Source organism: Triticum urartu, chromosome 3 (genome assembly GCF_003073215.2).
Source record: "Triticum urartu cultivar G1812 chromosome 3, Tu2.1, whole genome shotgun sequence".
NCBI lineage: Eukaryota > Viridiplantae > Streptophyta > Magnoliopsida > Poales > Poaceae > Triticum > Triticum urartu.
In genome coordinates, this window is record NC_053024.1 from 627,961,188 (window position 1) to 628,033,276 (window position 72,089).

Sequence of the window (72,089 nt, forward strand, 5' to 3'; positions counted from 1 at the left end):
CTGCTTTTCTACTTTGTTCCTGTAACATGCACCATGCCTCGTGGAGGCGTTAAACTTGCGTTTGATATTGTGAGGACAATATGTATTGTAATATTTGCTTCGAGATTTTGTGATTTTCTTCCTATTTGCTTCATGTTCTACGTTGGCAGAGCCCGGCCCCGCGCATACCTCAACCGTCGTTGGGCTGACCGGAAACTAGGACGGACCAAGGAGCGAGGGGCTACGTGACTAGTTAGGCTCCTAAGTCACGATGCTCAGGAGTCCCCCTTGACACGCAAACAGCCTATAGGAAGGATACGTGAGGATAGGTTAATGTTCTACGTCGGCAGAGCCCAGCCCCGCGCATACCTCAACCGCCGTTGGGCCGACCGGAAACCAGGACGGACCAAGGAGTGAGGGGCTACGTGACCAGTTAGGCTTCTGAGACGCGATGCTCAGGAGTCCCCCTTGACGTGCAAACATTCTCCATACCTGTGCCCTCGTCGAGGCTCGGCTCGGGAGGGGCGTGCGACGACCAGGTCCAGGGGACCTGGTTGGGTGGCGCACACTTGGGCATGACCCAAGTGCAGCCCCCGTGCCCAGCCCCCTCACACAGCTCTCCCGAGGGGAGACATTGCGGTGAGGGCCGAACAATGAGCTCTGGGGCTCCCTAAGGTTGGTACGGTCATGGGGCCGCCCTTAGTTGTTTATCACCAGCGCGGAGCGTAGTGCTTCCGCTTTTGCACGGGCATAGCCGCTCCTCGGCAGTGTCGACGGCCAGCAAGGAGCATGGTGCTTTGATACGTCTCCAACGTATCTATAATTTTTGATTGCTCCATGCTATATTATCTACTGTATTTTGGACATTATTGGGCTTTATTATCCACTTTTATATTATTTTTGGGACTAACTTATTAACCGGAGGCCCAGCCCAGAATTGCTGTTTTTTGCCTGTTTTAGGGTTTCGAAGAAAATGAATATCAAACGGAGTCCAAACGGAATGAAACCTTCGGGAACGTGATTTTCTCAACGAATAAGACCAGAGAGACTTGGACCCTACGTCAAGAAAGGAAACAGGAGGCCACGAGGTAGGGGGCGTGCCCACACCCACCAGGCGCACCCTGCACCCTCGTGGGCCCCCTGTTGCTCAACCGACGTACTCCTTCCTCCTATATATATATCCACGTACCCCCAAATGATCGGATACGGAGCCAAAACCCTAATTCCACCGCCATAACTTTCTGTATCCACGAGATCCCATCTTGGGGCCTGTTTCGGAGCTCCGCCGGAGGGGGCATCGATCACAGAGGGCTTCTACATCAACACCATAGCCCCTCCGATGAAGTGTGAGTAGTTTACCTCAGACCTACGGGTCCATAGTTAGTAGCTAGATGGCTTCTTCTCTCTTTTTGGATCTCAATACAATGTTCCCCCCCTCTCTTGTGGAGATCTATTCGATGTAATCTTCTTTTTGCGGTGTGTTTGTTGAGACCGATGAATTGTGGGTTTATGATCAAGTCTATCTATGAATAATATTTGAATCTTCTTTGAATTATTTTACGTATGATAGGTTATCTTTGCAAGTCTCTTCGAATTATCAGTTTGATTTGGCCTACTAGATTGATCTTTCTTGCAATGGGAGAAGTGCTTAGCTTTGGGTTCAATCTTGCGGTGTCCTTTCCCGGTGACAGTAAGGGCAGCAAGGCACGTATTGTATTGTTGCCATCGAGGATAACAAGATGGGGTTTTCTTCATATTGCATGAGTCTATCCCTCTACATCATGTCATCTTGCCTAAGGCGTTACTCTGTTTTTTAACTTAATACTCTAGATGCATGCTGGATAGCGGTCGATGAGTGGAGTAATAGTAGTAGATGCAGGCAGGAGTCGGTCTACTTGTCTCGGACGTGATGCCTATATACATGATCATACTAGATATTATCATAACTATGCTCAATTCTGTCAATTGCTCAACACTAATTTGTTCACCCACCGTAGAATACTTATGCTCTTGAGAGAAGCCACTAGTGAAACCTATGGCCCCCGGGTCTATCTTTATCATATTGATCTCCTACTACTTAGTTATTTCCTTTGCTATTTACTTTACCTTTATTTTAGTTTGCATCATTTATCCTAAAAATACCAAAAATATTATCTTATCATATCTATCAGATCTCACTCTTGTAAGTGGCCCTATAGGGATTGACAACCCCTATTTGCGTTGGTTGCGAGGATTTATTTGTTTTGTGCATGTGCGAGGGACTCACGCGTAGCCTCCTACTGGATTGATACCTTGGTTCTCAAAAACTGAGGGAAATACTTACGCTACTTTGCTGCATCATCCCTTCCTCTTCGGGGAAAACCAACGCAGTGCTCAAGAGGTAGAAATTAGCTTGCGTCCTTTCAAGAAAATTCAGGTCTCCAGCAAATTCTTCAGACGATTAAGTTCGTTTGGAGACTCCTACTGGATTAGTTCTTTTTCTTCACCACCCATATCTGAAGGGGTGGCAAAGAGTTTATCATTCTGCGAGCTCCATAAGAGAAGGGTGGCATAGCTGCTAATCCACTTCGTTTCACATAAGAGGGGTTAGGGTAAGCATAAGAGTAAGCAGAGAAATTCTTCGAGGACTTATGAACATAATGATTTGACGAATAATGCACATATCCATAATCCTTAGATCCTCCCTGCGAAACAGGCGGGTTAGCACGATGATGCTCATATGAGGACTTTGATCCTTTTGAGGAATTTGATCCTCGTGAGGAGTTTGGTCCATATGAAGAATTTGATCTGGGCTTCCTATTCTTCACAGGTGGGGTCATGATGACATTCACCTGAAGATTTTCAAGGCACCTTTTGGGAACCCAGATTTTCTTCATAGGAGAGTCGTTCCTGCAGTTAGTGCCAACATATCTAGCAAATACTTCACCATTCTGATTTTTGAACAGTTTATGGTTGGAGTAAAATGACTCATCAGAAGAATATGAAGATTCACATGTAAAGCCAGATAAAGTAGATGGATCCACTGAAGGTCCCTTTGCAGCAACCCATGAGGTTTTGGGATTGTCGGTGTCAAAACCGGCGGATCTCAGGTAGGGGGTCCCGAACTGTGCATCTAAGGCGGATGGTAACAGGAGGCAGGCGACACGATGTTTTACCCAAGTTCGGGCCCTCTTGATGGAGGTAAAACCCTACGTCCTGCTTGATTATTCTTGATAATATGAATAGTACAAGAGTTGATCTACCACGAGATCAGAGAGGCTAAACCCTAGAAGCTAGCCTATAGTATGATTGTATGTTGTCCTACGGACTAAAACCCTCCGGTTTATATAGACACTGGAGGGGGCTAGGGTTACACAAGGTCGGTTACAAAAGGAGGAGATATACATATCCGTATTGCCTAGCTTGCCTTCCACGCCAAGTAGAGTCCCATCCGGACACGGGACGAAGTCTTCAATCTTGTATCTTCATAGTCCAACAGTCCGGCCAAAGGATATAGTCCGGCTGTCCGGAGACCCCCTAATCCAAGACTCCCTCAGTAGCCCCTGAACCAGGCTTCAATGACGATGAGTCCGGCGCGCAGTGTTGTCTTCGGCATTGCAAGGCAGGTTCCTCCTCCGAATACACCACGGAAGAATTTGATACAAGGATAGTGTCTGACCCTGCAAAATAAGTTCCACATACCACCGTATAGAGAATAATATTTCCACAAATCTAATCTACTGACATGTTTTGGCAGCATGACATCACGCCACGGCCCGGTAATTATTTGAACCGCTTTTCTTTAACCAACCCCGCACATAATGCGAGGCGGTTTCTTGACACGTCTTGTCAAAGCAGAGATCGTGTTCCCCTTATTACGGGATTCTCATCAATACGGACGTGGGTAACCCAACCACGCCATCAATTACGGCGCTTGGTGGACAAGCGAGTTTTACCAGGCTAGTGGAGGCGCATAGTTTAGTCCGCCCTTATAAAGGGATAAGATCTCGCCTTTTTGTACCCACGCCTTCTTCCTCCTTGCTCATCCATTATCGCGCACTCGAGCTCCAGTGCCCAAGTCCGCATCCTCCTCCTCAACTCTCTCCAAACATGTCCGGAGCAGGAGGCAAGTGGATGGCCTCCTCCATCACGGAGGGGCACATCAAAAAGTTACGCGGAGCCGGATACTTAGCCGCGAATATCGCGCACCGGCTGCCAACCGCGGGGCAGGTCATCCCTACCCAGAACCTCACGAGAGGGTGGTCTTCCTCCACCACTTCGTCCGTGGACTGGGGTTTCCCCTCCATCCATTTGTCCGCGGCCTCATGTTCTACTATGGGCTGGACTTTCATGATCTGGCCCCGAACTTCATCCTCAACATCTCGGCGTTCATCGTCGTGTGTGAGGCCTTCCTCCGCATCCGGCCCCACTTCGGCCTGTGGCTGAAGACCTTCAATATCAAGCTGAAGGTGGTGGGTGGCCAACAAGCGGAATGCGGTGGAGCCATGGTGGGCAAGATTCCCAACATTACATGGCTCGAGGGCTCCTTCGTGGAGACCATAAAGGGGTGGCAATCGGGGTGGTTCTACATCACCGAGCTGCGCGACACCAACTGGGTGGCGGCCCCCGAGTTTCGATCCGGAATCCCCATGCAGCTCACTTCCTGGAAGGAGAAGGGCCTGTCCTGGGGTTCATCGGTGGAGCTGGACGGACTCCAGAAGTGTATCCGGAACATGACAAGCAAGAAACTTAAGCTTGTCAACATAGTCCAAGTCATGCTCTTCCGCCGGATCCTCCCGTGTCAACAACGGGATTTTAACATATGGGAGTTCGACCCAGCCCGGCACCAGACTCTAAGCGAGCTCTTCGACATGACGCACAAAGACGTCTGGAGGGTGCTGTTCAAGGGCGCCGAGGTCCCCCCCCTCTCTCACCGAGGACCGCAGGCTAAGCGCGAAGTGCCCTGCGAATCCGGTAAGTTCTGTACATCTGGTAGGATATTTATTTCCTATAGCTTAACCACGTGCGGGGTCTGAGCTCCCATGCCTTTGACAGGACTGGGTGGAGGCATCGGAGCAGATTGACTGTCCGGCCCCTCTGCCCGAAGACACTACGGACGCTCTCCTGACGGAGATGCTGACTCCGGCTCCTTATAAGGTGTCGGAGAAGACCAAGAAGAAGGCCAAGGGAACCCGCAAGAGTTCCCGGCGCCAGGTGGTATCGGACTCATCGTCCGATAACTCCACGACGCACTCCTCTCATGAAGATGAGGAGGAGGAAGATGAAGATGCTCCCCTCCAGCCGGGGGAGACAAGAAAAGGTAGGCTGCCCCAACCGGGGAGGCCGAAGGGTCCAAGAAGGGAAGGACTCTCCTTCTGGACTACTCCACCATCGCCGCCGAAGGTGAAGACGAGTGGCTGCTCAGGGCCAAGCCCCTGGCGAAGTCGTAAGTATTTAGATACCAGAGTAACTCATAGCATACCTTTGTCGCACTGCTTCCTTTAACGCCAAATATGATTATGCAGACCTCCCCAAACCTTTATCAACGTATCCTCGTCAGACGGCTCCTTGGATTCGTCGGATATGGATAGCGATCCACTTCCGACCGCCTCCTCCCCTTGCCCAACGGACAACGCCGAGGTATTGTCTCAAGGGGCACCGAGCTGGGGGGAGACAGTCCCGGAGGCGCCTCAAGGCGACCTTCCGGCCTCCAGGAGCAAAGGGAGCAAGGCTCCCGGGGGCTCCAAGTTGGTTCTTAGCCGAACACCGCGCCGGAACCTCCAGTGGTTCCGGACTCGGGCAGGCGGCCCCCTTCCAAAAGTGGTAAGACTCCTGTGCCGGTGACCTCTGTCCATCCATAGGCACTAGACAACCTGCCGGGAGCACTTCGCGGCGCTTCCATCGACGAAGAGCACCGCACTATTATGAGTGCGGTGATCAAGAAGGTTCAGTCTGCCAAGAGCGGACTGACTGAAGCCTGTGCCAGCCTTCTAACAGGCTTTGAGGTGAGTATTTAAAATATAGGGAAAATATTACCGCATAGACAGTAGCCCCTGATGCTCTGTTTGGTGTTCACAAAGAAAAGCCGAATAGAGGATCAAATAATATCTGCAGGAGTCTAATATAATTATGTCTATATGCGTATGCAGGCTTTGCTGCTGGCCTCTGCCGCACTGACTGCGGAGGTCGCCGCACTGAAGCAGGACCTCGAGGGGTCCGAGAAAGAGCTCGGCCTTGCCCAAGAGGCAGCTCGAGGAGAACAAAGGTAAGTAATACCTTGTCTATATATATATAATGTGGTTGCAAAATGATAGGATCATCATGGATGTGCCAGGGGCCACGACCGAAGTGGCGACCCTGAAGCGAGCGCTGTCCGAGGCCGAAAACAAAGCGGGAGGAGCGCACCGAGCGGGAGAAACAAGAGGCACGGGTGGGCGAGGTGCAGCAAGAGCTCCAGGCTCTCGTGAAGAAGCACGAGACTTTGGAGCTTGACTCGAAGACGCGAGAGTCCGAGCTTGCCGCGGCCCTCGAGAGCACAAAGCATGCCAAGGCTGAAGCCCAAAAGGCCCTCCAGGAAATTGAGGCGATGAGGAAGATAGCGGCGGGTAAGGCATTCATTATGCAAAGCAAGCATGTGAAAGTAAATTACTTGTTACTTACCCGAGTCCGGAGCTCTCCAGGAGCATTCGAGATTTGCCCCGCAGCGTGTCGGATGCCGCAAAGTACTACCAGGCCGAGGAGGGAAGCTCGACGGAGAAGTTGTTCTGGTCTCAGTATACTGGGACCGAACACCCGATGCCTGTGAGCGACCAGCTGAAGCAACTGGTCGAGCTGCACAAGGCGGCCGAACAGGCCATGAGGGGCCTTATATGTGTGGCCTGGCGACTCCCTTCCCAACAGCTACTTCGGCCTGGTGAGGTGCTTGTGGATGCCTGCCCACGGCTGGAAGTCATAAAGCGGTCCGTCTGCATCGAAGAGTGCACGCCGGGCTTTCGCCCGTGCGAAGGTGCACTTGGCCAAGATGGACACCGAGGAGCTGGTGAAGGAGGGGCCGCCGCAGGGCAAGGAGCATCGCCACCCCGAGATGTATTATGAGGGTGTCCTAAAGGGTGCCCGTCTTGTAGCGGACGAGTGTGCGAAAGATGTAATATTTGAATGAACTTGCTTGTGTGATCCTGTGGTATGAAAACTTGTTCATATGCGCTATGCAACGCTTGTTTGAATTTAAAATATTACCTTCTGTTCGGCTGTTTATCAAATCTGAGAGATGGCTAGTCGTCGGCTTCTGCCCCCATGCCACGAGTGTTGGGGTGTTCGGGATAAACCTGAGCACTCTTGTTCCCATTTTTGGGTCCTTCGAGGGAGGTGCTCAGCGCAACGAACAAGGCAATCGGACTATAATGCTTTATCACTCTCACTTAGCCATAGAATTCTATAATTTTAAATTTTGGCGAAGCCCCTAGTATTCGGAAGGCCGAATTTGGGGCGCTATACACGCCTTAAGCCGGACAAAGCCGACTCCTCGCTCTAAGCGGCATAAGTCTTTAGGGACTCGAAACCTCTCGAACAGCGACCAGTCTCTCGCCTTATCATGACAGTCAGTTTTAGCTTTCTCTACTGAGGTGCTTAGCCCAGCTGAACCGGGGCACAATCGCAGTAGTTCTCCCAGTGCTACCTTAGCCGATATAGCGAAACGTAAGGTACCAAAACATGGGAGCCGGGCAAACCCAACTATTGACCCAAGACATGATTCGGAGCTGATGCATATAATGCTATAAGTTCGGGGTGCCGCACTGTCTAAAGTGTTCGGACTTCTCACGCCGTATTATGGGGTATGCTTAAGCCCCTAGCGTATTAGCCGTACCAGAGTGTACGGGTGCTGGATGTCATGAAATGAACATATATAAAAAAGGAAGAATAAAGAATGAGATAATAGTATAGTGCTATGCATTGTTTATTCAAAAGGGTGCGTTAAAGCAAAATGATACAAGTAGTGTGATAAGCAAAAAGTAGGACTATTTGACATGTCCCCTCCAAGGGCAAGCTGAGGAATGGCATTAAAGCAAGTATTTCACTCGTTATCGTAATCCACCTGGGAGTTCCGTGGTGCGACGTAGCTTTCTGCCTCCTTGATTGCTGCATCATGTGTTCGGCAGTCATACTGTCGGACAGGGTTTCCAGAGATTAAAGTCCTGAAAGAGAGAAAAATAACAAAGCGGGAAGCCCCTAGTGCGGTTGAGCCGTGTCTTGGGGCATGCCGTAGTCGTGCCCCCCTCCCCACCTATGCCCATGGTATTTTTCAATGCGTAATTATGTACGCACGGCATGGATTTCGCCATTTGGCTGGGACTGGGGTGGGGGCCGCATTGCTATGCGAGCTCGGAACGTGCCAGGCGGTATTGTTACCGATTACTCCGGGCGCGCTTGAAAGTGTCCGGGTTCTTAATCGCCGAACTAGTGGATTGCCTTAAGAGGCTGCTTTGTGCTTCTGCTGCGAGGGCCGCAGTGTGCTCCTCCGTGCAGAGAGAGCGCTCTGTGTTTCCATTAACTGTGATGACCCCCCGAGGTCCTGGCATCTTGAGCTTGAGGTATGCATAATGCGGTACCGCATTGAATCTCGCAAATGCGGTTCGCCTGAGCAGTGCATGATAGCCACTACGGAACGGGACTATATCAAAGATTAACTCCTCGCTTCAAAAATTATCCGAGGATCCGAAGACCACTTCTAGTGTGACTGAGCCTGTGCAATGGGCCTCTACACCTGGTATGACGCCTTTGAAGGTCATTTTTGTGGGTTTGATCCTTGAGGGGTCTATACCCATTTTGCGCGCTGTGTCCTGGTAAAGCAGGTTCAGGCTGCTGCCGCCGTCCATAAGGACTCGAGTGAGGTGAAATCCGTCAATGATTGGGTCTAGAACCAGTGCGGCGAATCCGCCATGACGGATACTAGTGAGGTGGTCCCTGCGATCGAAGGTGATCGGGCAAGAGGACCATGGGTTGAACTTTGGGGCGACTGGCTCCAACGCGTATACGTCCTTGAGCGCACGCTTCCGCTCCCTCTTGGGGATGTGGGTTGCATATATCATGTTCACCGTCCGCACTTGTGGGGGGAACCTCTTTTGTCCTTCGGTGTTCGGCTGTCGGGGCTCCTCCTCGTCATCGCTACGCGACCCCTTATCTTTGTTTTCAGCATTTAACTTGCCGGCCTGCTTGAACACCCAGCAATCCCTGTTGGTGTGGTTAGCTGGCTTGTCGGGGGTGCCGTGTATTTGACACGAGCGATCGAGTATACGGTCCAGACTGGACGGGCCTGGAGTGCTTCTTTTAAATGGCTTTTTCTGCTGACCGGGTTTAGAGCCTTTGAATCCGGCATTGACTGCCGTATCCTCTGTATTGTCGCTGTTAATGCAGCGCTTGTGTTTGTTGCAACATGACCTGCCATTGCCATCCTTGGTATCCGAAGTACCATGGTTCTTTGATATGTTATTGCTACGAGCCAGCTAGCTGTCTTCTCCCGCACAAAAGTGGGTCATGAGTGTCGTGAGGGCTGCCATAGATTTCGGCTTTTCCTGGCCAAGGTGCCGGGCGAGCCACTCGTCGCGGATGTTATGCTTAAAAGCTGCTAGGGCCTCTGCATCCGGACAGTCGACGATTTGATTCTTCTTTGTTAGGAACCGTGTCCAGAATTGCTTGGCCGATTCCTTTGGCTGCTGAATTATGTGTCTCAAGTCATCGGCATCTGGCGGTCGCACATAAGTGCCCTGGAAGTTGTCGAGGAATGCGGCTTCCAGATCTTCCCAACAGCCAATGGACTCTGCTGGCAAGCTGTTGAGCCAATGCCGAGCTGTTCCTTTGAGCTTGAGTGGGAGGTATTTGATGGCGTGTAGATCATCACCGCGGGCCATGTGGATGTGCAGGAGGAAATCCTCGATCCATACCGCAGGATCTGTTGTGCCGTCATATGATTCGATATTTACGGGTTTGAAACCCTCTGGGATTTGGTGATCCATTACTTCGTCTGTGAAGCATAGGGGGTGTGCGGCGCCTCTGTACTGGGCTATATCGCGACGCAGCTTAAATGAGTCTTGCCCGCTATGTTCGGCCCGGCTGGACCTACTTTTACTGTATCCGGCGTGACGGTTATCGTCTCGCATAGTGGCGCGCCCTCGTGATCCATAGATCGATCTTGCATGTTTTGCTTTGTCCTCCAATGCGTCTCGTAGATCTGGCGTATTTCCCCATGCCTTGACATTTTTATTTGAGTGACGTCGGAGTAAGGGCTGAGCTTTTGACTGAAATGCCTCTCTATCACGGCCACGAGGTGGCCGGTCAGCCGCATCATATGCTGGAGATGTAGGTTTGAGTGCTTCCTCCTCCAGTCGGGGTAGCAACCTACGCTTTGGGTAACTCTTGGAGGGGCGTTCGAGTTTATATTCCTCGGCCGCAAGGACTTCAGTCCATCTATCAGCTAGCAAATCTTGATCAGCTTGAAGCTGCTATTGCTTTTTCTTAAGGCTATTTGTCGTGTCTATAAGCCGGCGCTTGAAGTGCTCTTGTTCGACGGGATCCTCAGGCACGACGAATTCGTCATCGTCGAGGCTTGCCTCGTCTTCGGAGGGAGGGATGTAATTATCATCCTTCGCCTCTCCATCTGCCGCTCTCTCTGGAGGGCTGGCTTCTCCATCCTCCTGCCCTAGATCTTGCTGGAGGGGATTGTTGTCGTCTTCGGCACTGTCCGGAGTGCTATTATCTCCTGTGTCGGGGTCATCGCTTTTGCTTTGGCGAGACTTAGAGCGGCGCCACTGACGCTGGTGCTTGGGTTGCTTCTTGGAGGGGTCATCCTCCGATGTCTCATTGCCATTGCCTTCTTTGGGTGTGTCCACCATGTATATATCATATGATGAGGTGGCTGTCCAGTGCCCGGTGGGCAGTGGTTCCTCTTCGCCTCCCGCATCGTCGTCCATGCCGTCGATGTCTTCGGAGTCGAAGTCGAGCATGTCGGTTAAGTCGTCGACAGTGGCTACTAAGTGGGTGGTGGGTGGGCGGCGAATTTCTTCATCATTCGCATCCCAATCCTGCTGGACATAGTTCGACCAGGATTCTCCTAACAAGGAGAGAGACCTTAATGAGTTCAGTATGTCGCCGAAGGGCGAGTGCTGAAAGATATTCACGGAGGTAAACTCCATGATCGGCGCCCAATCGGATTCGATAGGCACGGGCGCAGGCGGTTGGGGGTCCGTGGCCGGGGAGGAATCCAGTAGTTCAGCATCACGGCTCTTGTCGGTGTCAAAACCGGCGGATCTCGGGTAGGGGGTCCCGAACTGTGCATCTAGGCCGGATGGTAACAGGAGGCAGGGGACACGATGTTTTACCCAGGTTCGGGCCCTCTTGATGGAGGTAAAACCCTACGTCATGCTTGATTAATATTGATGATATGGGTAGTACAAGAGTAGATCTACCATTAGATCAGAGAGGCTAAACCCTAGAAGCTAGCCTATGGTATGATTGTATGTTATGGTTGTTGTCCTACGGACTAAAACCCTTCGGTTTGTATAGACACCGGAGAGGGTTAGGGTTACACAAGGTCAGTTACAAAGGAGGAGATATCCATATACGTATTGCCTAGCTTGCCTTCCATGCCAAGTAGAGTCCCATCCGGACACGAGACGAAGTCTTCAATCTTGTATCTTCATAGTCTAACAGTCCGGCCAATGGAGATAGTCCGGCTGTCCGGAGACCCCCTAATCCAGGACTCCCTCAGTAGACCCTGAACCAGGCTTCAATGACGATGAGTCCGGCGCGCAGTATTGTCTTCGGCATTGCAAGGCGGGTTCCTTCTCCGAATACATCACAGAAGAATTTGAATACGAGGATAGTGTCCGACCCTGCAAAATAAGTTCCACATTCCACCGTAGAGAGAATAATATTTTCGCAGATCTAATTTGCTGGCTTGTTTTGGCAGCATGACGTTATGTCATGGCCCGGTGATTATTCGAACTGTTTCTTTTAACCAGCCCCGCGCATAACGCGAGGCAGTTTTTCGACACGTCTTGTCAAAGCAGAGATCGTGTCCCCTTATTACGGAATTCTCATTAATGCGGTCGTGGGTAACCCAACCATGTCTAGGACTCCTAGATTATAGGCAAGTCCTAAACAGCTACGGAGAGGACGCTTGATATTCACCCTCTTTATAAAGGGACGAGGTTTTCGCTTTTTCTCTCTCGTGCTCAATCGAACCCTTCTCCCGCCTCGAGTTCTAACACCCAAAGCCCAGGTTAGGTGCTCCGGATCTTCAATCATGTCCGGATCCAGCCTTCAAGGCCGATGGATGCCCTCCTCCATTACGGAAGAGGATATTAAGAAGTTGAGGGAGGCCAGATACCTGACCGCCGAGGTTTCGCATTGGCTACCTGCTCGAGGGCAGATCGTCCCTACTCCCGAACCCAACGAGAATGTTGTGTTCATCTCCCACTTCCTTCGAGGTCTAGGCCTCACTCTGGATCCTTTCGTCAGAGGTTTGATGTTCTATTACGAGCTAGATTTCCATGATCTAGCTCCGGACTCCTTTCTCCACATCTCGACATCTATTTTCGTGTGTGAGGCCTTCCTTCCCGTTACCCCTCACTTCGGCCTGTGGCTCAAGACCTTTGAAGTAAAGCCGAAGATGATCGAGGGGCAGCATGCAGCGTGTGGAGGTGCATCAATAGGCAAGATGGCAGGAGCTCCATGGTCGAAAGGTTCCTTTCCAGAGGTGTCTGAATTATGGCAACGGGAGTGGTTTTACGTCACGGCTCCCAGAAGTGCCAAGTGGGCGGCTGCCCCCGCTTTCCGCTCGGGCCCCCCACCACAACTGATGTCATGGATTAGCAGAGGTCTGAGCTGGGGTCCAGCCAAGGACGTGCCTATACTGCAAAGCCGCATCCGAGGTCTCTTCGAGGGAGATTTTAATTTGGTTGTGGTAATACAAGTTATGCTGGTTCGTCAAGTCCAGCCTTGCAGACGCTGGACCCTTCGCTTGTGGGAGTTCAACCTAGAGGGACCGCGTGCCATTCAAAGTTTCCTCAGCCTGACGCACGAGGAGATGTACAAGTCATTCTTTGGACCTCAAGTAGAGTGTCCAGATATTACCGAGGACGTGGGCCTGAGCAGTAACCGCGCCGCCGAACAAGTAAGAAATCCTCTGGCCGAACACACTGTCTTTTATTCGTCACGAAGTTATTTCTGAGAGTTTGCTTTTTGACCAGGACTGGCTAACAAAGGCGAAGATGATTCGGTGTTTGGCCCCCCTCCTTGAGGGTTTGGAAAATCCGGTATTGGAAAAGATGCTCGAGGTCGCGCCTTGCCCGGAGCCCTCGAAGGAAGATACCGGGGGGGATAATACGGGCAGACGCGGGCCCCTATCACTGCCCGTTCCAACCGAGGGAATGCGCGTCTCCACGAAGGAGGACAACTGGGGGAGGAAAAGGACTGCTTCCGAGGATCCGGAAGCCGAAGCCTCCAAACGGGAGAAGAAGTCTCCCACGGAGGGTCCCGCCTCGGGGGGTGCTTTTGCCGCACAAAGTCTGCGGGGGGATCAGCCCTCCAACGAGTCGTAAGTGATCCAAAGTACTTTAATAGTAAAGGTATGCTATATTTTTTCTGAGAAAATAACCACCGCATATATCTTGCAGTTCGGGCCTTCGCCCCTCTCAGATGAGCTCGTCTTCGGGGGATCTTCTTCCAGAGATGATGGAGAGCGAAATGCCCCCCCCGGACTCCTCCGCTCAAGGAGTGGGCGACCCCGAAGTGTCGTCACGGAGGGCCTCTCTAGATCCGGTGAGGCCAGAAGATAATCCCATAGACCCCCGAAGTCCCCAGCGTCCGGCTCCCGAAGAGAACAGACAAAAGAGCTCGGCACCATCTGGTGTGCGGTCGAACGTTCTGAGGGAGTTGGTGGGGCGAGCGGCCATCTCAGAAGAACACCGTATGCTGATGGGTACGGTGATGGAGAGAATCTCGTCCGCCGAAAGCGGATTACATGAAGCCTTTATGAGTCTACTGACAGGCTTTGAGGTACGTGAGATAATATGTGATAGTACTGCACATGTTAGGTGTGCCCTGTGTAGATAGTAGCCCCTGAGACTCCGGTTGTCGTCGAGAACGGCGGCGAATAGAGGATCATAATCTCAGGCAATAACCAGACTGCCCCTATGTGCAGGTGGTGGAAGCTCCGGTGGCTAGCCGGACTAGTGAGTTTGCCAAATTAAAATGGCAACTGGATGCGGCAGACGCCGACATTGAGCTTGTTAACAAGAGGCTTGACGAGGCACAGGGTAAGTGTTATTATCTGGTGAACGCCACATAGTAAGAGCAGCATGATGCCAGTATCTTTAATATGTTGTGACTGCAGATGGAGCTGCCACCATGGAAACCTTGCGGGCAGAACTTGCCTGAGCCAAGGAACAAGCGAGGATTAGTAATGCCGCTGCTTTGAAGGCGGCCGAAGAGTTGAAAGCCGAGAAGGCCGCACATTGCGAGAGCCAAGAGAAGATGGCCATAGAATTAAAAGACACTGCCGACCGTTGTCGGGTCCTTGAAAAAGAAAACCGAGCGAAGGCAACGGACCTTGAGAAGGCCACAGCGGCGGACAAAGACACCCGTTCCGCTATGAGAGCGAAGAAGGAGGAGCTGCGGGAAGCCGGGGATATTGCGGCTGGGAAACCCTTTATGTTACGGAGGAAGTTCGGAGATCCATGGTATGCCCCTCTGGATCGGCTATGGAGTTCGGTAGATGCATATATGGATTTAGTGGCGAGCGCTGCCGATGCGGCCAAGTACTTCTAAGGTCAGACAGATCGTGAAGTGGACAAGATGTTCTGGTCGCAATTCCACGTTCCAGAGCGTCTGCCTTCATTGACTGACCAGTTAGCCGAATGAGCCGAACTGAATAGGTTGTCCGGACTCGCCATGAGGTCTGTTGTGGATCAGCTATGGCCGGAAAAGCCAAAGCCGAACAGCTATTTCAGCTTAGTGCAGCAGTTCCTTGGTGTGGTGCCGCGCATTAATGCGATGAAGAGGTCGGCGTGCATAGAAGGCTCGCGGATGGCCCTTGCCCATGTTAAAGCATACTGGGCGGAGATGGACGCTACCACTGTTGCGGCGCAGGGTTCGGCCATAGGCCGGGTGGCTGCCGAGCACTATTTCGGGGAGGTTCTCGAGGGTGCTCGTTTGATAGAGGCCCAGTGCTCGAAGAATATTATGCTTGAGTGATATGTATTCTCATTGTAAGCACAATGCTGTTATGAAGTTTTTATAAGGCTATGTTTATACTTTTGCCTGAAAGTAGTATGATGCCTCCTGTGCGGCCGTTTATGTATACATGTGTATAACCTGAAAGATTGCAGCCGTCAGCTTCAACCCCCACGCATATAAGGCGGAGGTGCTCGCAAAAAGCGCGTGTTCACACTTAACCCAACGTCTTGGTCCTATTAAGGAGGTGGTAGCGTAGCGAGCGAGGCAACCGGACTATAATGCTTTAACACTTTCACTTAGCCATAGGAGTTTGACGGTGGGGCTACTAGATAGCCCCTGGTGGCTCCGCACTCTCCCGATCGCGGGGTGCGTACATGCTTGGCCGGAAAACGGCCCTTCGTTAAGGCGGAGGAATTCTAACATTCCGATAGGTCATCGAGTGGTTGATCAGTCTCACGCTATATCATGACAGTCAATTTTCAGCTTTCTCTACTGCGGTGCTCGTCCGGATGAACCAGGGCACAATCGCAGTAGTTCTCCTGGTGCTACCTTAGCCGGTAAAGCGGAACGTAAGGCACCAAAACACAGGAGCCGGGCAAACCCAACATTTGACCAAAGACAATGATTCGGAGCTGATGCATATAAGGCCAAACTCGCGAAGCCGAACACTCCCTAAGGTATTCGGTCTTTATGGTATAAACCGGGCCTAAATAGTGCCCTTTGTAAGAAGCCCCTTGTGTCCAGGTACGTGCATTATTCTGACGTGGCCACATGCCAAGACGTCAGCATCCTTCTCAACTGTGCTGAGAATTCGGTGGATATGTATCAACAAGAGACAGTAAAAAAGGTTTACGCAGGGTCTTAATCTAAAAAGAATCCTTGGAGCGGGTCCCTACTGCACGTCTGCGCCTGTGTCTCTGTTGTGCCGTATCCTGGACGGATGTAGCACGATGATCATCTGTAAAAGAGAGGAACTTAGGTGAAAAAGTTGTCGTGCGAAAAGATAGTTTTTAAAGAAACCATATATAATTCAAGATGAGTAAAAATTGCAACTTGTCTGCGCGCTTTGAGCCCCTTCTATTTGTAATAGGGGTGTGACCATTGATCCGGTATAAATTACATATAGCGGCGCCGGACTCGATTAACCGTGTCCGAGGTCTTGACGACCTGTTAAATGCTTTAGTTGGTGAGGCCGTTTTTAGTGTGCGGCTCTCTCTTCGGCGCGCAAAGATCGCTTAATACTTCCATTTACTGTAATGATGCCACGTGGGCCAGGCATCTTGAGTGTGAGGGAAGTGTAGTGCGGTATTGCATTAAAGCGAGCTAAAGCTTCGCGTCCGAGTAGTGCTTGATAGCCACTTTGGAACGGAGCTATGTGGAAGGTTAAATGTTTGCTACGGAAGTTATCAGGGGAGCAGAATATAACTTTTAGTAGCAGGGAGCCCGTGCAATGAGCCCCTGGGCCTGGCGTTACTCCTTTAAAGGTAGTATTGCTATGGCAAATTTTTGTTGGGTCTATCCCCATTTCGCGAATTGTATCCTGATATATTATGTTTAGACTGCTGCCACCGTCCATCAGGACTCGTGTGAAGTGGTATCCGTCAATTATTGGGTCTAATACCAGGGCAGCCCATCCTTCACGCCGGATACTTGCTGAGTAATCACGATGGTCAAAAGTGATTGGTTGAGACGACCAGTGGCAGGACTCCGCGGTGATAGGCCCTTGGGCATATTTTTCTGGGAGTGCCATTTTGTTTCTTCCCTTGATCACATGTAACACGTTTACTGTTTTGACTTCTGGGGGAAATTTGTTTTGTTCTCCAGTGTCTTGCTTGAGAGGCTCACCCTCGTCTTCGCTTGGTGTATCCTCCCCCTTGTGTACGGCGTTGAGCTTGCCGGACTACTTGAAGACCCAACATTCTCTGTGGGTATGATTAGCAGGTTTACCAGGGGTGCTATGGATCTGACATATTTGGTCTAGAATTTTGTTTAGGCTGGACAGTTCGTCTCTGGCGCCTTTAGAGGGCGGCTTTTGCTGACCTGGCCGAGAGCTTTTGAATCCGGCGTTTACTGCCGTGCTCTTCGTGCTGTCTTCTTTATTCCGGCGTTTGTTATTGCTGTTGCGCCGTGATTTCCCATTTCCATCTCTAACTTCAGATGTACTGGGGTCGCTGGTGCTGCATCTGGCTAGCCAGCTAGGGGTGGGCAGAAAAACCGACGAACCAAACACCGAACCGAAACAGAGACCAAATAAACCGAATTTTCGGTTTTTTAAATTGATACAGACAATTTCGATTTTTAGTTCCAATAACCAAACAAAGTTTGGTCTGCTCGGTTGTTTTCTCGGTTAGCCGAACTAGTACCGAACTAGTATGAAGGAGTACTAAGCTAGCGTGGGATTTCTCGCAGTCTCTGTACGCGAACCACGTCCGGTTGTTTTCCCGTACCCAGCCCAACTAGCTACGCTACTGTCTACTGGACCTAGCTAGATAGCCCACTAGCCCAAATGAGATGGCTTTCATGGATTGTGGAATGACCACCTGCCTGAAGCTAGCGCGTGTGACTTAATCGATTGGGACACACTTCCTTTAGTCCCACCTCGCTTGGTCAATCAGGAAAGGTAGACAGGCTCAGCTATATAAGTGCGTGTCGCTGCTCGCCTGGGGATAGAGCGCATTTGCTCAATCAACGGGGCCTTCGGTATAAACCGGAAACCGCACCGAAATAATCGGTAACCAATTTTTCGGTTAGCTTTTTTTGTACTCATTTTCAGTTTCCGATTCTGTGAACCGAATATTGAAATAAACCGAATGGTAGAAACCGAATTTTCGGTTTATACCGAACGCCCACCCCTATAGCTAGTTGTCCTCACCCGCACAAAAGCGGGTCATGAGGCTTGTTAATGCTGCCATTGTTCTTGGCTTTTCTTGGCTGAGGTGTCTTGCAAGCCATTCGTCACGGACGCTATGCTTAAAAGCTGCCAAGGCTTCGGCATCCGAACAGTCGACAATTTGGTTCTTTTTAGTAAGAAACATGTTCCAAAGTTTTCGGGCTGACTCTCCGGGCTGTTGAGTTATATGACTCAAATCGTCCGCGTCTGGTGGTCGGACATAAGTCCCTTGAAAATTTGCCCGAAAAGCATTTTCGAGCTCTTCCCAGCTTCCAATGGAGTTTTCGGGGAGGCCTTTAAGCCAGTGACGAGCTGGCCCTTTGAGCTTGAGGGGTAAGTACTTGATGGCGTGGAGATTGTCTCCTCGAGCCATATGGATATGGAGGATATAGTCCTCAATCCAGACCTCAGGGTCAGTTGTTCCGTCGTATGCCTCTATGTTTACGGGTTTGAATCCCTCTGGAAATTCATGGTCCAGCACCTCATCGGTGAAACATAGGGGGTGTGCGGCACCCCTGTATCTGGGTGTACCGCGTTGTTCGGATGTTTGTTGTGTTACATTGTATGTTGGGGCGCGCTTGCGTGGTCCATAGATGGATCTGGTTGCGTCGTCCTTTTGGTGCGAGCCCTCGCGTGGATCGCGTATTGTCTTGTGAGTGGCATTGTTTGCCGTTCTATGTTGGCTGTGAGGTCGTCTATCCGGCCAGGTGGCTGTTTTGATTTTTGGTTGTGGGGGGTCTAAGGCCTCCTCATCGAATTCAGGTAGCAACTTCCGCTTTGGGTAGCTCTTGGTGGGGCGATTGTCGCCGTACTTCGCTGCTGTGTTGAGTACTTTACTCCATCTGATTTGGAGTGTGTCATGCGCAGCCTTGAGCCTTTGCTTCTGCTTTTTCAGACTCCTCGCGGTGGCAACAAACCTTTGACGGGCATTCTTCTGCTCCGGGTGCCTGTCCGGCGTTATATCGTCCGGACTATTATCTTGGACAAAATTGGTTTGTTCGGTTTGATTCCCCGTATTGCCATGGTCTGGCAGTGGTTCGCCCTGCTCTAACGCTGAGTCTGTATGATCGTTATTTCTGCCGAGGCGGGATTTGGGGCGGCGCTTGCGCCGCCGCTTTGACTGCTTCTCGAGGGAACAAGCCTTCGGTGCGTCCTTCCGTTCCTCATCGTCGTCTTCTTTTGGTGTGTCCACCATGTATACGTCATATGATGAAGTGGACGTCCAGCGCCCTGTGGGTGGTGGTTCCTCTTCGCCTCCTGCATCGTCGTCCATACCGTCGATGTCTTCGGAGTCGAAGTCAAGCATGTCGGTTGAGTCATCGACAGTGGCTATTAAGTGGGTGGTGGGTGGGCGTCGAATTTCTTCGTCGTCCGCATCCCAATCCTGTTGGCCATAATCCGGCCAGGGCTCTCCTGACAAAGAGAGAGACCTTAGTGAATTTAGAATGTCGCCGAAGGGCGAGTGCTGAAAGATATCCGCGGCGGTGAATTCCATGATCGGCGCCCAATCGGATTCGATTGGCAGAGTTGCGGATGGTTCGGAGTCCGGGAAAGAGTCCGGCACCTGGGAGTCACAGGCTGCGTAGAGGGTTAGGCAGGTGTTTGGCTCGATCGCCGTTGAGACTGCAGCCCTTGAGGCGGTGTCTAACCACCCGTCCTCGATTGCTGCAGTTGGCTCCGAACTAAGGGTCAGAGCTGATGCGGGCGTGGCCTCTGGGGTACTGTTCGGCGGCAGAGCTAGGTCATACCCATCGTAACAGTGCGGCGCGCCCGGCTGTGGCTCGAATCCGTCGAAGATCAGGTCTCCGCGGATGTCGGCTGTGTAGTTCAAACTTCCAAATCTGACCTGATGGCCAGGGGCGTAGCTTTCAATCTGCTCCAGATGGCCAAGCGAATTAGCCCGCAGTGCAAAGCCGCCGAATACGAAGATCTGTCCGGGGAGAAAAGTCTCACCCTGGACCGCATCGCTATTGATGATAGTAGGAGCCATCAAGCCTAACGGCGACGACGCAGAGGAACTCTCAATGAAAGCATCAATGTCGGTGTCAAAACCGACGGATCTTGGGTAGGGGGTCCCGAACTATGTGTCTATGCCGGATGGTAACAGGAGGCAGGGGACACGATGTTTTACCCAGGTTCGGGCCCTCTTGATGGAGGTAAAACCCTACGTCATGCTTGATTAATATTGATGATATGGGTAGTACAAGAGTAGATCTACCACGAGATCAGAGAGGCTAAACCCTAGAAGCTAGCCTATGGTATGATTGTATGTTATGGTTGTTGTCCTACGGACTAAAACCCTTCGGTTTGTATAGACACCGGAGAGGGTTAGGGTTACACAAGGTCGGTTACAAAGGAGGAGATATCCATATACGTATTGCCTAGCTTGCCTTCCATGCCAAGTAGAGTCCCATCCGGACACGAGACGAAGTCTTCAATCTTGTATCTTCATAGTCTAACAGTCCGTCCAATGGAGATAGTCCGGCTGTCCGGAGACCCCCTAATCCAGGACTCCCTCAGCTCTCATGAAGGGTAAGGTCGATACTCGGCTCGATCGCCGATGAGAGTGCGGCCTCCGTGGCGGGGTCTATCCACCCGCCCATGGAAGGCGCAGCTGGCTCCGAATTGAAGGTCGGAACGGTTGTCGGCGCAATCTCCTGGACACTGTCTGATGGCAGAGCTAAATCATGCTCATCATGGTCGTGTGGCGCACTAGGCAGGGGCTCGAATCCGTCGAAGATCAAGTCTCCGCGGATATCGGACGTGTAGTTTAAGCTTCCAAACCTGACCTGATGGCCAGGGGCGTAACTCTCGATCTCCTCCAGATGGCCAAGCGAGTTGGCCCGTAGTGCGAAGCCGCCGAATACAAAGATCTGTCCGGGGAGAAAAGTCTCACCCTGGACTGCATCGCTATCGATGATCGAAGGAGCCATCAAGCCTAACGGAGATGACACAGAGGAACTCTCAATGAAAGCACCAATGTCGGTGTCAAAACCGGCGGATCTCGGGTAGGGGGTCCCGAACTATGCGTCTAAGGCGGATGGTAACAGGAGGCAGGGGACACGATGTTTTACCCAGGTTCGGGCCCTCTTGATGGAGGTAAAACCCTACGTCCTGCTTGATTATTCTTGATAATATGAATAGTACAAGAGTTGATCTACCACGAGATCAGAGAGGCTAAACCCTAGAAGCTAGCCTATGGTATGATTGTATGTTGTCCTATGGACTAAAACCCTCCGGTTTATATAGACACCAGAGGGGGCTAGGGTTACACAAGGTCGGTTACAAAAGGAGGAGATATACATATCCGTATTGCCTAGATTGCCTTCCACACCAAGTAGAGTCCCATCTAGACACGGGACGAAGTCTTCAATCTTGTATCTTCATAGTCCAATAGTCCGGCCAAAGGATACAGTCCGGCTGTCCGGAGACCCCCTAATCTAGGACTCCCTTAGGGATACTACTCAGGTCTCCAGTAGGTCCCATCAGCATTGAGTTTCCTCTCAAAGGCAATACCCTCTTTCCTAGGGTTCCTGTTGAGGGTCTACTTTTTAAGCACGTCACAAAGAGCCTGATGCCCTTTGAGGCTTTTGTACATGCCTGTCATATACAATTCCTTCAGCCCTGCATCATTAGTGATACTAGCAATGTCCTTAGATGAGGAATTAGTGATAGCAGAGGCAGTTGAAGAATTTGCAGCAATGGAAGTATTTGAGCATTCAGGTGAAGAATTAGCAGTTTCACGTTCAATGCACTTCAAACATGGAGGAACAAATTCATCCTGAGTAGCGCTGATTTGTTGAGTAAGTAATGAATCACGCTCCTTCTGAAGATCTTCATAACTCACTCTTAACTGCTCAAGATCTTGCTTTCTTTGAAGAAATTCATAAGAAAGCTTCTCATGATCAGATAAGAGAGTGTTATGATGACCTTAAAGATTGTCAAACTTGGACTGAAGTCCTTGAAGACTTTCAGCCAGGGCTTTAGAACGATCAATTTCTTCACCCAACATATCGTCTCTCTCATTCAGCATGTTTTGAACTTTTTCCAAAGCTCTTTGTTGTTTAGTGGCAAGGGAAGCAAGTTTGACATAACTGCGCCAACTTCATCACCAGATTCATCATCACTAGACTCAGATAAGTAGCATTCAGTTACCTTGGCACCTTTTGCCATAAGACATGGTGCAGAGGACGATGATTCTGGATTGAAAGTCATAGCCTTGCGTGATTCCATGAATTCTTCGAACCAGGGTTCATGGTGAGATCGATGACCTTCATAGACCTCAGAGAGTCGGTCCCAGATGAGTTTCGCATGGCTGAGATGCATAATGTTCTTGAACTGGTTTTGTGAAAAGCTGGAGCAGATGATGTCCTTCGCCATGAGGTTGAGTAGTGTGTACTTGCGAATATCATTAGCCTCCGCCATCTTGCATAGGTCAGTAAGACCAATTTCGGTGACAGTCCAGAGTTCGCTGTTCATCGCCATGAGGCGCTTCTTCATCATGGCCTTCCACTTGGGATAATCATGGCCTTCCACTTGGGATAATCATGACCGTCAAAGATGGGGCATGTCACAGTCTTCATTCCCGTGGTCGACATAACTAAAACTCCAGGCGGTTAAACCAAAATAATACAGAACAAGGGAGCACCTTGCTCTGATACCAATTGAAAGTGCGTTATATCGACTAGAGGGGGGTGAATAGGCAATTTTTATGAATTCTTCACTGAGGATTATTAGCCGTGAGAGAAATTGCCTGAAATGAATACACTCTTGTGCAGTTCGGATCTATCTCTCTCTCATACAAGCACATCATAACCGCTCAGAACCAATGCTGAGCCATCCGACTCTACTCACTTATGAATGAAAAACAGCACGGTCACCTGTACGAATACTATAGAACACGAGGTCAGACTAAGACACAAGCCTGCAGAGACATAAAAATTGAAGCTTCCTGCAGAAAGGTTGTAGCTTGCAGGCATAGAGAAACGTCTTCACTCTGTTCAAATCAGTTGTTCACATCGCACTACTGTCATGCATCATGACAAGCTACGACGGCAATATGCATGACGGCATGAGAGGCCTGGTTTGAACATGCGAACCGAAAGACTCCTAGCTCAGTCGTGAAAGCAATCGAAGTTTGGCGCTCGTAGACCAAGTTTCCAACTGCCCGCCTCCCACCCCCAGCTGTGCCGTATGCTTATTTGGTCCTTTAGGGCGGCCTTACCTCCGCTCATTCCTAAGCCCCTCGCCAAGGACACACTCAAGTCCGCTGTACTGCCCATCCCGCCGACACACCAGCTCACGACCCACTATAATCCTCACCGACCCTCATGTTATTCCCCTTCGCTATAGGTCACACACCTACGTACGCCAATCAGTCTCGTCGTGGGTAATCTTCCCAGTCGATCTCTCCCAACCCTTCACCAGATCCTCGGTCCCAGCTCGCCTCTTGACTCTCGCAATTTCTCTTATGAGCCGCAACTGCTACCCTAGCACCATGCGCCCTACCGTCTGGAAGACTGCACGTGTCTCAAACACACTGGTAAGCACGCGCGGTATCGCACGCAGGCATAATCTCCTGTAAGCTGCCTCCTCAATCACTTTGCAGGTTTGTAGGTGTTTGCGCGTTTGGTTGTGTCCCTCCACCCTTGAGCTCATCTTCTCCCCAGCACACCATCGAGTCCCTCCTCTCGCCCGCCTATGACCTGGGACTGCTGGCTTCCAGTCTAAATCGCACAGTCGTCAGTTTCCTCCTCGGGAGTAAGCCACGAAGGTCCCGTGCGATCTTCGCTTCTAGGTGCGGGACTGCGGGCCCACTAATCACCTCTAGCCCGAAGGAGTGTACGCAGCGCCTACCTCGCCAGTAGCCGATCACTGACTAACCTCCATCTAATGATATGTCGCTTCGCCTGATCAGGATACCTTGCAGCGCTACTACCTGCCTGCTTGGATCGTATGACCCTTCTCAGCTACCTGTTTGGACAGGTGCGCGCAGTCAACTAGCCACAGACGCTTCGTATTCAGGCATCTTGAGCTTAGCAATTCCCCCACTCACGCAGGCGGCTTTCATCGATCCCTCACCTAGTCCTTGTAGCAATCGCACTGCCGCTCGTGACATTTCGCCCTAACTCTCCTCACCGTTCCCCAATAAGCAATATCTATTCCGCCTTCCCATGATGACCGAGAAAGACCTTCACCGCCGTGTTCGCTCGTTCGATCGTCAAATATCGACTCAATGACCTTGGACTGCAGAGCGTTGACTTGCCTCTATGAGATTTCGCTCAGATGGCTCTCACGTCAAGGTCCGAATTGGTGCTGTATCGGAGTTGCGCTTGGCCATCACCTGGAGACCTTCTCTTTCACCCCTCTCTTAGTAGGACGTTCCCTCATCTCGATCCACCTATTTTACCACAGTTCCCACTTAAGGACGCTGCTTGCGCCTCTCTCAATCCCTTAAGATAACAGAGAATTTGCTCCACAAGCGCTCTTCTATCGGCTTCATGGTTCCCTCGCCGCTCCCCCTTGGACACAGATGCATGAGCATTCACCAAGTCTTATAGACGATTCACTCCAATTTCTTCCACTCCGTTCAAAGTCTTCAGACCGTCTTCAGAAATCCAATCTGTCAAGCTCCTCGCCCAGTACCTGACCTTCCTCCTCTTTGTCCCATCGGCGTAGCCCCAACTCGGTGCTTCCGCGCAGCGCTTCTCTCTTCCGTCTCTGTTAAATCTATCACAAGCTCCTCAAATGCGATGCAAGCCGCCGCCATATCCATTACATGCCGCCAGTTATCGAGAGCTGTTCTCTACACCCATCTCACTATCTACCTGACCTTACGATCTCTCCTGATCTGCGTATCGAGTCTCTCTCAGACCTCTAAGTATCCCTCGTCACTACTTCATGCGCCCTCACCCACACCTTACCACTCCACCGGCCTCTCCAACTACGTCGTCTGCTCCCACTACTTCATGAGACTACATCGTTTCGCTCCGCGCAGCCGGCGTAGGTAGTGATGTTATTGGAAACACCGCGCGCTTCTGACTAGCTCCAACTTGCCTTAAGTCCGCGCTGTAAGCTCTGCGAATACCTATCACAACCACCGCCTGCACTGCTCATCCTTATTAGTCACGCGTTCGAAGCCTCCACACTCGGAGCCTAGCCTCGTCTCACCCCGCGCTCACCCTGACACTCGCCACCCTCGCTCACTCATTCCCCAGGCCTCATGCCCTCGCAGCTATCCCTCGTAGTCCAGGTCGTATAAACTGTCGTACATCATGGGTACGCACTGCTACTCTCCTCTGAACCTTCGCATGGTTTCCTGTTGTGCGTCACGCCAGTTCGACCCCCTGATAGTCGTCGCAACCTATTTTATTAAGCTTTTGTACCTAGTCTCCTCATTTATCTCCACCATCGATTCGCCTCTGCTGAATCTGGCTTCTGAGCGTTCTTAGTCCACCTGCCTTCTTCGATCATCGCGACCTCTATCGGCCCATTCTACTAATGACCACCATTTCCTGATATATGATCTTTTCTGGGCTAAGTCCGGTCCCTCACATACAGCCATTCACACAGCCGACCAGTGCGTCCGGACCGAGACTCACTCGAAAATCCGTCTGCGCCATGACCTCCTGATCGACGGGCCTCATACGGCTTGCGCTCGCCATGACCGCGACCTCTACGCGGTATACATATCGGATCCTCGCTACGTCACCGACTCTGGACAGATCTATAGACATCATATGATCTCGCTACTGCTATAGTCCTACGCTAGACAAATATTCGTAGTCGATACTCATAATCCACCTACCAGCGCCCTATCCCTACTAGACGGTGTGTGTCCACTTCTATATCTGTATCTGTCTTACGCTGTATTGCGTCAAATGGTGTTCTGCTCCGGCTCACAGTCTTATAGCTGCCAGCCCTAGTGCAATATATCTTCGCTACCTGCTCGTGCTCGCTATCTCTCGCTCCCGATTAGCCGAGCAATCCCCTCCGATCAATCATCAGGCCGTATATTACACACGTACATCCCGACAGATCGGATCTGCATTTCTATCTATACTCACCACTTCGGCGCTTCCCCTTCCTACCGCACTTCGATCCGCCCGTAAACCCCACGGGTAATGCTCTATCTAAAACGTATCACGTATGATAGATATCTGACCGCACTCTAAGCGTAGATACAGCTCGAGCAACACAGGACTCTGCACGTGAACAGCCGCACAGCAGACTCACTCCTCAGACGTCTCACACCACATGCCTACGCTATAAGTATCCCCCCTCTTCCCTCCCTCTGCATCCCGAGATTGGTCGGCATCCAGATTCTCTCCTGCTCCGACTTCGACTCCCAATGTGAGACTCCTCCTGAATTAACCACCTCCGTACGCGCTCCATGCAGCGCTAAACTGCTCTGCTATACCTGGCGCACCTAGTGCTAATACAGCTCCCCTCAGAAATATGAAACCCGACTGATTAAGTCCGCGCGCCGACTGGATGATCATGCCACTGCTCGTCCGACTATCCAGTCTCCTGTACACAGTGCGTGCAGGAGCAGTATGAATCGTATAGTTCCTCATCGCTAAAACATATTCTGAGTGGTGACCCCTCATTCCCCGTGCTAGCTTCGATCCGCACTGATCCTCAGCAGCTATCCTCCACGGCGTGGCCAACACTTCTAACCACCACTTTCCATGGATCGCCCATAGCATATCATCTGATACCGCGTGCATCTTATCATCCGCGCCCCTCCATGCACGAGCGGGGCAGTAGTTACCTCGAGGATCTCGTCAGCGATTGCTTGACACGCGACTGAGGTCGTCTCATAGCGCTCTCCCCGGCAGCTTAACCACCACGATCCATTCCATCCTCCATTACATTACGCCTCAGTAGCTATGTGTTTGAGATACGTCTGCTCATCTGCTCCGCTCCTTCAATCTTTTCTCTCTCTCTCTCGTGTTCTTGATTTGGCACGATCTTGATGTATCGCGAGCTTTGCTATTATAGTTGGATCTTATGATGTTTCTCCCCCTCTACCCTCTTGTAATGGATTGAGTTTTCCCTTTGAAGTTATCTTATCGGATTTAGTCTTTAAGGATTTGAGAACACTTGATGTATGTCTTGCATGTGTTTATCTATGGTGACAATGGGATATTCACGTGATCTACTTGATGTATGTTTTGGTGATCAACTTGCGGGTTCTATGACCTTGTGAACTTATGCATAGGGGTTGGCACACGTTTTCGTCTTGACTCTCCGGTAGAAACTTTGGGGCACTCTTTGAAGTTCTTTATGCTGGTTTGAATAGATGAATCTGAGATTGTGTGATGCATATCGTATAATCAACCCGCGGATACTTGTGGTGACATTGGAGTATCTATGTGACATTAGGGTTTTGGTTGATGTGTGTCTTAAGGTGTTATTTTAGTATGAACTCTAGGGTTGTTTGTGACACTTATAGGAATAGCCCAATAGATCGATCAGAAAGAATAACTTTGAGGTGGTTTCGTACCCTACAATAATCTCTTCGTTTATTATCCGCTATTAGTGACTTTGGAGTGACTCTTTGTTGCACGTTGAGGGGTTGTTATATTATCTAATTATTTTGTCATTGTTGAGAGAACTTGCACTAGTGAACGTATGAACCCTAGGCCTTGTTTTCAAGCATTGCAATACCGTTTTCGCTCACTTTTGTTACTGGTTACCTTGCTGTTTTTATATTTTCATATTACAAAAACCTATATCTACCATCCATACTACACTTGTATCACCATCTCTTCGCCGAACTAGTGTACCTATACAATTTACCATTGTATTGGGTGTGTTGGGGACACAAGAGACTCTTTGTTATTTGGTTGCAGGGTTGTTTGAGAGAGACCATCTTCATCCTATGCCTCCCACGGATTGATAAACCTTAGGTCATCCACTTGAGGGAAACTACTGCCCTACAAAACTCTACGCTTGAATCCCAACACGAGTCTACAAGAAGAGGGTTGCATAGTAGACATCACCCCCCTCCACCTCTGGCACCCGGAGATGAGCCAGATTCGGACAAGACAACGAGCAAGTCCGACATGCTTGAGGAAATTCCTACAAGGTAAAATTGCTCAATTGAATGACGAGTGATATGATGCTAAGTGCTATGATGTTCCTTTGTTATTGTAGTGGGTAATTGAATGAAGACGTGGACGATTTCATGTCACAATTGGTACAAGCCACACTCAGCCGCGATGGCATTGCCATGCACATGCCCTATGGCCAAGAAATGAGAAGGAATGTTGAATTAGAGGTGGAGGAGGAGGTTGAGGAGGTCGAGGATCTGGAACCAAACAATGAGAATGAGGCCTATGAGGTCGTGCAACTACAAACCCGAGGAAGATGAAGCTTTGTGAGACACTTGGATGATCTCTCTCTCCCTCTCTCTCTCTTGATGCCACAATCGGGACCAATCAAACAAAGGAAATTTTTTGCTCAAGGATCGAGGAATACTATGGTGGCCATGTGTTTGTTCCCTCCAACTACAAAATCATTTCTTTCACTCATCTTTGGAGTGTGATTCAAGACCAATGCAATTCATGGCCCAGATGTGTTGATCAAGTCAACCTAGCACCACAGAGTGGAGTGCCCATCAATGAGTATGAGGTAATCATTCAATATCTTTACAAGCAAAGGAGCAAGAGAGGCGGCAACAAAGGCTTCTCTTTACATCATTGCTACATGGTTTTTTTGAAAATGATAAGTTGGCAAGGAGAAACTATTAAACAACACTAAAGAGGCAAATGCTTAACATTGTTGTTGATGAGGATGACTTGATAGAGAACCTATCCACTCCTCAAACCCGTTCGTATGGACAAAAAATTCCAAGGCAGCCAAGACGCATAGCGGTGTTGGAGCATACAAGGAAGAACGTATTCCGATGATGGAGGTGAAGAGAGCACAGGAGGGTGACCGGAAGGAGGAGAATTTGACTCGTTTATATGAGATAAAGATGATGGAGGAGAAGAGGTGGGAGGCAAATGTGCTTGATCGAGGAGAGAAAGATGAGAGTGGAAGAAAAAAAAACTTGAAATTGAGGTGTGAAGGCTTGCAATGGAGGCTGGGAACAAAACAATAAGAGGATAGCCAAGGAGTGTGCTATAATGGTGATGGATCCTAGGAAGATGGACGATAGGGCAAGACAATATTGGGAGTTATTAACTCATGGGGACATCTTGGTTATGTCATTCGGTGGTGGTGGCAACAATGGTTGTGGCGGAGGCAATGGTGATGGTGGCAACAATGATGGTGACGACGTATGGTGGTGCTGGCGACGACGACACGAGTGCGTTGGCCACTTGTGAACTATGATGGCTTTTGATCCACCATGTGGTTGGTGGTTTTTTGAATGAACTTGCTCATTTGGTGCCTCGAAGCATTGGATAATATAAAATCCACTATTTGATGTCCAATAACATTTTTTGGTGCCATATTATAACCGCGGTTGGAGATGCTCTAATAAATCCAGGAGAAAAGATTAAATAATGACCAATGTTTACTCTTCGTAAAGAGAAGTATATAATGACCAATGTAGTTAATGCACTGGTTTAACCACTCGAAGCATTGGGTCTGGACTATGCCCAATCATGGAGTCCGCCGCCGCCAAACGTTTCACCAAATCCCGCACAAATTTGGATTATTTTTTGAGTAGTTTTTAAGGCTCTAATAACTAGATCTACCATTTTCCTTTGATATTATTAAGAATAAAACATGCACAAAACTTTCGTCAAGAAACACTTAACACCCAATATATTTCCCGATCACCCAACCTCCTAAAGTACCCAAACTAGTGCAAGCAACCCCTTGACTCGGCCTCGAGGATGGTTTGCCACACAAAACTGATAGACGCTTACTCCATTCTTTTCGCTTCTCCTTCCCCACGAGGCACGAGCATCTCTCCCTCCCCAAGTAGATTTTCTCCTCTTGTGTTACTATGTTGTCATCCTCCCACACCGCTCTTTCTCCTTTGACCAGTCATCTTCTTTCCCACCCTAGATGGATGGTAATGAAGCTCATGACATGGACGAGGACCCCATGGTGGAGCTTGCGTTTGCGCCACCTAGCTCTAAGGAAGATGTTGGGGCTGCATGGAATGGATATGTGGCCACCTGATCTAGTTTTGGCGAGGCTCCATCAAGCCATAGTCATGGTCCGCGTGCCCGTATGGATAAAGTTGGTGCCTACGTTGATGTGTGAGTTGTAGTGGATTTTGGGATCTTTGATGCTGTGTAAATTTTTCTCTCACGTTGCATGTGCACATGTTGTTTGTTGGGTACAAATTGTCTTTATGTCGATGATTCTAGACATGTCACAAGTAATTGAATTTATGTTACAGATGTGAATGTACATCATTGGTTCCTTTGTTCTGCATGTTGTTTGCGTTGCTTCTGTATGTTGCATGCACATTTTTTAGTTTAATGAATGTGATTTGTTTGCATACTCGGAGTACTTGAGTAATCTTGTACGGATCGCAATGGGAAGTGTTGCAACGACGTTTTATACACACGCAAAACGTGTCGCATGCGGAGACTTATGTTGCATGGATCGGGTGTTGCAGGATCATAACTTAACTCGGGCAGCTGCGGAGGCGGCTGAGTAGGAAAAATTATCACCCTGACCGATGCGTATAGATATAAAATACACCAAAAAACCTTGATGAAGATACAATCATCAGGGTGGATTCTGCAATTTGGTACTTTTGCTTTCATGAGCAATTAATGACCAATGTAGTTTTTTTTTAATACAGTACAATCACAGTCGCTCACATACACAAGCATACATTCACCCCTATAATCGTATGCACGCACACCATACTGCTATGAGCACCTTCGAGAGATTGAGCCGACCTAGCATCTTAAGATTTTACAAAGTCAGCATCGACAGCTCACGGTCAAGGGGAATGTCTCCTCCCACTGATGAACATCGCCGGAAGCATAAAATAATTTCAAAAATAATGCGAGCACCAATGTCAAATCTAAGACTTAACCTCTGGTGGACCGAGAATACCAGTATCCATCCAAATATAGATTGGTTCAACGACCAATGTAGTTAACGCAGTGATTTAATGAGTCGGGGCATTGGATCCGAACCCTGCCCAATGGAGTCCGACGGCGCCGAACCTGGAATGCCGGTGTTGTACAGGTCAGAGTGCCGGCCCTATCATCAGAGCTCCCGTTTAAAGCCCAGCCCCAGCTCTGCTCCGAGTCCTATAAATACGTACCGACCAAACCCCCGTCCTGGTGCTTCATTGCCTTGCCGCACCCGTCCCTCTGACTCCCACACCCCCACGCCACGCCACGCCACGCGGCGAGAAGATGGACAAGCACGCCGCCGCCGACGCCGCCGCCGCCGCAGCAGCAGCAGAGGACGTCGAGACGGGCGAGCACGAGCGCAAAGGTGCGCCGCCCCTCCTCTCGATTTCCTTTTGCCTGGTTTATAGGGGCGTTTGTGTAACGGCTTTAGCGTGCACGATTATTCCTCCTGGGGGTTTGGATTGATCGGCCCCGGCGGCGGCGGCGGCGGTCTTTGTTTGTTCGTTCGTTGCAGGGACGGTATGGACGGCGACGGCGCACATTGTGACGGCGGTGATCGGCTCCGGCGTGCTGGCGCTGGCGTGGAGCGTGGCGCAGCTGGGGTGGGTGGCCGGGCCGCTCGCGCTGGTGGGCTTCGCGTGCGTCACCTACTACACCTCCACGCTGCTCGCCAACGCCTACCGCGCGCCCGACCCCGTCACCGGCGCCCGGAACCACACCTACACCGACGCCGTCCGATCCTACCTCAGTACGTGTCCCCCTCTGTTCCTCCACACGCAAAACAGCAAGGATTCTGAACCCAATGCCTGAAACTTTTCCCCAGGTCCCAGAGAGGTGTTCATGTGCGGGATCGCCCAGTACGGCAACCTGTGGGGCACCATGGTCGGCTACACCATCACCGCCACCATCAGCATGGTGTGAGTATCATCAAACCAACAACCAAAATTCAGTCCACCTCCTCATCACGAATCAAACTACCAAAGTACGTGACAAGTTATCATTCAGGGACATGCTGAATCCTGTTTTTTTCTCTGTTTCTAGTGCGATCAGGAGGTCGGACTGCGTGCACGAGAACGGCCAGGGCGCGCGCTGCGACGCGCCGGGCACCGTGCTCATGCTCGCCTTCACCGTGGTCCAGGTGGTGCTGTCCCAGTTCCCCGGCCTGGAGCACATCACGTGGCTGTCGGTCGTCGCGGCGGTCATGTCGTTCGCCTACTCCTTCATCGGGCTCGCGCTCTCGGTGACGGAGTGGGCGTCGCACGGCCTCCGGCCCGACGGGAGGATCGCAGGCGCCACCGCGGCGTCGTCCAGCAAGAAGACGTGGGACGTGCTCCTTGCCCTTGGGAACATTGCCTTTGCCTACACTTTCGCAGAAGTGCTCATTGAGATCCAGGTAAGCATGGATGATGATGATTCAGATACTCAAACTCCAGAAATTACATGTTTGATCAGAATTCAGATACACATGTTTTTGTTTCAGAACATTACTCCAGGTGGCAATGTTTTTTGTCAGTAACTTCTTACCTGTTTTGCTTGCAGGATACACTGAAGTCCCCACCATCTGAGCACAAGACCATGAAGAAGGCAGCAATGTATGGAATCGGAGCCACCACCATATTCTACATCTCCGTTGGCTGCGCCGGATATGCCGCATTTGGTTCAGATGCTCCCGGCAACATCCTTACGGCCCCCGGATTAGGGCCATTCTGGCTCGTCGACATCGCCAACATGTGCCTCATCCTCCACCTTATTGGGGCATATCAGGTCAGTGCATCTCAATCAGAAATTGAGAATTTGCATATTCCATAATATTGACAAGCTGAACTGTTCAACAACTTGGAACTAAAATGCTTTCCTCAATGCAGGTCTATGCACAGCCCATATTCGCTACAGCAGAGAGGTGGATTGTCTCCAGGTGGCCAGACACCAAGTTCATCAGCAGCGCATACACCGTCAGCATCCCGCTCATGCAGCGAGGCTCGGTGACCGTCGCGCCCTACAAGCTCGTCCTACGGACGGTCATAGTTATTGCAACAACTGTGGTGGCAATGATGATACCGTTCTTCAACGCGGTGCTAGGGCTCCTCGGCGCGTTCAGCTTCTGGCCGCTAACCGTGTACTTCCCCATAAGCATGCACATTGCCCAGGGGAAGATCACCAAGGGGACCAAGTGGTATCTCCTGCAAGGTTTGAGCATGGTCTGCCTGATGATCTCAGTGGCAGTGGGGATAGGCTCTGTGAGCGACATCGTGGATAGCCTGAAGGTCTCCACCCCTTTCAAAACTGTCAGCTAGAGGATGTACAAGACTTGTAGAATAGCGGTTGAATCTGTAGGCTGAGTCTCTGTACTGTATCGTATCATTTTTCTCTGATGTCCACGTATCGGGATGTGATATCCGATCAGTTCCGCAAAGATTTGGAGCTAACAGCTTAGCTGGATCGGTTGTAATGACCCATTGGCTTGTTTCTACTACCTCTAAATAAACTTGCAAGAATGACTAACATGTGAAATAGGAAGTACTGTGTTAAAGACAAGCTCCTCTTTGATAAAATCGAGCCCATTCAAAGTAGTCGAAATTGGACTACACTGCTATGTTTCATCATTATCACAGTTCAGTACAGTAAATCACCATCTAGCATTTTTACAGAAACTGCAAGCTATATGACTGAATTTATACATAAACTGCTGCAGATACATGACCTATGAGGCTACCACAGAGGCCACTACACCTCCAGAGTATTATTAACAGCCTTCTAGTTACTTGCTTCCAGCTCACTAGTAATACATTCTAATCTGCTACTTCAGTGTTGTTGCTATTCTGAGTGTAAAGGTCCTCATCTTGTTGATGGTGGCATCTTACAAAGAAAAGGTAGCCTGCTTTTACTTATTATTCCTGTTCTTTGCCCTCCGAATACGGAAGTAGAATCATTGTCAATAAGCATTTTCACAACTTCTCTCATCGTCGGTCGCTCAGAAGGGGCTCGAACAATTTAGACAAGGGCAATGTTAAAGACCTTCATTATATCTTCTGACGCATAGTTGCCAACTTATAGATCAAACTGCTGCAGTTACGGGATCAAACCCAGGACACAGTTTCCAGTTCACCTTCAAACTGGTAGTCTGTCCAGCTACGTCCACTAAGAAACTCTGACGGCACAAGACTAGAGTTTACGTCACTCTCTTCTCGCGCCTTGAGAGAATACGGAAGCCCTGCAGTTCAGAGATAAGCTGACGTAAGACTTAAATCTTCATACTGATATCTTTAAGGTGAATATATGCATCTAAAGAGTAAGTAATATTTCACTTGTTAATGTTACTACTCAAATATACATGGATAGGTCTACTTTAATGACTTGATACCAAAACGTGTAAGGATATTATGAAGAAATTAAAAGACAAACTGCGTCCATTTAACATATATTGGTATCAAGTGAAAGATACTACATCAATTATACTGCTTTAATAGTCAAATTAAATAGTTAGTGCTTCACTTCATTAGACGGTGTTATTTACCAGGACAGGACAAGATGAATAATAGAGTAGTTGAGTTTGGGTAGCACTGGCAAAATATTTTCTACAGTACTTGCACAGAAGACTAAACGTTAAACCGTTACAGCATTAATAACTACAAAAAAGATGTAAAGATAAGTCGATGTAAGTGACAGGATGTCTCGAACTTACAGTGAGCTATGTAACCATGGGTACCGGCAAAGCAGCTGATGGATTGACCCCTCGCACATGGAAGGACTCGACAATCCACTTTGAGTCACTGTCATCACCACTCTCAGTGTCTTGCTTTCTGTTGAAATCCTCAAGCCTGTTATTTTCATATCTCAGACATGCCAATCCAGATAAGAGAACAACCAAAGAGGTCACCATGATCAGCACAGCAAAAAGCCGCCTCCGTGAAAAGCTATGATGGTTGTCAATCCACTGGCAAGGGCGTAAACTGGTGCCTGATTGCCTCCAGCCTTCTGAAGTGGCAGTGACACATAGGTCAGAGTTTTCAGAGAATGCATCATCTCCGGCAATCATCAGGAGCTGTGGGGGGATTGGTCCAGACAAATTGTTGTGAGAGAAATCAACATAGGTTGGCCTCAGTGACTGCAATGCATCAGGGATTTCACCAGAGATCATGTTATGGGATAGATTGAGTGAATCCAGAATCAAAAGGGAGCCAACTGTGTCAGGGATTTGGCCAGACAAAGAATTCTCTGCAAGATCAAGGTCAACTAGGCTGTCGCACAAACCAATTTCTGGTGGTATTGACCCTTCTAATGCATTCTGTTCCAAATGCAGGTATGACAATTGCTTCAGGTTACCAATGTGTGCAGGGATTTGGCCAGAGAATCTGTTGTTGGAAGCAACCAGCTTCTTCAGCTGAGGGAGATTTCCCAGCTCCATTGGAAGTTCACTAGAGAAGTTGTTGTTCTGAACAAGCAGCTGGGTTAGGGTGGCTGAAATGCCTATATCAGAAGATATTCCTCCAATAAATCCATTGTCAGCAACATCAATGATGACAGCATTAGGCAATCCCCATATGCCATGAGGAATGCTCCCACTGAACTGATTTTGGCTTACTCTAAACCTCTCTAGAGTCTTGCAAGAAGAGTAGGAGGTGGGGAATTCACCTGAGAAGTTGTTGCTCAAAGCCAGTAAGAACTGCAGTTTGTCGCTTTGGCACAGGAACTTCGGAAATTCACCGGTAAAATAATTCTCTGATATGTCAATTGTATTGAGTGGTGAGAATCTGCCAAGGTTGGCAGGAAAGTTTCCTGAGAATTGATTTTCATAAGTTGAAAATGACTCAAGAAACTCCCAGTTCCCCAGTCCTTCAGGAAGCTCACCATAGAAGTTGTTCCTGTAGACGTGGAAGATCTTAAGATTCTTCAGTCTAGCAATTTCCTTGGGCAGTACACCAGTAAGTTGATTATGAGACACATCAAATTCAGATAACAATGTCAGGTGTACAAGCTCAGGAGGAATTTCACCAGTCAGGTTGTTCTGGTAGAGCTCAATCTTCCACAGGTTGCGCAAGTTGGATATCGCCTTCGGGAACACACCGGTCATCTGATTGCGCGAGAAGTCCAGAGTCCCAAGTGACTCCAAGTCAAAGACTGAAGCTGGTATCTCTCCTCTAAGGTTGCATTGCCCCAAGAATAGCCATGTCAGATTCTTCAGGAGTCCAATGCTTTCAGGAACACCACCTTCATCGAAACTGTTCTCTCCTAGGCCCAATTCAGTTAGGCCTGATAATTTGCTGATCCACACAGGAAATGCACCAGAAAACCCATTTGTTGATAAATCAAGAACTTGCAGTTTGAGCAATGATGAAAGATCAGGCAATTGGCCTGTCAAGCTGTTCATTGACAAATTAAGAACTTGCAAATTTGTGCAGTTGGTCAGTGCAGCAGGGATAATGCCTGAGATGGAATTTGCACTGAGGTCCAAAGTATGCAACTGGTGGAGAACAGAAAATGATGGTGATATTGTGCCTGACAGCGAGGCATTTGAGAGTGACACTCCTGTGACCTCACCAGAAATTTCATGGCACGTTACACCGTGAAATTGGCACGGCGAGTGAGATTCATCCCAGTTGCTCATGTAATTCTGTGGATCCTGCAAATGAATTTTGATGTCGAGGAGTGCGTCTTTTTCCAGACGTAAAGATGTAGATATCCCAACATTGGCAAATAGTAGAATGCACCAGAAATATATCTGAAGAGGCGAGGTTGACATCCTGTGTACCTGAAAATAAGGGATCCTAAACATTAGTCACCAGAAATATATCTGAGGAGGTGAGGTTGACCTGCATAATGTGTACCTAGAAATAAGGGATCCTAAAAATTAGTGTGGACACACTGGATCTGATGAAGGTATAAATGCCTAGACGATATTTCCACAGAAGTGGATACTGCTTAAATTCCAGAAACGAATGAAAGCAGTTTGCAGTTGGCTATCACCATAGTTGTACCCGAACTTTTATCGCAGTTGATGGAAATTGAAGTGTGAAAAGACTTCAAGACAAATCACTGTGCCAAATCTTGGTGCTGAATAATCGTGGGGACCAAGCTACTAAAGAGATACTAGTTCTTGTTAGCCTAGGCTCCTAGCAAATACCAGTATCAGTCTTCTCATGCTCTAATTCTTCAGCAACAGAAATGTACTCTCTGAATACCAAAATCTCTTCTAAGTTTCTAAGCACTGCAGATTTTTACATAAACTTATGCAGATATTTTAGCAGGTACTGTACATTAATTGGATATACCCCTATCTTTTCCCGGCCTCTCGGTCTCGGATCACTAGAACCGGATCTTGGATGTGTTCATACTTCATGTCGACATTCGACTCGATCATTCAGCAAGTGGTCGCACAGAACAATTTGATTCCCAGAGCAGAACAAAGGTCCTTATTACCGTTGTCTCTAGCACATACGGCCATTTTCTTCGGTCAAAAAAGAAAAGAAAAGAAAAACATATGGCCATTGTCTAGTATTGCGTCACACGACGGCGAAATGCGAGTTCTGGTGCCTGCAGTTCCATCTACAGCAGATCGTTGCCGACCACACACGACCGAACGGTGCAGGGGCGCAGCGACACTCTACTACATGATCTCATCTGCAAACGGGCGAAGTTCCACGCTTTCTGCATGCATCATCTTGGCACGGAGCTAACCTATGTTTTGTCAAGTACTGATGAACACCAGCACATCGCCGTCAGCGGCATGAACCATGCGTATGGAATGCTGATTCCTCTGTCCAATGCCCCTAACCAGTCGCAGCAATATTTCTCCATTGGTCTCTACTTCTCTTGGTCAGAAGAGCTACTCTACGATAATTAATAATATGGCCATGTGTTTCGTCTCACAAAAAAATGTCCATGTGGCAGACTACCGCTTCCCGGGAAAAGCAATCAGAGTACATGATATGAATCAAGAAATGCATCAAAAAGCAATACAACATTATTATGACTAAAGTGAGCTATATACATCAAGCCATACTTATATAGTACTCCCTCCATTTACAAATACAGGACGTTGTAACTTTTTTGTGAATCGGATGTGTATAGACATGTTTTAGTGTCTTTGTTCACTTATTTTAACTAGTATATAGTCCATATTGAAATATCCAAAACATCTTATAATGACGAACGGAGGAGGTATGTGGCTCCATACTCTCTAGTACAATAAACTAGTAAAGTTTTTGTTTCAAAAAGGAGGGAAAACCCCGGCTCGTGCATCAATTGATGCATGCAGCCCTCTATTGTTTTGAAGTAAGTTTTAACGCCCAAAACTACCAAAGCAGTAAAGTACATATATAGGTACTCGATCAATCCTGCTACTCCCTCCGTACCAGTGCATTAGGCACCTCACGAAAACCAGATTTTCCCATCAAAGCGGTAAAGTACTTTCTCCGTAAACAAATATAGGACGTTTTATAGGTAGCTAAGTATGTCAACAAATATAAGACGTACTGTATATATTAGGAGCGAGCACATGCATAGGTACTCAATCAATCCTGCTAGTACCAAAACTTGTCCGCGTACCAAATGGAGAAATGTAACCGCACACAAAAGGCAGGGCACAGCACAGGGGAACGAAGGAACGCACCGGCTGCAGGAAGGCAGGAGACGCGGGCGGAATTCCTTGGCCTGGATCGAAGCAGCAGAGTGCCAGAGGAGGAGAGGGAGAGATAGAGAGGAACCGGCGGGCGAGCTCTGGGCTATAAGCAGTGGAGCGAGAGAGACGGAGCAGAGGAGAGCGGCCACGGAGGCAGGAGGTGCGGGCGCCTCTAGCTTTCCTTTGGGTCGCGGCGCGGAAATGCTCTGAAGCCTCTGCTCCGTCTGATGCGCCGGCCGGCGTATATATAGCGGTGGCGGTTCATTGCGTCTCGGGATTCGCACTTGCACGCCCGCCCCTGCGTGGTGGGCGCGACAGGGACGGATTTTACACTGCGCGGGGACCAAGCGCGACGGGCTCCGTCCCGTCCAGCCCCACCCGCGCGCGCCGGAATCTTCTATCCTGTGGTGGATCGCGGGAGGCTGCGGCGGGCGGCATCGCTGGTGGTCTGGTGACTGGTGGAGGCTGCCATCCACTGGCTGAAAGTGAAAGCAACGGCCGCGTCGCGCAGCTCCCGCCCGGTCTCCGCCCCGGCCGTGCCCGTGCCCGTGCCCGTGCCAACGTGCCGCGCCCCCGTGCCCGCGCGTCGACGGGCGCTGAGTCACCGGCACTAGAACGCCGGTCGATCGAGAGGAGTAGTGCTGAGCTCAACTGTTGTTCCTCTCCACACTGTTGTGCCTTCGTGAAAAACCAAGTGTAAACGAACGGAGCAGGGCGGTCGATTTTTCTGAACCTCCGAAATGCCCCCCTCCCGTTTCAACCACGGTAGGTGAGGTAGGTTCATGGAAAACGAAGCGCCAATCAGCAGGTCTCGGACTCTAGCTAGCTAAGAGACGATAACGCCACCAGCAGAAATTCGAGTCAAAGATCTGCCGAGCCAGCTCACTGCCCTACTAGAAGCAAACGCTACAGGTGCAGATAACCCATAACAATTGCACGGCCGAAAGCTGCAGATCATGACCAGATCATGGGCAAATACTATAATCATCCCGTGCCTCTTGGCCAGATTCTCTGCAGATCACGCACGTACTCGTATATTATCAGATAAGTTCCTCGTCTTGATGCAGATAAAGAACTGCAATCAGCAGCCAAGGCGATCTGTCTGGGTGGTGTTTTGCAACAGACCAAAGAACACAGTTTTATACCGGCGCGACTGATTGGATTGCGACGTGAACCCCGTGAACTGCCTGCCGGGCAGCAGACCATGCGCAAGCAGGACGGATGCCCTGACTGATTGCAAAATAATGCCTGCCATGTCAATCTACTAATGAATACTCCTATATGTCAAACAATAGAGCGTAAGTTAAACCGCCATTGCATCAGCTTCTAGTGCTGCGACAGCGAAATGATCCCCTGCTTGACTTGTTCCTGTGTCCAACTTTAATTATTCGGAGCAGTGGACGTCCCTGCTGAAGAACATGTTTGCTAGTTGCCCCCAAAAATAGATTGGGTCAGTCGATTTGCTAGGGCCAATCTGAGCCGTTAGATAGAGAGCTAAGTCCATATTATATCCCTAAATTGTCTAAGAAACAACCCCGAACATCAAAATCGTCTACTTTGCAACTTCGAACTCCGAAAACCAGACAACTATCAACCCTCCTCTCTTGAAACTACTTTTTTTTGGCTGTTTTGACCAGTCGACCGTTCAAGCACCCATCCTAGTCAGCTGCCACGTCAGCCCCTTTTTGTTCAAAAGTTGACCCAAAATTTGAAAGTGCCCAAAAAAATCAGAAAACAATTCTAAAAAATGAGCACTACTGTGCTAATCATTCTAGGAAAGTTTCGATCTTTTTGCCAAACAGACTAAAAAATATAGGAAAAATACATATTCAGAGTAAATTTTGATAAAATTCTGGATCCTAAATGAAAATGCCCATAAAATGTTGAAAACATACTTAAAAAAATGAAAACTACCGTGCTGATCATTCCGAGAAAGTCTTAGTCTTGTTTGCCAAATAGATTAAAAATTAGTACGGTGGTTTTAGATATCTAGGTTACATGGCGATCGAGTTGGGTGCTGACTAGGCGGTCTATTTCATAGACCGGTAACAATTCAAGGTTGGCATATGGGCTCCTCCTCCAGTGCGCTGGTTTAGGCGGATTCGATTATCTCTTCTACCTCCAACCGTTCTTCTTCCTCTTGCAGCATACTGCCACCGGGCGGGCTGCCTGTTGCAGGCGCCTCCCGTGCCAACCTCATTGCCCCCACCGCCACCCCGACCATTTATCTAAATCAACGCACCATGATATTTTCATAGCAAGTCTGCACACCCTACACCCATAACTATCAACCTTCTAACTTGCCCCTGAGCCGTGTTGTCTCTAGATGCGGTTCTTCCTGACTGAGGCCTTGCTGGTGTCCCAGGTCTCCCTACGCTCTCCCTGGCAGCGCCGTCAGTGGCCTTGGTGCTACACCTCTTCTCCGCATTCCTTTTGCGATGAATCGACTGACCCAAATTCAAAAATCAGGAACTCATCTTTAGCTAAACAATTTTTAGAAAGGTCTACACGAGTGCAAGCTCCATAGGGCACATAAAGGGGCAGGGTACAAAGTTGATGCCACAAGAATGGTAGTGATCGGAGCCAACCGTACCCTCTTAGAGGTCGATACCCCCACGGACGACCACAACGTTCTGGCGAGGCAAGGCACATACATCAACAAAGGACCAACATAGCCGAGACCACATCGCAAACACCGGTTGGTGTGCTGCCCATGTAGTCCCAAAGCCATAGACAAGACACCACCTCGACGACCTCGAGCCAAATGCCCGAAGAGGAGCTCCGATCACAAAAACGAAGGCAAGAAGACCGCCAGAAGGACCAGGCGGAATATGTAGACACCAAGCTAAACCACACTGAGGACTGTCATTCTAGGTTGTCGGAATGCATTTCCATCATGTATGGTTGTGTGCATTGTCGATGCAGAGATCAGGGGTAAACCCTCCAATTTTTTTTTAAAAAACGATTCTATGATTTTACCATTCAAATTGATTGGATTGATTCTACGATTCTTGTTAGACAAATCCGACATGTCGCCACTGAAGTCAAGGGGAATATGAATGAAAAATTACTACAGGAAAGATTTCGAGGAATTCTGCGAGCTGCAGCTAAATATTGGTGGATTGTTCGGCGGCGCCTCTGGTCAAATCTGGCTAGTGCATCCGGCGGTGGTGGTCATCTCCTTTGTCGGAGGTGGTTGGCCTGAGGCTGGATGGCCAGATCTCGAGATCCGTCATCTTGTCCCGGCTACGAGTCGGGAAGACAGAGTTGCTGGTGAAAACCGAGCCGATGGCAGGCGATGGCGGCGTTCTGCGCCGTTACCTTGATGAACCCATCGTCGTGTAACTTCTGTCGACCCACTCGTGCTGCTCTGGGGGAACCCTAGGATCTGGTCTTCTAGATCGGACGATGGTGGTACTGCGGTGTCGTTTCTCTCTTGTGAGCATCGTTGATGGAGCAGCGCTGGAAGACAGGGGCAGGAGGTGGAGCGGCTTCGTCTTGCACAGAGCTTCGGTGGAGATGTCAAGTCATGCCTAGCCGGCAGGTGCTACGCTATGTCATGCCTGGTCGGCAGGTGCTACGCACGACAGATCCTCCAGAATCTTCGCGTCTGGATCGACGAGCGCAGGGCAGTGGCGTCGTTGGGCGTTGTGGCGACGTCGACGGATGGACAGACTGGCAAGGATGATGCAGATCTCTCTCTTGAAGATGGGTCAGCGGTCCAATGATGATGACGGCTTCTAAAACATGTGCATGTGGTGTACGGTTTAGGTCTGCTGCTGCACCGGCTATTCATTCCGATACGTTACGTGGATAGATCGGCAACGACACCGGTTTTAGATATGGGAGTGAGAGCACTCCACATTATCGAGTTTTGTAGGTGTGAATGGTTGCTTTGGGTGGCTTCATGTATGTTCTTATTAGACGTATGTTGAATAATAAATAAAGATGACTGTATCCATCGGTTGATGCAGAGGCTGGGGGTTTTAATCTTCTTTCTTTTAAAAAAAACTAGATATTTAAGTGGAATCAAGCACAGAATATAAGCTGACCTAAAGCTGCATTGTCATGGAACAGTCAATCCGATTGGAGTATCTTCATAAATCTGGGGGACCAATTACGTTTTCCATTATTGCAGTTATGTTGTGACACCACCTTTGGCTCATGCATGTTCCACTCGAGTGGGTTCTTGTCACAAACATCGTCCGTACTAGTAGCATCTCTAGCCTCTTGACATGCACCCAGCGACACCTGCTTTTGGTGCCACTATATGTCTGGACTATCGTCCATCGATCACTCGTCTCGGCACGTCGGCAAACTCTGCAATAATGCGGCTGCACGTGTAGATCCAACGGCTAGCGATACGTCCGTGTTTGCTGTTTCCAGAGGCCCTCAATGCTGGTGGTTAAGGTACTGTCAAGAGTTCGCATGTCTATCTGCATATGTTGCGCATCTTCATGGCCCATGAGCCTACGTGGCCACTCAGATGCAGAGGGAAGCACTGACGGGGCAATTATTCAGGTCGAGTCAGCGTCTCAACAGCAACGGGGATATCGGATCCATCGAGGAGATTCTTGGGCGGTCAATTCACGATGATTCTGCAAGCGCTTTAGCATCATGGAAGATCAGATATTTGTGTTAGCAGTGGGAAAACGTTGGAGAGATGACGCGATCGGTCGTCTTCTGAATCTGAAGCCTAGATCTAAGACAGTAACAGCTTAACTTCCATGCTAAAACTTGCCTTGTCAGAGATCACACATGACATTAGGAGTCAGAGTCAGCTGCACGAGGGGTGCTTATCTGCAGAATGTAGATCGAGAAAACCGGGTGGCTTTGGGCAGCAAGCTATCAGCCTATCCTGATCTCTTCACTTGAGCAAGTTGACGTCTGATCCTCGTCTCGGCCTCCGCTTAAATTATTCTATTGCCAATGATGACTGGGATCAATGATTATTCCGTTGTTTCCCAGCACCGCCAGACTGCAGTCCCTCCACCGTTCCGTGCGCGAGATGGATGACTGAACCAACTTGGATGGTAGTCGGAGGCCATGTCAGGTCGCCTCTAGCGACAATGAGCAAAACTGTGTGTGCACCAGTACCCGCCTAACTTAGCAAAAGCGCGCGCATGCAAACCAAAGAAAGGCCTTGCTAAAAAGCGAAAGCAAAAAGAGCGCGCGTGCGACGGCAACGTCTCGTCTCGGACGATCGATCGCTCGCTCGCTCGCCGAGGCCAGGAGGCCGCCGGCGTGGCTTCCTGTTGCACGCGGGGCAGCTGAAAGGGACGAAACGAGAAAGCGGGCGGGCGACTAGCTCGTAGGAAAGCTCCGGCCGTCCCGTGTTGATCCTCCACTGCGGATCGATCATTGGTGTCGTGTGCAGCATGGCTCGTCGCGGTCGTCCGAGCAATTTGCGTCTCCACTTGGGTCGATCCTCCGCTGATCGGGCGCCTCCTCTGTTCTCTGACGGTCGCGTCGGTCGACTGGTCGAGGGTGTCAAACTGTCCATCGCCGTGGAGTTTTATCCTGGGAGCAGACCACCGATCGATCGAGCATGGGGCATTCCGCCCGGCCGTGCGCCGCCAGAGGCAGAGCGCGACATGTCGTGTGACGTCCGTGTCGGGCTTGTCTCCGGATCCTCCGAGAGATCGATAGATCAGACGAAGATTTCCGTGTCGACGGCACTGTTTACCGGCGAGGGACAGACGTGACGACTCATCACAGGTAAATCGTCCGACGAGACGCGGCTCAATCTGACCCTAGAATACGAGCACGAGCGGGACGTACAGGAAGTGTGCAACTCGTGTTTACGTCGGCATCGTGCGTGCCACACGATCGAGCGGGCGACGCCGTCACGATCGATGCACGCAAGCACTTTGCGCTTGTTCCAACAATCAAAATCGGCTCGAGTAAAGCCTGCACAGGTTGAGATCTTTTGAAACGGAAGAAAACCATAGAAGACTTGAATGAAAATGAGCGTCCTGCAACCTCACGCAATAGCTGAATAAAATAAGTAGTAGGAATCAGAAATAAATTACAGGTCCTTAGACCACCTACCAACGACTACAAATACTAGAGTGAACCAAAGGCACGTCGCCGTCATCGTCCCTTCATTACGGAGGCGGACAAACATTATTATAATAGATAGTAAGAAAGTCGCCGTGCTAAGAGTATCTACAGCCGGACTTGTCAAATCCAACCCCTCAAACACGGACGTGTCCGTGAGCAGTGGCCGATCACACCTCATATTTACTTCTCTGCATCTGGATACCATATATTTGAAATCTTAAATCCGTAGAAAGCATGTGAGTAAGCAAATCCTATGTAGATCAACCTATACCACCCTAATCCACATAGGAGATGTCCACTATCTCCGTGCCCGGTTCCGGGTACATGGTGGCGGCTGCTCCGCATCGGCCTCCGCCTCTATCTCTGTGCCAAGTTCGGAAAAGCACGTCAGTCTTCACCTGTTCCTGCCCGTTGGCCTCCACATAGGCCTCATCCTGGATGGAATCCAGGATGGCCTGCTGCTTCGCCATCTCGGCCGCTTGGGCGACCGCGAACTCCGCCTCCGCGTCCTTCATGTTGAAGCCCGGAGCCGGTGCCGGCTGCTCCGCCTTGTCCTCGTCCGGATCCGCCACAACCATCGGAGTCGACTGTGCCTCCTCTTCCTCCTCCTCTTCCGGCTCCGATGAGTGATAACCCACAAGTATAGGGGATCGCAACAGTTTTCGAGGATAGAGTATTCAACCCAAATTTATTGATTCGATACAAGGGGAGCCAAAAAATATTCTTTAGTATTAGCAGCTGAGTTGTCAATTCAACCACACCTAAAAGGTTTAATATCTGCAACAAAGTATTTAGTACCAAAGTAATATAGAAGTAACGGTAACGGTGACAAAAGCAACAGTAGCAGTTTTGTAGTGATTGTAACAGCAGTAGCACGAAAGTAACTTAGCAAAGATCAATATGTGACGAACTCGTAGATAATGGATCGGCAATGATAATTGTGTCAAATGATATTCATCATGTAGTAATCATAACCTAGGGTGACACAGAACTAACTCCAATTCATCAATATAATGTAGGCATGTATCCCGTATATAGTCATATGTGTTTATGGAAAAGAACTTGCATGACATCTTTTGTCCTACCCTCCCATTGGCAGTGGGGTCCTAATGAAAACTAAGGGATATTAAGGCCTCCTAATAGAGAACCGGAACAAAGCATTAGCACTTAGTGAATACATGAACTCTTCAAACTACGGTAATCACCGGAAAGAATCTCAATTATTGTCACATTGGGGTATGCAGATCATAACTCGTAATAGGTGTCTACAACTTGCAAGATAGGATCAAGAACACAAATATATTCATGAAAACATAATAGGTTCGGATATGAAATCATGGCACTCTGGCCCTAGTGACAAGCATTAAGCATTGCGAAGTCGTAACAACATCAATCTCAGAACATAGTGGATACTAGGGATCAAACCCTAACAAAACTAACTCGATTACATGATAAATCTCATCCAACTCATCACCGTCCAGCAAGGCTACGATGGAGTTACTCATGCACGACGGTGAGCATCATGAAATTGATGACGAAGGAAGGTTGGTGATGATGATGGCGACGAATGTTGGTGTCAAAACCGGCGGATCTCGGGTAGGGGGTCCCGAACTGTGCGTCTAGGATCGATGGTAACAGGAGACGGGGGACACAATGTTACCCAGGTTCGGACCCTCTCTATGGAGGTAATACCCTACTTCCTGCTTGATTGATCTTGATGAATATGAGTATTACAAGAGTTGATCTACCACGAGATCGTAATGGCTAAACCCTAAAACTCTAGCCTGGCTATGATTATGTGTATCTATCTACGGACCTAGCCCTCCGGTTTATATAGACACGGGAGGGATCTAGGGTTACACAAGGGTTGGTTACAAAGAAAGGAATATTCATATTTGGTTGCCAAGCTTGCCTTCCACGCCAAGGAGAGTCCCATCCGGACACAGGTAGAGTCTTCAGTCTTTGTATCTTCACAGCCCATCAGTCCGGCCCTTATCCAATAGGTCGGACGCCCGAGGACCCCTTAGTCCAGGACTCCCTCAGTAACCCCCGAACTAGACTTCAATGATGGGGTGTTCGGCATACGACTTTAAAGTGATGTATTCGGCTCTCCATTTAATGTCGCGCCCTCGGCTTCGGCGCCTTCCCGACTTTAGCTTCCACGTGTTGAGTGAATACAAGAGGTCGGGGTATTTTTACATATACCACCCTGGCCGTACCAGAAAGGTGCCTATTTAAAGAGAATAGATCTCAGATCCCCTTCCAAATTCCATGGAAGAAATCCTCAGAGCTTGCAGAGCAGAACCAGCCCAACATGGCTAGTGCTCCCAGCTCTTCCTCTCGTCCCCACAACTCCGAAAAAGGGTGAATGGGAGATATGTTCTGTATCTCACAGTCAGCTAGTGAAGCTACAAACACATGGCTTTCTTCCTCCCATGGATTTGGTCCCCGTACGAGCAGGGATGACGTCCTTCAATGGCGGGGCTCAAGCGAAGAACTTCCCCAATCCGTCTAGGGGGGAACGAGTATGCTTCGTCCCCTTCTTGTTAAGAGGTGTCGGATTTCCGATCCATCCCTTCCTCCGAGGTCTGCTGGAGTATTATGGCCTCCAACTGCATAGTCTTACTCCCGCCTCCATCCTGCATATTGCGGGCTATGTCGCTCTATGCGAGCTATTCCTGGGCTATGAGGCCCATTTCGATTTATGGAGAAGACTATTCTGCCTTGTCCCTCGTAACCAAGGAGGGTCAATATTTGAAGTGGGGGAGCCGAAGTGTGGCGCATCGCCGACCGGATACCTGTCCAGCACGCCGAAGAAGGCTTCCTAAGAGTGGCCTTCCGAATGGTTTTATATCACGACGTCGCTCTTCCCGACCCAGTCCGTATGGGCCTTCCCGAATTTTCAAGTGCTCCATTGAAAAAATGCCATAGCTGGCGTCCTCGGAGCCTCGAGAAGAGGATAGCGCAGAGGTCAGCTGCTGCTGGGCAAGATTAAGATGCTCGCCAGTCCGGATTGTCAATAGTCGATGTAATGGCGGTTTCCATAGCGCGGGGGGTCCAACCACTCCAATACAGAGGGCTGCCCATGTGGCACTACAATGGGGAAGACGATGCCTCACGCTACGGTCGGAAGGCCCAAAGACCCCCGCCACTCTGGCCAAAATATTGGCCGAACTATATAAAGGGGAGAAGGAGGATCACCCATCTCCAATATCGAGACGATTTTCCATGTATAATCCTCCTAGCTGGGTAAGCTCTAACTCCACTATTTTACTCTCTCCCTGAATTATCTTTGACAACCTATCTATCCGACAGGAATGGCGAAAGGCTGTCGAGGGATCCATGACCCGCCCCTCAGCGAGAATCGCAACCGGATCTTGACCCCAGATATGAAGAAGATCCGACATATTTGTGGAGCTCGAGGATGGAATATTCTATAGACGAGCTATGACGGTACAGATGTACCTATCATCGCCGATTACCCCGGCCTCCTTCCTCGCTTCGCATGTAAGTAATTTAAAGGAACTTTCTTTGAAAGAGCTCCCTTACTATGCCTCACCCATACACTATTCCGTGTTCTAAAGGGGAGGCGCTCAGCACCGCAACATGCATCAGAAATCCTGAGGAGAGCAGCGCCCACCTGGCGCATCTTTGAAGAGGAAGGCAATGATAACATGCAGAACCCTCGTAAAGAGGTAAGGCTTTTCTTTCAAGAATACCCTTTCTGATCGTCACATCAAATTGTAATGCCATTCGCCATTATCAGGAAAAGTATCCGTCGGTCTGTGTCCCGGGATCGGCGGACATGCATCTCACTAGTCAGTTCCGGACCCTGCCAAAGGACGAGGGCTGACACGGAGTGGCACCGAACTGTCCTCTCCATAGAGATTCGACGACATGTCCATCATGAACTCTAAAGTGGAGAGCGCTATGAATCATCGTCATTAGAGGGCCGTTCTTCTAATCCTGGTTTTCCAAAAGAGGCATTTGATGCTTTAATTCGGCCGATGCATACATCCGAGCTGCTCGGGATGGTCTTGTCTGGGCCACAGACCAGCATTGAAAGATATGGGTAAGCGTAGATTTATAATCATACACCAGTAGCCCCGAGACTTAAAGTAGTTGATACAACTGATTTAAGGATCAATGTATAACCAGGTGCTACGAGAAGAACAGTCTGTTATCTCAGGAGCTAGAAAAGTGTCAGACGCAGCTAGCTGCCAATGCGAACTGGAGAAATCCAAGAAGGCATCTCCTGGTAATGTTTCCCTCCATCGAGAAAACATAATGGTATACCAATAATGCTAACACGGTTGCTTACCTCTTAATTGGATCATTAGTCAACTGCAAGAACAACTGGAAGCCACTCGAAGCGGAGAATGAGGATCCAAAAAATGCTAGCCGCGGGTGAGCGTGTGTTAACTAAGGTCGTTGTGGAGAAAAACAAGCTCCGGGATTCGAACACCCAACTGGCGAGGAACTGAAAGATGTACATGCCCAGCTGGCGAACTCGTAAAGGAGAATAAAAGGCTGCGGGCGGCATATTCACTATGTGGTCGAATTACTTTCGAATAATTCGGAGGCATAAGGTGCTGATAGAGTTATATCTGCAGTATGCTGACCGGTCGTCCCGAAGAGGAATGTCGGATCGTCGAGCGATCTGCTACAAGAGTGTCGCAGGCACATGAGCAAGCTGGCAGGCGATGCGAAGTGTTGCCAAGGCCCTATGGCCATCCACCTCCCCTCAGGAAAATGGAGGAGCTGATACATCTATTCAAGGGAGCACGGACGCTTTCGACTGGGAAGATATCGGCCTGTCGGAAGGTGCACGGGAAGCCTGGGCCATGGTGAAGACACGGTATACCAAGCTTGATCTGAATCATATGGCTCGGGTCGGACCTCTAGGGTGAGATGGAAAAGAAATTCCCGTTAATTTGGTATATGACCAAGTAGAAGTAGCCACCAAGTATTCCCAGCAGGATTGTAAGTTAGACCGCCTTGGACGACATAGAGGAGGAAATTTTTGAGTCCTAGTGACTATGTACTTTCCTTGACATATGTGACTCTAGCTGAATTATAGAAACAATGTCATGGCGACCTTTTCGCTTCAACCTCTGGACCCGAAGGTGTGGAGTGTTTCCGAATACCTTAGCGGTAAAATAGACCGGGGTATGCATGGGAACTGGCGTACGGGTCATAGTTGCCTTGAACAAATAATTGTATCCAGCTAGTTATGTTATAGTACATTATGATTGTAAGAAACATCTTCAGGGAGGATAGTTCATTAGGGGTTCCTTTACCTGGGTGTGCATGCATTAAATGCATGTCCGAACTGTTGATAATATTACATATAGGTAATCATCTGGAGGTTCATAATGGAAGGAATATAAAGCATCTTTAGTCCGCCGACCGAGTATGCTCTTAAGAACGCTAGCTTTCGGCCTCACCCAGTCCGAGGTACACATTCGGATGACCTGGCAGTAACAATCGTAGAGGTGCTCCCTTTATGCCCTAGCCGAACTAACGGGAACATAGGGCATAAGCATAGGAGCCAGGCAACCCAGCTTGGCCAAAACTTAAGTCATATCGATGATATAATGGCGAGAAAAAAAGAAAAGGTACATATGAGAAGAAACACATATGTGATGAGCTTGTGCTCGGAAAATAAGTTCTGTCGGGAAGCCTCCAGGTATAGTGGACGTACATGCTCAAGGATGTGTACATCACAAGTGCACGGTTTAGCCGTGCGAAAGAGTTTGAGTTCTAGACAAAAAGGAAAAAAATAAAGGAGACAACAGGGAGAAGGAGACAAACACATAGTTTGGCGCTAGGCATAGAATCTTCGAAGTCTGGCCACGTTCTAGGGGTTAGGCTCTAGGTGATTTTCTGATGCGGCACGCAGGCGGTACGCTCCTCCCGTGAGAACCTCGTCAATTATGAAGGGACCCCCACTTGGTCTTGAGTTTGTCCTTTTTCTTCTCGGGCAAGCGTAGTACGAGTTCGCCTATATTATAGGTCTTGGCCCGTACTTCTCTGCTTTGATATTTGCGGGCCTGTTGTTGATAAAATGCGGAACGGGCTCTTGCAACATCACGCTCCTCCTCCAGGGTATCTAGGCTGTCCTGCCGATCAAGCTCGGCCTCTCTCTCTTCATACATGCGCACTCGAGGTGAGTCATGGATAATATCGCAAGGCAACACAGCTTACGCACCGTACACCATGAAGAAAGGTGTATATCTAGTAGTGCGGTTAGGCGTGGTCCGCAGCCCCCAGAGTACGGAGTCAAGCTCCTCAACCCAGTGCTTGTTTGATTCTTTCAAAGACCGCACTAGTCGGGGTTTGATGCCGCTCATAATAAGACCATTAGCCCGTTCGACTTGACCATTTGTTTGCGGGTGGTAGACAAAGGCGTAGTCGAGCTTAATGCCCAGATTAGCACACCAAGTTTTCACCTCATTGGCTGTGAAATTGGAGCCGTTATCAGTGATGATGTTGTGTGGAACACCATAACGGTGCACCACACCGGATATGAAGTCTATTACTGGCCCCACCTCAGCCGTTTTGACTGGTTTGGCCTCTATCCACTTAGTGAATTTATCCACCATGACCAGCAGATACTTTCTCTTATGGCTTCCACCTTTAAGGGGCCCGACCATATCGAGCCCCCGGACCGCGAAAGGCCAAGTGATGGGGATTGTTTGTAGAGCGGTGGGGGGCATGTGGCTTTGGTTGGCGAATAGCTGGCATCTGATGCAACGTTGGACAAGGCCCTGTGCATCTGCTCGGGCCGTCGGCCAGTAAAAACCTGTACAGAAGGCCTTGCTAACAAGGGCCTGAGCTGCAGCGTGGCGCCCGCCAAATCCGGAGTGAATTTCAGCCAAGAGCTGCCGCCCCTCTTCTTCGGAGATACATCTTTGAAGAACTCCGGTAGCCCTTTTCTTGTAGAGCTCTCCTTCATGAACCTTGTAGGCCTTCGAGCGCCGAATGATGCGGCGAGCCTCATTCTGGTCCTCTGGGAGTTCTTTACTATTAAGGTAGGCCAAGAAGGGTTTGGTCCATGGGACAATGACTTCCATGATTAGGTGGGCCGACGGTGTTATTTCGGTGGCTGAGCCCCCGATTATATCATTGTGTTCTGAGGCTGGGTTGTGTTCGGATCCGGACTGGCGTTGCCGCTCTCCCCTTGTCACACCACGGACGGCTTAAAGAGCCTTTCCAAAAAGATATTAGGTGGGACGGGGGCGCGTTTGGCGCCAATGCGAGTGAGGACGTCCGCCGCTTGATTAATTTCTCAAGCCACATGATGAAACTCAAGCCCCTCAAATCGAGCCGACATTTTTAGGACAGCGTTGCGGTAAGCCGCCATCTTCGGATCTTTGGCATCAAAATCTCCATTTATTTGAGATACTGCGAGGTTTGAGTCCCCACGCACTTCCAGGCGTTGTATGCCCATAGAGACAGCCATCCGGAGACCATGTAATAAGGCCTCGTATTCGGTTGCATTATTGGAGTCTGTGTATAATATTTGGAGTACGTACTGGACTACGTCTCCTGTGGGGGACGTTAAAATGACACCCGCCCCTAATCCTGCCAGCATTTTGGAACCATCGAAATACATAACCCAGTTGGAATATGTGCCGTACTCTTTAGGGAGTTCGGGCTCTGTCCATTCGGCGACGAAGTTCGCCAGTACTTGGGATTTGATGGCTCGGCGTGGTTTGTATGTTATGTCGAATGGAAGGAGCTCAATGGCCCATTTGGCTATCCGGCCCATAGCATCGCGGTTGTTTATTATATCATTGAGTGGTACTTCGGAAGCCATCATGATAGAACATTCTTGGAAGTAGTGTCGTAGCTTCCGGGATGCCATGAAGACCGCGTATGCTATCTTTTGATAATGAGGGTACCGGGATTTGCATGGTGTGAGGACGGTGGATACGTAATATACCGGCTTCTGAATTGGGAATTTGCGTCCGTCCTGGTCTCGTTCCACGACGAGCACGGCGCTCACCACCTGATGTGTTGCCGATATGTATAATACCATGGGTTCACTGATGTTCGGTGCGGCCAGGATTGGGTTGCTCGCGAGAAGGGTTTTTATTTCTTCCAGTCCGGCTATTGCCGCATCCGTCCACTCGAAGTGATCGGTGCACCGGAGGAGGCGATACAATGGCAATGCCTTTCCCCCCAATCTGGAGATAAAGCGGCCACGCACCCAATGAGTTTTTGGAGCTGTTTAAGGTCCGTTGGTGTGGCCAATTGTGCCAAGGCTCGGATTTTGGCTGGATTTGCTTCAATTCCTCTATTGGAAACGATGAAGCCCAGCAGATTTCCAGTAGGAACGCCGAAAACACACTTTGCTGGATTGAGCTTGATGTCATATGTACGGAGGTTGTCGAATGTGAGACGTAAATCGTCTCTTAGTGACTCGACGTGCCTAGTTTTAATGACGACGTCATCCACGTATGCTTCAACTATCTTGCCGATCTGTTTCTCCAGGCATGTTTGAATCATGCGTTGGTAGGTGGCCCGAGCGTTTTTGAGCCCGAAGGGCATGGTGTTGAAGCAGAATGGCCCGTATGGGGTAATGAATGGCGCTGCGGCTTGATTGGACTCCTTCATTTTGATTTGATGGTATTCGGAATATGCATCGAGGAAGCATAGCGAATCGTGTCCTGTGGTGGTATCGATAATCTGGTCGATGCAGGGGAGGGAGAAGGGATCCTTAGGGAAAGCCTTATTGAGGTCTTTGAAATCGACGCACAAATGGCCAGGATTTATCCTTCTTTGGCACCATCACCAAGTTTGCTAGCCAAGTCCGGGATGTTTTATTTCTCTAATGAATCTGACCCTCGATTAGCTTGGCTAGCTCCTCCTCCATCGCTTGACGTCTGGGTTCGAAAAAATGCCGCAGTGTTTGTTTGATCAGTTTAAATCCCTTCAATATGTTGAGGCTGTGTTCGGCCAATCTAGCGTGGGATTCCTGGCATATCCAAAGGGTGCTAGGCAAATATATCCCAGTTTTTCGCGCAGAAATTCTCGTAGCGCGATGTCAGACCGTTGGGTCCAGTTGTGCCCCAATAGATGTTGTCTTCTTGGGTCCGTGAAGGAAATATGCCCTAGAGGGCAATAATAAAGTTATTATTTATTCCTTTATTTCCATTGATAAAGTTTATTATTTATGCTAGAATTGTATTAACCGGAAACATAAACATGTGTGAATACATAGACAAAACGAGTGTCTGAGTATGCCTTCTACTGACTAGCCTCGTGAAATCAAAGATGTTAAGTTTCCTAGCATAGACATGAGTTGTCATTTGATTAACGGGATCACATCATTAGGAGAATGATGTGATTGACTTGACCCATTCCGTTAGCTTAGCACTTGATCGTTTAGTTTGTTGCTATTGCTTTCTTCATGACTTATACATGTTCCTATGACTATGAGATTATGAAACTCCCGTTTATCGGAGGAACACTTTGTGTGCTACCAAAAGTCACAACGTAACTGGGTGATTATAAAGGTGCTCTACAGGTGCCTCCGAAGGTACTTGTTGGGTTGGTGTATTTCGACATTAGGATTTGTCACTCCGATTGTCGGAGAGGTATCTCTGGGCCCACTCGGTAATACACATCACTTAAGCCTTGCAAGAATTGCAACTAATGAGTTAGTTGCGGGATGATGTATTACGGAACGAGTAAAGAGACTTGAAGGTAACGAGATTGAACTAGGTATTGAGATACCGACGATCGAATCTCGGGCAAGTAACATACCGATGACAACTGGAACAACGTATGTTGTTATGCGGTTTGACTGATAAAGATCTTCGTAGAATATGTAGGAGCCAATATGAGCATCCAGGTTCCGCTATTGGTTATTACCAGAGACGTGTCTTGGTCATGTCTACATAGTTCTTGAACCCGTAGGGTCCGCACGCTTAAAGTTCGGTGATGATTATATTATGAGTTTATGTTTTTTGATGTACCGAAGGTAGTTCGGAGTCCTGGATGAGATCAGGGACATGAAGAGGAGTCTCAAAATGGTCGAGACGTAAAGATCGATATATTGGACGACTATATTTGGACATCGGAAAGGTTCCGAGTGGTTCGGGTATTTTTTGAAGTACCAGGGAGTTACGAGCATATGGGGGAAGAAGTATATGGGCCTTATTGGGCTTTAGGGGAGAGAGAAAGGCAGGCCACGCGCCCCCCAATGACTAGTCTGAATTGGACTAGGGGGAGGGGCGGCGCCCCCTCCTACCTTCTCTTCCCTCTTCCCCTTCCTTGTCTCCTACTCCTACTACTTGGAAGGGGAGGAATCCTACTCCCGGTGGGAGTAGGACTCCTCCAGGGCGCGCCATAGGGGCCGACCCTCTCCCCCTCCTCCACTCCTTTATATACGTGGCCAAGGGGCACCCCATAGACACAACAATTGATCTCTTGGATCTTTTAGCTGTGTGCGGTGCCCCTCTCCACCATAGTCCACCTCGATTATATCGTAGCGGTGCTTAGGCGAAGCCCTGCGACCGTAGAACATCAACATCATCACCACGCCGTTGTGCTGACGGAACTCTCCCTCAAAGCTCGGCTGGATCGGAGTTCGAGGGACATCATCGAGTTGAACGTGTGCAGAACTCGGAGGTGCCGTGCGTTTGGTACTTGATCGGTTGGATCGTGAAGACGTACGGCTACATCAACCGCGTTGTGTTAATGCTTCCGCTTTCGGTCTACGATGGTACGTGGACACACTCTCCCCTCTCGTTGCTATGGATCACCATGTTCTTGCGTGTACGTAGGAATTTTTTTGAAATTACTAAGTTCCCCAACAGTGGCATCCGAGCCAGGTTTTATGCGTTGATGTTATATGCACGAGTAGAACACAAGTGAGTTGTGGGCGATACAAGTCATACTGCTTACCAACATGTCATACTTGGGTTCGGCGGTATTGTTGGATGAAGCGGCCCTGACCGACATTACGCGTACGCTTACACGAGACTGGTTCTACCGACGTGCTTTGCACACAGGTGGCTGGCGGGTGTCAGTTTCTCCAACTTTAGTTGAACCGAGTATGGCTACGCCCGCTCCTTGAGAAGGTTAAAACAACACTAACTTGACGAACTATCGTTGTGGTTTTGATGCGTAGGTAAGAACGGTTCTTGCTCAGCCCGAAGCAGCCACGTAAAACTTGCAACAACAAAGTAGAGGACGTCTAACTTGTTTTTGCAAGGCATGTTGTGATGTGATATGGTCAAGACATGATGCTATATTTTATTGTATGAGATGATCATGTTTTGTGACCGAGTTATCGGCAACTTGCAGGAGCCATATGGTTGTCGCTTTATTGTATGCAATGCAATCGCCCTGTAATTGCTTTACTTTATCACTAAGCGGCAGCGATAGTCGTAGAAACAATAGTTGGCGAGACGACAACTATGCTACGATGGAGATCAAGCTGTCGCGCCGATGACGATGGTGATCATGACGGTGCTTCGGAGATGGAGATCACAAGCACAACATGATGATGGCCATATCATATCACTTATATTGATTGCATGTGATGTTTATCTTTTATGCATCTTATTTTGCTTTGATTGATGGTAGCATTATAAGATGATCTCTCACTAAATTTCAAGATAAAAGCGTTCTCCCTGAGTATGCACCGTTGCCAAAGTTCGTCGTGATAAGCTCTACGTCCATCTACAACGGGTGCAAGCCAGTTTTGCACACGCAGAATACTCAAGTTAAACTTGACGAGCCTAGCATATGCAGATATGGCCTCGGAACACTGAGACCGAAAGGTCAAGCGTGAATCATATAGTAGATATGATCAACATAGTGATGTTCACCATTGAAAACTACTCCATCTCACGTGATGATCGGACATGGTTTAGTTGATTTGGATCACGTGATCACTTAGATGATTAGAGGGATGTCTATCTAAGTGGGAGTTCTTAAGTAATATGATTAATTGAACTCTAATTTATCATGAACTTAGTCCTGGTAGTATTAGCATATCTATGTTGTAGATCAATAGCTCGCATTTAGCTCCCCTGTTTTATTTTTGATATGTTCCTAGAGAAAACTAAGTTGAAAGATGTTAGTAGCAATGATGCGGATTGGATCCGTGATCTGAGGATTATCCTCATTACTGCACAGAAGAATTATGTCCTTGATGCACCGCTAGGTGACAGACTGATTGCAGGAGCAAATGCAGACGTTATGAACGTTTGGCAAGCTCGATATGATGACTACTTGATAGTTTAGTGCACCATGCTTTATGGCTTAGAATCGAGGCTTCAAAGACGTTTTTGAAATGCCACGGAACATATGAGATGTTCCAAGAGTTGAAATTAGTATTTCAGACTCATGCCCGTGTCGAAAGGTATGAGACCTTTGACAAGTACTTTGCCTACAAGATGGAGGAGAATAGCTCAACCAGTGAGCATGTGCTCAGATTATCTGAGTACTACAATTGCTTGAATCGAGTGGGAGTTAATCTTCCAGATAAGATAGTGATTGACAGAGTTCTCTAGTCACTATCACCAAGTTACTAGAACTTCGTGATGAACTATAATATGCAAGGGATAACGGAAATGATTCCCAAGCTCTTCGTGATGCTGAAATCGACGAAGGTAGAAATTAAGAAAAGCATCAAGTGTTGATGGTTGACAAGACCGCTAGTTTCAAGAAAAGGTTAAAGGGAACAAGGGGAACTTCATGAAGAACGACAAACAAGTTGCTGCTCAAGTGAAGAAGCCCAAGTCTAGACCTAAGCCTGAGACTAAGTGCTTCTACTACAAAGGGACTATTCACTGGAAGCAGAACTACCCCAAGTATTTGGCGGATAAGAAGGATGGCAAAGTGAACAAAGGTATATTTGATATACATGTTATTGATGTGTACTTTACTGGTGTTTATAACAACCCCTCAGTATTTGATACTAGTTCAAGTTGCTAAGATTAGTAACTCGAAATGGGAGTTGCAGAATGAACAGAGACTAGTTAAGGGTGAAGTGACGATGTGTGTTGGAAGTGGTTCCAAGATTGATATGATCATCATCGCACACTCCCTATACTTTCGGGATTAGTCTTGAACCTAAATAAGTGTTATTTGGTGTTTGCGTTGAGCATGAATATGATTTCATCATGTTTATTGCAATACGGCTATTCATTTAAGTTAGAGAATAATTGTTGTTCTATTTACATGAATAAAACCTTCTATGGTCATACACCCAATGAAAATGGTTTGTTGGATCTCGATCATAGTGATACACATATTCATAATATTGAAGCCAAAAGATGCAAAGTTAATAATGATAGTTCAACTTATTTGTGGCACTGCCGTTTAGGTCATATTGGTATAAAGCACATGAAGAAACTCCATGCTGATGGGATTTTGGAATCACTTGATTATGAATCACTTGATGCTTGTGAACCATGCCTTATGGGCAAGATGACTAAAACTCCGTTCTCCGGAACAATGGAGCGAGCAACTGACTTATTGGAAATATTACATACTGATGTATGCAGTCCGATGAGTGTTGAGGCTCGCGGCGGGTATCATTATTTTCTAACCTTCACAGATGATTTGAGCAGATATGGGTATATCTACTTGATGAAACATAAGTCTGAAACATTTGAAAAGTTCAAAGAACTTCAGAGTGAAGTGGAAAATCATCGTGACAAGAAAATATAGTTTCTACGATCTGATCGCAGAGACAAATATTTGAGTTACGAGTTTGGTCTTCAATTAAAACAATGTGGAATAGTCTCACAAAATTGTGCCACCTGGAACACCACAGCATAATGGCGTGTCCGAACGTCATAATCGTACTATTATTGGATATAGTGCAATCTATGATGTTTCTTACCGATTAACCACTATAGTTTTGGGGTTATGCATTAGAGACAGCTGATTCATGTTAAAAAGGGCACCATCTAAATCCGTTGAGACAACACCGTATGAACTGCTGTTTGGCAAGAAACCAAAGTTGTCGTTTCTTAAAGTTTGGGGTTGCGATGCTTATAAGAAAAAGTTTTATCCTGATAAGTTCAAACCCAAATCGGAGAAATGTGTCTTCATAGGATACCCAAAGGAGACAGTTGGGTACACCATCTATCACAGATCCGAAGGCAGGAAATTCATTGTTGAGAATGGATCCTTTCTAGAGAAGGAGTTTCTCTCGAAAGAAGTGAGTGGGAGGAAAGTAGAACTTGATGAGGTAACTGTACCTGCTCCCTTATTGGAAAGTAGATCATCACAAAAATCTGTTTCTGTGACTCCTACACCAATTAGTGAGGAAGCTAATGATGATGATCATGTAACTTCAGATCAAGTTACTACCGAACCTCGTAGGTCAACCAGAGTGAGATCCGCACCAGAGTGGTACGGTAATCTTGTTCTGGAGGTCATGTTAATTGGCCATGACGAACCTACGAACTATGAAGAAGCGATGGTGAGCCCAGATTCCGCAAAATGGCTTGAGGCCATGAAATCTGAGAAGGGATCCATGTATGAGAACAAAGTATGGGCTTTGGTTGACTTGCCCGATGATCGGCAAGCCATCGAGAATAAATGGATCTTCAAGAGGAATACTGACGCTAACGGTAATGTTACTGTCTACAAAGCTCGAATTGTCACAAAGTGTTTTCGACAAGTTCAAGGTGTCGACTACGATGAGATTTTCTCACTCGTATCGATGCTTAAAAGTCTGTCCAAATCATGTTCGCAGTTGCCACATTTTATGAAATCTGGCAAATGGATGTCAAAACTGTATTCCTTCATGGATTTCTTAAAAAGAAGAGTTGTATATGATGCAACCAGAAGGTTTTGTCAACCCTAAAGGTGCTAACAATGTGAGCAAGCTCCAGCGATCCATCTATGGACTGGTGCAAGCATCTCAGAGTTGGAATATATGCTTTGATAAAGTGATCAAAGTATATGGTTTTATACAGACTTGCGGTGAAGCCTGTATTTAGAAGAAAGTGAGTGGGATCACTACAACATTTCTATAAGTATATGTGAATGACATATTGTTGATCAGAAAGAATGTAGAATTTTCTGGAAATCGTAAAGGAGTATTTGAAAGGAGTTTTTCAAAGAAAGACCTCGATGAAGCTGCTTACACATTGAGGATCAAGATCTATAGAGATAGATCAAGACGCTTGATAAGTTATTTCAATGAGTACATACCTTGACAATATTTTGAAGTAGTTCAAAATGGAATAGTCAAAGAAGGAGTTCTTGCCTGTGTTGCAAGGTGTGTAGTTGAGTAAAGACTCAAAACCCGACCACAGCAGAAAATAGAAAGAGAATGATAAGTCATTCCTTATGCCTTAGTCATAGGTTCTATAAAGTATGCTATGTTGTTTACCAGTCCTATTGTATACATTAGCATCTTTCTGGTAAGGAAGTACAATAGTGATCTAGGAGTAGATCACTGGACAGCGGTCAAAATTATCCTTAGAGTACTAAGGAAATATTTCTCGGTTATGGAGGTGATAAAATAGTTCATCGTAAAGAGTTACCGTCGATGCAAATTTTGACACTGATCCAGATGACTCTAAAGTCTCAATCTGGATACATTTTGAAAGTGGGAGCAATTAGCTAGAGTAGCTCCGTGCAGAGCATTGTTGACATAGAAATTTGCAAAATACATACGGATCTGAATGTGGCAGACCCGTAGACTAAACTTCTCTCACAAGCAAAACATGATCACACCTTAGTACTCTTTGGGTGTTAATCACATAGCGATGTGAACTAGATTATTGACTCTAGTAAACCCTTTGGGTCTTGGTCTGAAAGGATCGATATGGTTGACTAGAGGGGGGTGAATAGGCAACTACCAATTTTTAACTTTTCTTTACAAAATTAAACTTTGCATCAAAGTAGGTTGTCTAGATGTGCAACTAGGTGAGCAACCTATATGATGCAATAACAACAAGCATACAAGCAACCAAGAGAAGTAACACTAAAGAGCTTGCACAAGTAAAGGTAAGAGATAACCAAGAGTGGATCCGGTGAAGACGAGGATGTGTTACCGAAGTTCCTTCCTTTTGAGGGGAAGTACGTCTCCGTTAGAGCGTTCTGGAGGCACAATGCTCCCCAAGAAGCCACTAGGGCCACCGTATTCTCCTCACGCCCTCACACATTGCGAGATGTCGTGATTCCACTATTGGTGCCCTTGAAGGCGACAATCGGACCTTTACAAACAAGGTTGGGGCAATCTCCACAACTTAATCGGAGGCTCCCAACAATACCATGAAGCTTCACCACAATGGACTATGGCTCCGTGGTGACCTCAACCGTCTAGGGTGCTCAAACACCCAAGAGTAACAAGATCCGCTAGGCATGAGTGGGGAAATCGAAAATCCCTTGGTGGAAGTGTAGATCGGGGCCTTCTCAACCACACCCGAGCAAATCAACAAGTTTGATTGGCTAGAGAGATAGATCAGGTGAAAATGGAGCTTGGAGCATTAATGGAGCTTGAGCATTAATGGAGCTTGAGGGGGGAAGAGGTAAGTCAAAGGAGGAGAAGGGGACCCCCTTTTATAGTGGGGGCAATAATCCAACCGTTGCCCCACCAACCAACCCCGCACAGGGCGGTAGTATCGCTAAAGCGGGGCGGTACTACCACTGAGCCAGCGGTACTGCCGCTCCAACTAGCGGTACTACCGCACAGAGAAGAGCAGCAGAGATCTGGACCCAGCGCGGTACTACCACAGTGGTAAGGGCGGTACTACCGCTTCGAAACGGTACTACCGCCTCTATTGCCGCAACTAGTGCCGCAAAACCCGACACGAGAAAAAGAGCCCTCGAGTTGAGGCGGTAGGAGCCAGACAGCCCAGCGGTAGTACAGCTGCGGGGTCACTGGCGGTACTACCGCTGCGGAGCGGTACTGCCGCTTGTGACCCTTCGGCGGTACTACCGCTGGTAGTGTGGTACTACCGCTGGGACATAGAAGAGAGAGAGAGAAGATCTCTCCATCGAGGCTGAGGACGAGGTGGTGGTGCCAGGTAGGCCAGCGGTAGTACTGCTGTGGAGTCACCGGCGGTACTACCGCTGCGGAGCGGTACTGCCGCTTGTGACTCCTCAACGGTACTACCGCTGGGTTGCGCGGTACTACCGCTGGAACCCAGACAGCACACAGAAAGAGAAGAGATCTCTCCAATGAAGTGGAAGAGCTCTGAGGGTGAGAAGCTGATGTGTACGTGTTGATTCCACCCAACCAATACCCCAGCGGACCCCCTCTTGATAGTACGGTGCCCTCTACGCAACTAGTCCACCGAAAGAGAAACGAAAGAGCTACACCATCTTGAATGACACTCCGAAGGGAAGAAAACGTCTCGTGCCAAGGGTGAATCTTTGAACTACTCAAAGCACATGATTAGTCCGCAAACATGTTGTCATCAATCACCAAAACTACCTCGAGAGAGATATGCCACAACAATCTCCCCCTTTTTGGTGGATTGATGACACCTAGGGATTTGCACAAGGAAAATATATAAAAGTAAGAAAACTAAGAACTACAAAATATAGACGGGCTCCCCCCTGAATGTGTGCACCTAGTTAGAGGAGCATTAGGAAAGCAAGACACACACATCCGGATCAACACTCCCCCTATATTTTATAGTCCAACAATTCTAAGCACATGATATATGAGAGAAGAGTATAAAACAAGACAAGCATGCAACTCATAATATACTACAGTACTGAATAGACATAAGTAATAAGGTAGCGATAGGGAACATATGTCTCACACCATATGTCTAGAACTTAGGTCTCAGAGGCACCAAACCAAACCAAACAAAGACACCGAGAGAACACACAAGAAAACACAAGACGACACAAAGACACACTCGAAGCATGGCAACAACACATATCCCTACACTCTCTCCCCCTTTGACAGCGAGACACCAAAAAGGGCAAAGAGCGACGCTACGACTCCAGGTGATGGCAAGCTGAGGATCTCAAACATCACATCTCAGCGTGATCGTCTTCATCTCCGTCGTTGGTCGAAAACTGCTCGGTGTCGAAGTCGGTCCAAGGGCAATGCTGATGAATCCATTCCTCCTCTTCAGTGATCTGTCCCTCAGAACCACTGGCAACTGTCGCTCCCAGGTGACGCATGAGCTCCTTGTGGTGCACCCTGGCATGCTTCTCCGCCACATGAGTCATGTACTGACCATGAGACTCCATGCAGAAAAGCTTCTTCATCTTGCGTTTAAGCTTCTTCGCCCACGAAGGTTCTGCACTAGAAGGCCCAAAGTCCTCCTCGTGATCATCAATGGCAACCCCACCCTCGGTCTCCATGGCAGCAGCAGCAGTAGATGGACCCCCGGGTTGAGGCGCTGGGGTGACCCAATTGTCCTTCTTCCTCAAACGCTTGATCTCATGGGAAACCAAGTCTCCAGTTTCCAGCATCACTCTGGGATAGATCTGTGCCCAGGCCCTCTCAATGAGCCTCATGATGAATGGACCATATATCGGGCACTTGCGCTCAGACATGGCAGAGAGAAGTTTAGACCACATAACATGAGAAATATCCAGGCTCTCTCCAGTGTTTGCTTCCTTGTCATGCTGACAGAAAAGAAGCATGTCCACGAGATAAGATTGGACCATATCTAGATTCCCGATGCGAGGGAAGAGAGTCTCACGGAAGATACGATGAAGAATGTCTAGATACGGAGACAGCTCATAGGTTTTCTTCTTAGTCACTGGGTGAACTTTCGCAGTGCAGTAGGGCCAAAGGGCTTGCTTGTGAGTGGACGTAGCATTGCGGTGAGGGCGGAAACCTACTGAAGTCTCAAGCCCGTGATCCTCCACATCAAGTAACTCCATGAAGGCCTTCCACTTGACGGAAAGCAACTTGCCATTGGTCATCCAAGTCAGAGTCCTGTCGGCATCCGTTCCAAGATGAATGGTAGCAAAGAATTGAGCCACCAAATATGCATCAAAATCCTTGTTGAACTGCATGACCCTGAGAATGTTCAGCTGAGTGCACATCTGAAGGGCTTCGCCAAAGTACTCAGGGTCCTTCTCCATGCCATCAGTGTCAATGGAGCGAACGTCAACATAGAGATTCTTCTTGGCCTTGATCACATCAAAATAGATGGCAAACTGAAATCGGTTCCAGAACGGGCAGTTGACCAAAGTGGGATCTTGGTCCACCTCATAGGGATTGCGGCGGCGCCTTTCCCAAAACTCCTTGGCAGTCATCTCAGTCATAGTCTTTCCTTTTGGCTTGTTGGCGGATCTCTTCGACTGCTGAGGAGGTGGAGGAACACTTGCAGATGCACCTGCTGGTGGCGGTTGGGTGCTAGAGGAACCATCGGCTGGCTCAGAGGTGCGGTAGCGTTTTGACGTTGCATGCCCGGGGTTGATACGGCGAGCTTGATGCTCAGGATGTTCATCACCTGGAGCCAAACACAAGAACACACAAAACAACCAGAAAGAACGAGCATAAGCCAACAAACACAACAAAAGGATCAAGGTAAGGCAGGAACATGATGGAACTTGGCAGGCAGCGGTAGTACCGTGACATGCCCGCGGCAGTACCGCCCAAGTGGTAGTACCGCTCCAAAGAGAGCGGTAGTACCGCTCGAGGTCAAGCGGTAGTACCGCTCCAACGAGAGCGGTAGTACCGCTCGAGGCGGGGAAACAGCGGTTTCCTACTACCGTGGTCAGATCCGGCACTACCGGCCTACCAAATTCAAAAAATTTCCTACCAAACTCTAATCTAGATAGTCTAGTTGCCTTCTCCAACCTACTCAAGCCTAGATTTAGCCAAAAATCTAGAGATGCAACCACCATTCCCCCTAAGAAGCAAGATCTGAAAACAAGACAAAGGGAGAGAAGGAACGGGGGCAATACCGGCATCCATGGCAAGAGAACGAGGTGGGGATCGACTCCACCGAAGGAAATGGAGAGGGATGCCCCGGAGACGAAGATCCGCCGGAGCCCTCCCGCAGCGTGGCGAGGCTGGAGAGAGAGTAAGAGGAACGAGGGGGCAAAGTGAATGGGTATGGGGGAGAAGAAACCTCCCCCTGCCCCGATATAACCCCTTGGTCCCGTCCCTCAGCGGTAGTACCGCGCTGGGGGCGGTAGTACCGCCCAGCACGCCACGGAAACCAAACAACAAGGCCTAGCTCAAAAAAAACAAAAAGGCAAGAAGAGAGAGCACACCAGCAAATGGCCAAGACACACCTCTTCAAGAGAGGGCGGTGGCCGAGGCCACCTATGTTTGAGTCAAGAGGTACGGCGCCGCGAAGATTTGAACCTTGTGCCCATGACCAAAACTCGTCTTTGAAACACAAGTACCATCAACAATGGCTAAAGTGAAAGACTTGATCAATTTATGCATAGTGGGGGGAGGAAGAGTTCATTTAGAGAACAACACTCCCCCTATGTCCATGCCTACACCTAAACTAGACAACAAATTGAGCGTGGTGGGGTGTGCAAGGGTTCAAGCCACATTTCTCAAATCAATGATATTTAGCTCATGCCTTAACTCGCGAAATCTTGCTTCATCCAAGGGCTTCGTGAAAATATCTGCAAGGTTATCATGAGTGTTGACATAGTTGAGCTCGATCTCTCCTCGCCTAATGTGATCCCGAATGAAGTGATACCGAATCTCAATATGCTTCGTCTTGAAGTGTTGCACCGGGTTGAGAGAGATCTTGATGGCACTTTCATTGTCACACCAAAGAGGCACTTTTTCACAAGTGACACCGTAATCCTTTAAAGTTTGCCTCATCCATAGGAGTTGTGCACAACAACTACCGGCTGCTACATACTCTGCCTCGGTGGACGAGAGAGACACACAACTTTGCTTTTTGGAAGACCAACTTACCAAAGAGCAACCAAGGAATTGGCACCCTCCGGAAGTGGACTTCCTATCCACTTTGTCTCCCGCCCAATCGGAATCTGAGTACCCTACAAGCTTGAAGTTTGATCCTCTTGGGTACCATAAGCCAAAGTTTGGGGTATGAGCCAAATATCGAAAGATTCGTTTGACCGCCACATAGTGACTTTCCTTAGGTGCAGCTTGAAACCATGCACAAATTCCCACACTCAACGTGATATACGGTCTAGATGCACAAAGGTAAAGCAAGGATCCAATCATGGAGCGATATACCTTTTGATCCACCACTTTACCATTGGGATCTATGTCAAGTTGGCACTTGGTGGGCATTGGAGTGGAAGCCGGCTTGACGTCACTTAGCTTGAATCTCTTGAGCATGTCTTGAGTGTATTTGGATTGGTTGATGAAGGTTCCTTCTCTTCTTTGCTTCACTTCGAACCCTAGAAAGAACTTCAACTCTCCCATGGAAGACATCTCGAACTTTGAGGTCATGAGAGCGGCAAATTCCTCATTGAAAGCTTTGTTAGGTGAACCAAAGATAATATCATCAACATATAATTGGCACACAAACAACTCCCCTTTGACCTTCTTAGTAAAAAGAGTGGGGTCGATTAGCCCAACTTCAAAACCACGGTCTTGTAACAACTCGGTAAAGTGGTCATACCACGCACGTGGGGCTTGTTTAAGGCCATAGAGTGCCTTATCGAGTTGATACACATGATCGGGAAAGTAGGGATCCTCGAACCTGGGGGGTTGCTTGACGTAAACCAATTCATTAATATGACCATTAAGAAAAGCACTCTTCAGATCCATTTGTTGTAACTTAAAGTTATGATGAGAAGCATATGCAATCAACATGCGAATGGATTCAAGACGAGCAACGGGAGCAAAGGTTTCACCGTAGTCGATACCCTTGACTTGGGAGTAGCCTTGCGCTACTAAACGAGCCTTGTTGCGAATGATAATCCCATGGGCATCTTGCTTGTTCTTAAATATCCACTTGGTTCCAATGACATTGTGGTTCCCCGTCGGTCTTGGCACCAATCTCCACACTTTGTTGCACTCGAAGTTGTTGAGTTCTTCATGCATGGCATTGAGCCAATCCGGATCTTCTAGCGCCTCATAGACCTTGTGGGGTTCGACACAAGAGACAAACGCGTGATGCTCACAATAGTTTGCTAATTGGCTATGAGTGCTTACCCCCTTTCTTAAGCTTCCAAGTACATTCGTCATGAGATGATCCTTGGTGGAGAGCTTGGAAGCAACCTTGGTGGCACGACGCTCCAAATCCTCCTCGGGGGTGAGACGAGAAGTGATCACTTGATTATCTTGAGCGTCGTCTTGAGCTTGTTCTTGTTCTTGAACTTGCTCAGAGGAGAGAACTTGACCTTGGGCATCACTTGATGTGTCAACACTGTCTTGAGCATGATCTTGCCCTTGGTCATGTTCTTGAGGACGAGGGTCTTCATGTTGTTCTTCGGAAGCGTGTGGGCCTTGGGTTCGTGATGGCTCCACTTGAGTGGAGCATTGTCCTTCTCCTTCGGCCACAAGGGGTTCCACAATGGGTAGGATAAAACCAACACCCATTCTTCTTATGACTTGAGGAGGAATTTCATCACCTACATCACAAGTGCCACTTTGCTCCACTTGGGAGCCATTATTCTCATCAAACTCCACGTTACATGTCTCCTCAATAAGTCCCGTGGATTTATTGAGGACACGGTAAGCATGAGAGTTTGTAGCATAACCAACAAATATGCCCTCATAAGCTCTAGCCTCAAATTTAGACAACCGAACACCTTTCTTGAGAATGAAACACTTACACCCGAACACCCGAAAGTACTTGAGGTTGGGCTTGTTACCGGTGAGTATCTCATATGGAGTCTTGTTCAAGCCCTTGCGAAGGTAGAGCCGATTGGATGCATGACACGCAGTGTTGATGGCTTCGGCCCAAAAGTTGTACAGAGACTTGAACTCTGCCATCATGGTCCTTGCCGCATCCATCAACGTCCGGTTCTTCCTCTCTGCTACACCATTTTGTTGAGGGGTGTAAGGTGCGGAATATTGATGCTTGATCCCCTCATCACTAAGAAACTCATCCAAGGTGTAGTTCTTGAACTCGGTGCCGTTGTCACTTCTTATTGTCAAGATCTTTGCATTGTGTTGATGTTGTGCTTCATTTGCAAAGTCAATGACGGTTTGTTGAGTCTCGCTCTTCCTCTTGAAGAAATACACCCACGTGTATCTTGAGTAGTCATCCACAATCACCAAGCAATACTTCCTACCTCCAAGACTATGAAGGATGGAGGCCCAAAAAGATCCATGTGAAGGAGCTCCAAAGGCCTCTTTGAATAAATGATAGTCGTGGGAGGTTGAGCCTTCTCATGTAGCTTTCCTTTGATACAAGCACTGCAAGCACGATCTTTAGCAAAACTAACATTCGTTAGTCCACGGGCATGGTCCCCCTTGAGAAGACTTTGCAAAGATCTCATATTGACATGGGCTAGACGGCGATGCCAAAGCCATCCCACATCAACTTTAGCCATTAGGCATGTCGCGGTCTTAGTGGGTCGCTCCAAAAAGTTAATCACATATAGACCGTTCTCGACATGCCCAACAAAGCCTACTTTAAGAGTCTTTCTTTACAAGAGGGCCACGGTATCGACATCAAAGAAAGTGGCAAAGCCCATGATTGCAAGTTGACGAACGGAAAGTAAATTGTATGCAAGGGACTCAATAAGCATGACCTTCTCGATCGTGAGATCATGAGAGATGACCACCTTGCCAAGTCCCAATACCTTAGAGGATGAGGCTTCACCCCACTCGACATTGGTGAGCATAGATGGAATCTTATGCACATCCACCACCAAGTCCTTGCTTCCGGTCATATGATTTGTAGCTCCGCTATTGAGCAACCATGATAAGCAAACACCTACAAGAGATTAATGCTTGGTTTTAGGTACCCATTTTGTAATGGGTCCTTTGATGTTAGTAACAAGGGTCTTTGGAACCCAAATAGACCACTCAATGTATTCATGAGGAGAACCAATGAATTTGGCATAGACATGCCCATCACTAGCACGGCATAACACATATGAAGGATTAAAGTCGCCGGCTTTGATGCGAGGAGTGGAATTGCCCTTTTTGACAATGCCACCCTTCTCATTGTTCTTCTTCTTCTCCTCGGAGGCACTCTCTCCCTCCTTCACAAAGGTTTGCATGAGAGGAGGAGGTCGTTTGGTCTTGTCATTCTTCTTCTTGTTCTTGGAGTCGGGCACGTACCCAACCCCTTCCTTGGCCACAACTCCCTTTTGGTTGATCAAGAGGTCGTTGAGGTTCTTCTTGCCTTGTATGAAAGTCGCAAGACCTCTCTCAAGTTGCCCCTTTAGCTTAGCGTTCTCCTCAACGAGATGCACATGCTCACAACACGGGTTAGTAGCATTTGCATTATCAATTAACATCATACGAGGAAAAGTGGCTTTTTCCTTGGTTAGCTTTACTTGAAGTTGATCATGAGACTCTTTGAGGCTAGCATGAGCACCCTTCAAGACCTTGTGAGCCTTGTCAAGTAGATCAAACTCCTCTTTGAGTCTAGCAAGATCAACCTCAAGTTCAGCCTTCTCGGAGTTTAGCACATGAGAAACAATGAGGACACGATCATAATCTTTCTTTAACTTAGCATGATCAACGTTGTGTGACTCCTCAAGAGCCAAACGAAGACCACGCTCTTCCGCAAGAGCATTGGAAAGATCCGAAATCTCATCGGCATAGTCATGACTATGCTCTTCCATCTTAGTGATGGTGTCTTCGTGAGCCTCGATCATGTCATTGGCTTCACCAAGTTGTTCCAAGAGAGCAACAAAGTGCTTCTTGGATTTTCCCTTAAGTTTGCCCATAAAGGCCTCAAACTCATTTGTCTCCACATTCGCTCCCTCAAGTTAATTAATGCTATCCGTCGGAGAAGGATGATTAATGATGGTAGTTTTGATGTTGGGGGTTACCTTGTTGGTGGGTTTAGCCATGAGGCATTTGGCGGTGATGCTCTCATTGGGTGAGTCAAAGAGGGACACCCGTGGAGTCGTCGCAATGGCAATGGAGGCCATGGCAACCGACTCATCACCTTCATCATCGTCATCATCCTCATTGTACTCTTGTTGTACCACCAATGCCTTGGGAGGAGTCTTCTTGGTGAAGTTGCTCTTGTTGGGGAACGACTTGGCCTTGTCCTTTAGGATGAGCTTGCCGGCATTGTCTTCCCTCTTCTCATATGGGCACTCCGCAACAAAATGACTCACGTTGCCACAATTGTAGCAAGTCCTTACATGTTGCTTGCTCTTCATGCCACTTGAGTTGTTCTTGTTAAAGTTTGGCCTCGAGTTTTTCTTGCTCCAAAATTGCCTTGAAGCGAGTGCCATGTGTTCATGATATGCATACTTCGTATCCTCGGGGTTGCTCTCCTCTTCTTCCTCTTCTTCTTCTTCAACGGAGAGCTTGGCCTTCAATGCAAGGTTGGGCTTCTTTGCCCTTTGAGAATGAACACCGCATTGTCGGCGGTCTTGTCCAAAATGTTCATGGCCACGAACTCATCCAACACTTCGCTTGAGGTCAAAGTGTGGAAGTCCGGTCTTTGACGAATGACGAAGGACATGGCCTTGTGGTAGGGCATCATTGCCTTGAGGAATTTGCGCTTGATCCAATTGTCATCCGTGTCCTTGCTCCCGTGATCTCGGAGTGAGATCGCGAGTTTGGTTACCCTCCGATAAAGCTCACGAGGTTCTTCATCTTCTTTCATTGCAAACTCATCGGCCTCATCTTGCACCACTTCATAGTTGGAGCGTTGAATGCTTGTGCTTCCCCGGTAGAGGGAGACAACAAAAATCCATGCGTCTTTGGCCAAGGCGAAGGGCCGAAGATGAGGTAGGTCTTCGGGTGGGATTGCATCTTGAATGATGAAGAGAGCATTCTCATTGAATTGATTATCTGCGTCTTCTCGAGGAGTGAAGTTGCTTGGATCATGCGGATAGAAACCTTCTTCAATGATTCTCCAAAGGTTAGTGTTCACATGATGTAAATGACGTTTAAAGCGGTAAACCCAAGAATAAAAGTCCTCATTTTTCACAATCTTAGGGGGAGGACCGGCATGATTCAAATGAGTAGAAGGAACCGGTCCACCATAAACAAGTGGTGGTTCCACATGAGCAAAGATGCCGGTGCCATTTTTACCACTAGAAGAAGGAGCCTTTTCACTACTAGCTTCCCCCTTGTCGGGGATAGCATCCGTCACCTTGTCGATGGGGTCACCCACTTTCAATGGTGCGGTGGATAGTTTAAGCCCCTCAAGAAATTTAGTAAATATGCTTTCAACCTCGGTTTTCAATGTCTCCAAGGCCACATTGAACTCCTCACGAGAGACCGAGGTTCCCCCATCGCCCGTAGACGAGGTCGGATTCACACCGGAGTGTTCCTCCACACCGTCTACGGTATCAACCATACTCTTTGGACGGTAAAGTCCTTCAAAAAAGACGAGGCTCTGATACCAATTGAAAGGATCGATATGGTTGACTAGAGGGGGGTGAATAGGCAACTACCAATTTTTAACTTTTCTTTACCAAATTAAACTTTGCATCAAAGTAGGTTGTCTAGATATGCAACTAGGTGAGCAACCTATATGATGCAATAACAACAAGCATACAAGCAACCAAGAGAAGTAACACTAAAGAGCTTGCACAAGTAAAGGTAAGAGATAACCAAGAGTGGATTCGGTGAACACGAGGATGTGTTAACGAAGTTCCTTCCTTTTGAGGGGAAGTACGTCTCCGTTAGAGCGGTGTGGAGGCACAATGCTCCCCAAGAATCCACTAGGGCCATCGTATTCTCCTCACGCCCTCACACAATGCGAGGTGTCATGATTCCACTATTGGTGCCCTTGAAGGCGGCAACCGGACCTTTACAAACAAGGTTGGGGCAGTCTCCACAACTTAATCGGAGTCTTCCAACAATACCACGAAGCTTCACCACAATGGACTATGGCTCCGTGGTGACCTCAACCATCTAGGGTGCTCAAACACCCAAGAGTAACAAGATACTCTAGGGATGAGTGGGGGAATCGAAAATCCCTTGGTGGAAGTGTAGATCAGGGCCTTCTCAACCACTCCCAAGCAAATCAACAAGTTTGATTGGCTAGAGAGATAGATCGGGTGAAAATAGAGCTTGGAGCATTAATGGAGCTTGAGCATTAATGGAGCTTGAGGGGGAATAGGTAAGTCAAAGGAGAAGAAGGGGACCCCCTTTTATAGTGGGGGCAACAATCCAACCATTGCCCCACCAACCAGCCCCGCACAGGGCGGTAGTACCGCTAAAGGGGGGCGGTACTACCGCTGAGCCAGCGGTACTGCCGCTCCA

The 72,089-nt window shown here is 48.5% G+C and overlaps 2 protein-coding genes across 2 annotated transcripts; one reads left to right on the forward strand and one right to left on the reverse strand.

Moving 5' to 3' along the window:
* Positions 1-31,316: 31,316 nt before the first annotated feature.
* LOC125545450 (amino acid permease 6-like) lies at positions 31,317-33,654 on the forward strand. The gene is made up of 6 exons (XM_048709388.1): positions 31,317-31,507; positions 31,658-31,891; positions 31,967-32,060; positions 32,185-32,536; positions 32,683-32,907; positions 33,009-33,654. Exons 1-6 carry the CDS (start codon positions 31,426-31,428, stop codon positions 33,435-33,437), a joined length of 1,416 nt encoding a protein of 471 aa, XP_048565345.1. The 5' UTR covers positions 31,317-31,425; the 3' UTR covers positions 33,438-33,654.
* A 50-nt stretch (positions 33,655-33,704) lies between these two features.
* LOC125545449 (receptor protein-tyrosine kinase CEPR2-like) lies at positions 33,705-38,999 on the reverse strand. The gene is made up of 3 exons (XM_048709387.1): positions 38,753-38,999; positions 34,826-36,892; positions 33,705-34,354 (listed from the first exon to the last, which is right to left on the reverse strand). Exon 2 carries the CDS (start codon positions 36,881-36,883, stop codon positions 34,832-34,834), a length of 2,052 nt encoding a protein of 683 aa, XP_048565344.1. The 5' UTR covers positions 36,884-36,892; positions 38,753-38,999; the 3' UTR covers positions 33,705-34,354; positions 34,826-34,831.
* Between the last annotated feature and the right edge of the window lie 33,090 nt (positions 39,000-72,089).

Excerpts from the sequence above, each read along its gene's own strand:
- LOC125545450 (XM_048709388.1), top strand. The coding sequence starts at position 31,426 with ATGGACAAGCACGCCGCCGCCGACGCCGCCGCCGCCGCAGCAGCAGCA. Across the intron at positions 31,892-31,966 it reads CGCCGTCCGATCCTACCTCA|GTCCCAGAGAGGTGTTCATG; the intron begins GTACGTGTCCCC and ends ACTTTTCCCCAG. Across the intron at positions 32,908-33,008 it reads ACCTTATTGGGGCATATCAG|GTCTATGCACAGCCCATATT; the intron begins GTCAGTGCATCT and ends TCCTCAATGCAG.
- LOC125545449 (XM_048709387.1), bottom strand. The coding sequence starts at position 36,883 with ATGTCAACCTCGCCTCTTCAGATATATTTCTGGTGCATTCTACTATTT.